This window comes from Cupressus sempervirens, chromosome 1 (assembly GCF_028749045.1).
Source record: "Cupressus sempervirens isolate cs-2001-9-10 chromosome 1, ASM2874904v1, whole genome shotgun sequence".
Taxonomy (NCBI): Eukaryota; Viridiplantae; Streptophyta; class Pinopsida; order Cupressales; family Cupressaceae; genus Cupressus; species Cupressus sempervirens.
This window is the reverse complement of record NC_143118.1, coordinates 660,598,645-660,670,733: the sequence shown is the minus strand read 5'-3', so window position 1 is coordinate 660,670,733 and position 72,089 is coordinate 660,598,645. Positions and strand designations below refer to the sequence as shown.

Below are 72,089 nucleotides of genomic sequence, written 5' to 3'. Positions count from 1 at the left end.
TCTGCTCCATTAGCTTTGGGTGGCTGGGTAAACCCTATCCCCAACCTCATATTATCCCCTTTATTGCTCAAACATTTTCAGGCACGCTGAACCAGAATGTCCCTAAGGGTCACTAAATGCCACAGGGCTGCAATCTTTAACAAGGCATATCTTGGACCTCGTGCAAGATATGGATGAGATTCTAGTTCCTATAGGACCATGTTGCAGAGACCTACAATAACCTCTCTCTCTTTTTGGAGATCACATTCCATTTTTATTCTACAATGCCATCTCGGGTGATGTTGAAACTTGCAGTGTTGGCTAGTACAAAGTTGCCAACTGCCAAATCTCTCTCATCTTTCATTGTGAGATCAAATTGTTTGCTCCATTAGCTTTGGGTGGCTGGGTAAACCCTATCTCCAACCTCATCTTGTCCCCTTCAGTGCTTGAACGTTCTCAGGCATGCTCAACCGAAATGTCCCTAAGGGTTACTAAATGCCACAAGGCTGCAATCTTTGACGGGGCATATCTCAGAGCTCGTGCAAGATATGGATGAGATTCTAGTTCCTACAAGACCATGTTATAGAGACCTACAATAACCTCTCTCACTTTTTGGAGATCACATTCCATTTTCATTCTACAATGCCATCTCGGGTGATGCTGAAACTTGCAGTGTTAGCCAGTACAAAGTTGCCAACTGCCAAATCTCTCTCATCTTTTGTCATGGGATCAAACTGTCTACTCCATTAGCTCAGAGTGGCCAGGTAAACCCTATCCCCAACCTCATCTTGTCCCCTTTAGTGCTTGAATGTTCTCAGGCACGCTCAACTGAAATGTCCCTAAGGGTCACTAAATGCCACAGGGCTGTAATCTTTGACGGGGCATATCTTGGAACTCGTGCGAGATATGGATGAGATTCCAATTCCTACAAGATCGTGTTGCAGAAACCTACAATAAGCTCTCTCATTTTTTGGAGATCCCATTCTATTTTCATTCCACAATGCCATCTCGGGTGATGCGTATCTTAATTATATTGTTGGAAAGCGTATCTAGCATGTCATTTTTGGAAAGACAAATCATGGAACTTGGTAAATGTTTCATAAGTTAATGAAATGTGTTACTACCAGATTATGTAAAATTAGGATTATATGATCTCCAAGAGTTTGGTTATATTCTTTAGTGCACCTTGGACGCAAGGTAGTGTGTAGCTTCTACTCCCTCTTTGTGAGTAATGTTAATCACTTTGTATATGTAAATTGGTTTTCAATTGGGTATGTTATTTTCAACCTTAATGGTGATGAAGGATTAGCTTGAATCAACTTGTAACTATCTAGCCACCAGATTTTTTGTGATTCCATCAAATGTGGGTTTTGTTCGTATTTTTTTTTTTTTTTTTGTTGTGCTCTTGACCTTTGAGGCTTTGAATTTAAACTTGTGCACTTTGGTTTTTGAAATTTTATGTTCTTGAGGTGTCTAGGAGGTATGTTCTATGTTGCTAGTTATGTGTTGTGATGTTCTCTATCAGGTTCAATGTAAAACATTGATAGAATGTATAAGGGAGTAGATTGCAAAGAACATACCATTCTCCTTTTTGTAATACACTATTTATTATGTTTTAATTAAACTCACTTCTAAATCCTATCTTCCACTTGGACCCATTCCTCTTTTGGAAATCCCTGAGATTGCCAATTCTTATTAATTCGAGTAGAGACAAGATGAACCAGATTAATACAGTGACCTATAGATTGAAGGAGGATGGTTAAGAAATGGTCTACCAGAGATCAGCCAAGGATAAGGATAGCATAGTAAGAAAATGATTATTTATCTGGTGGATATAAGTCTTTTATATAAAAAACCATTTATATGCATAGTAAAAGAACTGAATATAGATTTGAGACATATTGATCACCTGCAGTCTGATCATCTTCACAAGTATGCAACTTTTGTTTCACTATTTCATGTGGGTTTATTGAACTTTCTTTATGAGGTCATTTATAGATGGGATGTTCAAAGGTTGAGTTCCTATGGGCTGTCAATACTTTGACTATACTTTAAGTCAACGATTATCAATATGGGAAAAAATGGAACTCATTTTATTTTGAAGTACTGAGAAGATGGCCTTGCCCTTCCCCAGGAGTTTCAAAAATGGGAGACATTAGGTAAGAGAGTGAAAATGTTACTATCGCTTCAACGCACATGACACAATTGGAAATGAAAATTTTGATGGTAATCATTTTGTGATAAGGGAGAGACTAGAGATGATCATTGTTACTATCTCTTTAGTAGTGGATTTTTGTTTTCTCTTGAATTTGGTGGTGGGGGATAAGTGGTAATTCTCCTTGGATATTCCTTCTTATGATGTTAGTGACAAGTGTTGCTCTTTGAAAACACTTGTACAATATTTTTTAAATTATTAGATAAAAACAAAGAATTGTAAGTATTAAACATGATTAGCCTTTAGTTCCTAGAAGATCTTTATTTCCCAATCAATGCATGTAGAAAGTTAAGTTTTAAGAAGATCATAAATAGAAAAAATTAGAGAAGCGATTTAAACATTTATATTGATTAGAAACATGTGAGTCTTGAGTTTCCTTTGCCTTTTAAAGAATGTTCCTTAGCTAGCATACCTAATTCCACATTCCATAAGAGTGTCATTGCGCTAAAGATTTAGGAAACCAACTGCTTTAAGATAAAGCTTCCCGGTCAATAATAATCTAGCCTATTGAGGTACATAATACTTCTCAATTAAACTTGTGTTAATTCAGTATTAATTTTGTAATTAAATACAATTTCAGTATCTGTGTACAGGGGGTGATTGAGAAAACTATTTGAGGTCCAATTTGAAAATATATTTGTAAGGATCTCGACCAAGGTTCACAACTTCGATGATTAATACATTCATTTAGGCTAGAACCTCACTACAAAAAAATAATATATAAAAAAGGTAGTGAATAACGTCATGTCTAGACCCAAATCAACCAATGAAAGTCAAATCAGCATATGTGGAACAACAATATATGCATTAAGTGGGTTGTCATAGAAAAGCTTTAGAATAAAATTCATGTCTAGAATTAAAAGACCTTAAAGAAAATTTATGCTTGTAACACAAATGGCCATTCAAAATTGAATATGATTACAATATGTGAAATAGCATTATGAGAACTTGTAATGCTCTTGTGAACATCATGTTAATTCTTGTAAGAATCCCTAAGATGCTTGTTATACTCAAAATTTTGTAGAAATTGAATTAATTTTTATCCTATCAGTTAATTGGCTTAGGGTGATATATGCTTCTTGGATGGAATAATGAGTTTGTGATTAACTCTGTATTAAGATTCATAGCATCTTCTAGTTATTTGCAAAGGAAATTTATAAATTAACCTAATGTCATATGGCTTTCTTGAGAAAGATGTCTGTGTTCTTATTGATGGGTACTAATGACTGTCCACATTTAGTTCTTCAATATCCTATTTGACAAGCTTTCCATAGACATTTCTTTGCCATACTAAGTATTTTTGAAAACATATTTGAGTAGAAGCACTATAGTAGATACTACATGATGTTTTAACAAATAAAGTAATGGGTTAAAGACTATTATTTCCAAGGTATTATGTCATAGTATTTTAATTGTAATGATCTTAGACTAATGATATTCTTGAAGGTAACTTTGACATGCAGCAAGAAAGACAACCTACAACCAAGGCTATATTGTGCCTACAACCAAAGCCATAAATGCTCACAGCCAAAGCCACTAGTGCACATAGCCAAAGTCTCATGTCCCCTTTTAAAATAATTAAAAAATAATAATCCTGGCTAAGGCAGGCAGGCCGAAGAAAGTGAAGTTTCGGAAAAAGGGGGTTAATATTTGGAAACCGTTGGACTAATAAATAAAAATTATTATTAAAATATGTTTCATTAACCTCTGTTGGATGTGAGTTACATTTATTCCCTCTTTTAAGGGGTTTGGAGGCATTTTGGGTAGATGGCAAAACTTGATTTTTGCTCATTCTTTGTTATTCTTCAGAGGCTGCCAAACCTGTGGAGAAGGAGACCCAAGAACGGGAGTTTGTAGATTTCTAGGGAGAACCAAGAATGAGAGTTTGTAGGTTTCTAGGAAGGCTAAGGATGGTATTTTGAAGCCATTCCATGGGCATGCTCATACAAATTTTGCCTTTGTGCTGAACAGTGCAGATTTGTGGGTTTTCGAGTGTGTTTTTGGTATGAGTTTGGTGTTTCCAATTGAGTATTTCATATCAGTTGGGGTTGCTGCTGTATTTCAGACTTTAAGGTGTTAAAATAGAGCTGAATATATGTATTGGGAAGTGATTAAAATTCTGAGATAGATTATTAGTGTTTTTGTGGTGTTTTCGAGCATTTTTGTGTTAATTTCGGGAGCCCGATGAGCATAGTTTTTGTCCTACATTTGTGAACTGTTGTGTACAGGCTATACGGATCTAGAAATGTCATTTTTTAGGCTTTTATGCTGCTGAAATTTCTGTAAAAATTTCCATTTTCAGATTTATTAATAATTTGTGAAGTTGTGAAGCTTTTGGGACTATTTTCAGCATACCCGATTTGGGGTTTCTGGAGAAATTTGGTGGATCTTTGTGATATTAGTTGTTTGATCTTAAAGATCTGATTAGAGGTTGGAAATATCATATAAAATCAGTAAAGGGAAATTTCAGTGGTATTAAGGCCATGATCTTGCCAGCCTGAGGGTTTGTAGAAGTTGCATGTCAGTTTTGACAACTACCCAGATCTTGCATTTCAGTTTTGAGAACTACCCAAATCTTGCATGTCATAATTTATGGTTGCATGTTTCTTCTAATCAGCTGCATGTCAAAATTTATGGTTTCATGCTACTTATAATAATTTTCATGTTATTTCTTGGTGAATTTGGTGGTTGTAGAAGTTTGCATGTCAGTTTTGACAACTACCCAGATCTTGCATGTCATAATTTGGTGGTTGCATGTTGCTTCTAATCAGTTGCATGTCAAAATCTATGGCTGCATGCTACTTCTAATCATTTTAATGTTAGTTCTTGGTGAATTTGGTGGTTGTAGAAGTTTGCATGTTAGTTTTGACAACTACCTAGATCTTGCATGTCAGTTTTGACAACTACCCAGATCTTGCATGTCAGTTTTGACAACTACCCAGATCTTGCATGTCATAATTTGGTGGTTGCATGTTGCTTCTAATCAGTTGCATGTCAAAATCTATGGTTGCATGCTACTTCTAATCATTTTCATGTTAGTTCTTGGTGTTTGAAGAAGTTATATCCTATTGGGGTTACACTCTACTTTATCCAGAATGGATAGGTATAGTACAGAGTCTCAGAGGACACGATCTTGGACAATTGATATCCAGAGTCAAAATAGTAGAAAGGGTGGTTATTTAGACATTTGAGATAAACTTATGAAAATAAGCCATGACATGTCTGAATAGTTGGTTGAGCACCACCGTATAATGAATGACATGTTGTCCAACCCAGTTAAGGTGGATAAGTTGATTGGATTTCTATTTGGCAGATTTTCTCATAGGACAGATGACACAATTCCCAAGAACTTGCATGAGGAGTTTGAGAAACTAGTTGATAGCCAGGTAGAGGTCTCAGATTCTACTTTGCCACAGGAGGTGGTGGGAAAGGATATTACACAGATTGATAGTAATGGTCAACTTGATACTCAAATTGAGACAATTGTTTACAGGTCGTCAAAGGGTGATGCCACAGGTATTCAGGATGGTATAGTTACAATAGGCAGTGACTACAGTGTAGTGGGTTCAGATGATGATTATGAGGATGTTGTTGTGCAGGATGGTGAGATACCTGGTAGAGATGAGTAGACATTGAGCATTCATGACTTTGCTGAGAAAGAGCACCAGGCATAGTTAGATGCTTCATCACATGAGGTTGAGGCTGGTAGTACTTCACATGATTTGTCTAGCCAGCTAAAGGTGAACAAAGATAGTATTGTGACTTCATTACCTCATCATGACAGGTATGTGGAGTTAGTTGGTATTGGTCATATTACCTAGGTGAGGAGTTTGCTTGAGTTACCAGTTGATTCTAGTTTACGGATATGGACTCGAGATTATTATATTGGCGTTTGGGATTCAGTTGACTGGATATCTTTAACACTTTTTGGTAGCAGTGTTTGTTTGGGTGCTATCATGGATTTGATTACCAGATTACACGGTGTTGTCTTTTCTTGTGCTAGTATCTTGTTTGATGTTGGTATTAGTTTTTATACATCAATGTTGGGCTTTGTTCATATATCCAGTTGACCATACTTGTTGGAATGTGTTGATGATATTTCATATTTGGCAGTGTGTATAGATGAGTCCCAGGATCATATTGGCATTGATGACATTCAGGAGGATGCAGTGGGAAGTTTTGAAGACTTAGTTTCCTTGGGTACAGAGGAGTTGGACAGAAGTGCTAATGTTTTTGATACTAAGTATGTTGATATGAGCTTTAGATTTGATTCACAGGATATGGATGGTAATACTCTAGAGACTAGTAACTTTGAGGATACTCCTTTAGACAGTGCATCAGAGGAGGGTTGTAGGAGACAATTAAGCCAGTGCCATCATGTGTCTAATCAGTTGAGAGTTAGTGACCAAGACATTGCTATCACTTGCTAGCATTTCGATGCTGCTTGTAAGTTGTTAGCAGTTTATGGATGGGGTTCTCCTACTAGTGATGAGCAGGAAGGTAGTTATCTTTCCTTGACAGAGATCCACTCTTTATGGGAGGCTATTCGGATTTTGAGATAGAATTATATGCAGTTGGTAGCTGACAGAGATTATCTTATGGAGTGGGGTAGTACAACATATGATGCATTGTTGGCCAAGGAAGATGAGGTGAGTGAGCTTACTGAGCAGCTTGAGGTGACTTCTAAGATTCTTGAGAGTACACAGTTGGCTTTCAAGGAGTCACAGTTTCAATTGGCTAAGGTGACCATGGAGTTAGAGTGACTACAGTCTTTACCTGATTCTATACAGTCACAAGCTGTGGTGTTTGGTGATCCAAGGATGTCCATGGCCGAGATTGTCAGAGACAGTGGAGATGGGGATGCATCCATCCTTGATACTAACATTGGCATATCAGGTTCATTCCCACTAGAGTTAGGTTTAGTTGAGTTGGGTGTTGTAGTAGATTGTTGTATGCCTGACATGGTGGTGGCCTCTAGTATTAATGTCATGGAGACTAGAGATGTATCAAAGATCATGTGTGATGTTGGTGAGTCCGTAGTTAGCATGGTTCCTGCTAGTAATACTACTCCCTTGGTGATATCTTCAGAGGTAGTAGTCAGTTCCAACATGGTTAATGATCAATTACAGTTAGTTTCATTTAGATTACAGTCTGAGCCACTGACTGACATTGGCAAATTCTATCGGCATTAAACTGTGAGGTACACTCATCAATTTACCTTTGATGACCATGTTGATGAAATGATGATACAGAGATGTACTTTGGTTCCTAGTGCTTATCATCAGTTATGGGACAGTTTGATGCCTCAAGATGAGAGTTGTGATGGGCATGACATGGTGATAGGTTCTACAGTTGATAGCTTGATAATATGTGGCTTAGAGCAGGAGTTTGGGAGTGATGCTTCAGTGGGTGTTGTTATTGAATCTACTCCTTTGGCTATGACATCTCCTGACTTAGCTAGTGATCAGTCACAGTGGGTTGTATCACTTGTTCACGGTGAGTTGTTGACTGAGGTTGGTTTTTTTAATCAACATTATATTGCAGGGTATGTACATCAGTTAGCATTTGATCCTTGTTTTGAGGAGTTGATGGCAGGAAAATTTGGTTTGGATTCCATTTCTTACTCTTTATCTTGTAATGTGTTTTCACCATCAGCAGTGCATGAGAGTTATGGTTATGAGATAGTGGCCGATGATTTACAGAGTTGTGTTGACTGCAAGAGTTGTACAGTGTGTGGATTCTCCATACTTGGTATAGTTTCATTCGAGAGCGTTCACCATTGTTGTAGAGTTGGATTGTACATTCTGTATAGGCCAGTGGAATGTGTTGATGGTATTTACTGTGTTGGTGGTTTGATTTGTCCACTTTACTTGGGTTTTGATGTTCTAAGAGTTTGTGTCTCATGGGTTTTTGACTATGGTAGTGGTGATTTTGGAGTTTGGTTGAGCTATAATTGTTAGTTTGATTATGGATTCCTCTTGGTCATATTGCAGAGGATATTGCAGGAGCCTGTGTTAATTGGTAGTAGTATAGTTCATGACTACATTTGGGATCCAGGTGGATTGATTGGTTTATTATTTAGCCATTGCTTGAGGAAAAGAAATTTTTGGGAGGGGAGGACTTCTCATGTCCCCTTTTCAAATAATTAAAAAATAATAATCCTGGCTAAGGCAGGCAGGACCAAGAAAGTGAAGTTTCAGAAAAAGGGGGTTAATATTTGGAAACCGTTGGACTAATAAATGAAAATTATTATTAAAATATGTTTCATTAACCTCTATTGGACATGAGTTATAGTTATTCCCTCTTTTAAGCGGTTTGGAGGCATTTTGGGTAGATGGCAGAACTTGATTTTTGCTCATTCTTTGTTATTCTTCAGAGGTTGCCAAACCTGTGGAGAAGGAGACCCAAGAACGGGAGTTTGCAGGTTTCCAGGGAGACCCAAGAATGAGAGTTTGAAGGTTTCTAGGAAGGCTAAGGATGGGATTTTGAAGCCATTCCATGTGCATGCTCATACAGAGTTTTCCTTTGTGCTGAACAGTGCAGATTTGTGGGTTTTCGGGTGTGTTTTTGGTATGACTTTGGTGTTTCCAATTGAGTATTTCATATTAGTTTGGGTTGATGCTGTATTTCAGACTTTAAGGTGTTAAAATAGAGCTGAATATATGTATTGGGACGTGATTAAACTTTTGAGATAGATTATTAGTGTTTTTGTGGTGTTTTCGGGCATTTTTGTGTTAATTTCGGGAGCCCGATGAGCATAGTTTTTGTCCTACATTTGTGAACTGTTGTGTACAGGCTATATAGATCTGGAAATTTCATTTTTTAAGCTTTTATGCTGCTGAAATTTCTGTAAAAATGTCCATTTTCAGATTTATTAATAATTTGTGAAGTTGTGAAGCTTTTGGCACTATTTTCAGCATACCCGATTTGGGGTTTCTGGAGAAATTTGGTGGATCTTTGTGATATTAGTTGTTTGATCTTAAAGATCTGATTAGAGGTTGGAAATATCATATAAAATCAGTAAAGGGACATTTCACAAAGCCATGGATGCTTATAGCCAAAGTTACGAGTGTTTGCAGCCAAAGCCATGAGTACATGAAGTCGATGATCACAATTGTTTACAACTATTCACCAGAAACAACTTCTTTGCAGTTTTTAAGAAATACTAATAAAGAAAAAAATAACATCTACTAGTTGGTAGACATAATGGAAACTCTCTAGTAATTGAATTTAATTTCATAGATGCACATATCTAATTTAATGTCATACATGAACATATCTAATTTAACGTCATACATGAACAAACATATAATATAAAATGATAACCAATAATGTCATATACATTAACAAACACATAATATATTATGATAACCAATAATGTCGTATATGAACAAACATATCATATATTAACCAATAATGTCATACATCAAATAAATGTCATACATCAAATATAGAATGTCATATGTACATCAAATGTAAGTCGAATATGTCTCTCTGATGCCTATATTTATACATGGGGAAGGAAACAAGTCTCTCTATATATATGTATCGAATATCTCAACTACATCTTTTCCTTCCCACGAGGGGAAGGAAACAAGTCTCTCGACGTGTTTTGCCGTTGTGTGGAGGGAGACAATGGAGATGACGGGGCCCTCCTGACACGCTCACTTGACCTCTTATTGAGGCTCTTCTCCAGGTCCAACTGATACAAAGAAAGTAGATATGAATCAATATTTATTATACATTGAAATCAAATATATGTACACACAAAATCAATTATTTTCTTACCGCCAAAAAATAGTCACTCTGTAAGTCCACCTCAAATGCTCATGGATGATCAGGCATGACAAGACCCTACAAAAATTCAATAAATATAATCACTTATAAATAACATTAGAAATTTTGAGATTAACTATTATAAAAAACAACTAAAATGAAGAAAATTCTTTCATACCTCCATCAGTGGCTGTGAGCTAGCCACAGCTGTGGCCACTCCACTATCAACAAACTGTTGCAGATGAGGAGGTGTGTCCGACATCATGAGCTTCATGTCATAGAATACACGTTATATCTAACATGAAACATGGAATAAATATAATCAAATGAATTAAATTAACATGAAACAACTGTACCTGTTTGAAGCTCGTATAATGTCTCTGCTCTGTGTTTGTGGTAAAGGTTGAGGGTTCTGTGGAGAACTGATGCACACGCATAATTTTTTTTGTCAATCCTTAATATGATTATGTAATAAATATATGTATTAATTAAAATGATTAAATTGATACATACCTCAGGACTCGTCGAAGGGACAAAAAATGGGCCTGGAGGATCACTGCTAGGCCCAGCAACACTTTGACCCTAAATTTTGAACAATGTCAATAAATGCTAATTAATTAATCATTCACTATACATATGAAATGTGATCAAATTAGTAATTTACCTGTGTGTCAATGCCAAATGTCTCATTCAGGAACTCATCGGTGACAAGCCCATCATCCACACCATCTCTGACATGAGTGCCAAATGTGCATAGGGATCCGCATGAAGTGCACATGTGACCACGATGCATAGAAGGCTCCCCCTCAACTAATGGGCTCGTGGAATGGATGAGGGTCTACGTCAAAGAATTAATGGTCCCTAGAGTGCTGGCCTCTACATGTTCCTTCACAACTGAAGAAATAATCACATGCTCGTGCTATGGATGGACCATAGGTGCCCTAACTACATTAGGGTCACGACGTGCTCCTGGCCTCTCAAATGATGACCCCCCACCTCTACCCTAGGAGTCTAACATATCAAAATAATTGGGGATCTCCCCAAGGACAAACTCACAATATAATTTCTTCAAAAAATACATGGGGACCTCGTGATTGTTGCAAGGAGGGGCATCAAAAACCATCCACCATCTATCCCAAAAATTTATTTCTAATAGCATCGTGTATGCACCAATGGATGGGGAATCATTTAGTACCCTCTCTAATAGTATTTGGCTCATCGAGTTTTCTAAATAATGCACATATACTACCTTTTGATATTTCTTTTTTTTTAACATCTTCATATGACAATTTATTTGCATAATTTTTTTTTTGTTCATCCCTCTTAGCCTGCCAAATAGCTAACTGACCACTAACTAAGGCTATCTGAGTGTTAATGGATTCAAGGGATGATGCCACTTGAGCCCTCATTAGATTGGTTTGTCTGGATTCTTTCAACCGAGAAATGAGTCTTTCTAATTCAGTTTTGCCTCTCTGTATTTCATTTCTTATATTTTCTTGTGTGCCTGGTGGAGGTCTTGCAATTGGTTCAGGTTGTGGAATTTGTTGTTCTTCTTGAGGAGGGTTTTGATTTTGAGGTTCTTGAGGGTTTTGTGGATTTTTTGGTTGATTATGGACATTTCCTGATAAAAAATCAATTGAAATCCAACTAAATAAACAAATCTAAATGAAATTTGTAAAAACCCTACAAAAGAATATCAAAAACCAATAAAACAATATGGAAAACATATTAAACAATGCAAAGTTAAGTTTATATCACTTACCTCGTCATCGTGGGTGTGCTCGTTGTCTTGGATTTCATTGGTGAGGAGGCATTTTGGGAAATGGTGGTGAATTTTTGCTGTCAAACCCGCGTACGCGCTATTGGAGAGCCAAAAAACAAAATGAAAATGATGGGCCATGGGTCTACAGCCCATCATATAACTTTTTGGACATCAGAATAGCATGTACACACTATGGCTTGGGTGACCCAAGCCATAGCACGTACACGCTATTGAAAATTAGAAAAAAAGAAAAACTTGTCATCTTTTTGGCACCACAACTCGGTGCATATGCTCAGAGAAGGAACAACAGAAGAGGAAGAAGAAGACATTGAAGATGAGGGAGATGAACCTCAAGGTCTGAGTCAAGTGTTAGGAGAAGATAAAGAGGAAAGTGCTGAGGAAGAAGAAGCTGAGGAAGCACAAGTTAGAACCAAGGTCACAAAAAGAAAGGCCACAACTCCTCCTGCTCCTCAACCCAAGGCAAAGAAAGTAGCTTCTCCTACACCAAAGAGACCTACTACAAGGGCTGCAACAAAAAAAGCCCAAGAGGAGGCAAAAGAGAAGAAGAAAGCTTCAAAGAAGATTGCTGCCGAGCCAAAGAGGAAAAGAAAATTTGTTACCTAGCCTCAAACAGATGAAGAGAAGACTGAGTCAGAGGACAACAACCAATTTCAAGTGGTAATTCACAAACCTCAGACTGCTATTGATAAATTATGCTCAAAGATTAAAAATGATGATTTAAAAGCTTTAAAGAACCTAAATTTTTCTAAGCTCACCAAGGAGGAACAAAATAAATTAGAGGAATCAGTGTATGCTATGATGGCTGATTATAAGCACACACCTCTAGAGTTAGATGAATCAATGCCTAAGGAATTGTACAAAATTGTAGAGGATAAATGACATTTTTGTTTGCAAATGGAAAGAGAGATAAGGGAATCAACATTAGCCAGGTTTTTGCCTGATTTGACTAAGGATCAAATAAAAAATGCAGTTAAGAGGCATAACAATAGATTCACTCCCAAACATAGAGATTTTAGCATTTTGCAGAACAAAATTGAGGATGTAGTTACAAAGTCCACAAGATTGTGGAAGATATTTACAAGAAAACAAAAGATGTTTATAATGAAGAATATAAGGTAGAGGCAAGTGCCAGGAAAAAGGAGATGAAGGCATCAGGAATTAAAGAAAAAGAAAAGGAACAAGTGGAGAAGAAGGTTGAAGAAGAAAAGGAAGATGAAGGGGCACATACAAAGGAGAAAGAGGAAGAGAAAGATACAGTTGAGCAACAAGATCAAAGTGTGCAAGACACATAGCTATCACCTCCTAGTCCTCCTCATGCCATCATCACACCTACAGAGATTGTCAAAATCAAGGATGTTACAGACACTTCTAGTCCAAAGATCAATCCATTAACTATAGAGGATTTAGCAAAAATCCTTGACCAATCAACACTAGTAGCAAAATTGTGTTCAAGTCCTATATTGGTCAGTGTTGATGAATTGCACAATCCAGTAGCTAAAACAAAGGTAGTCAAGGTAAAAACACAAGAACCACCTTCAACCATACAATCTACTGGTATTCTATTCCTTCCTCCACCACCTCTACCAAGTGTAGTCACTGATACACTTCAGATGCCGAGTGCAGTAGTAGGGGAAGTCAAAGAAACATCTGAACAACCAGTAAGTTCAACCCCACCTATTGATCACCAAAAGGATAAACAAGCTGAAGAAAAAGATGAGACAAGTAAGAAGGAGGAGTCTACAATACAAATATTAGTTGTATTACCCAAATATAGTACTCCAATACAGACTCGTTAGCAGCTGAGCACTGATAGATTACAATTACAAATCAGGACACCAGGCTCGAACTCATCAAATGCAATCAGGAAACTTCACTATGGAGTTCTTGAGCTTGATGAAGAAATAAAGATTCCACACTATGAATCCAACACTCTCACTGAAGAGAAGATCAATGAAATTCAAAGTGCATTGGATAGAAGAAGGAGACAAGAAGTACTAAGAAGAGAACACAAGCACAAGCATACCTTGCATGAAATCAAAGACATATTTATAGAAGCTTTTAGCTTATAGTCTCTAGATGATTCAAGGCCAATGATAGAGCAACTATCTGATATAGTTGACCAGGTGACTAGTGAAGACTAGGATACAGACACCAAATTAGTAGAATGGTCAGAAAGAAAGGTCCAAGGCAAGGTAAATGAGAAAATATCTGGTGATATAGCACTATCACAAGTGGAGCTGGCTAAGAAAATTGAAATAGTCAAAACTGTACTTGGAAACATATTTTCCCTGTATAACAAGTTGTGTGATTTTTCCACATTCACCCAGGACACTAGCTAGAGAATACTGAGCTTGGAGAGAAATCTGAAGATTTCTAGCATGCAACTCCCTACAAATCCAGCTCAGAGTGAGAAGCATTTTTCCCAATCGCTTCACAAACAAAGAGAGTTAGCTATCTTAATAGTAGAGGAGGCAACCACCAAAACCAAATTGATGTAAATTCAATCCTTAATCACTCCTCATTTGGAAGTACTTCATAAGGAGTAGATGTATGCAGAGATAGTCCTCAAGAAAGACCCCAATCTTTCTACATCTGATGGACTTGTAGACCTAGCAGCAGAGATTGCCATCCAATATAAGTCATTGGATGTTTCACTAGAAAATTGGGATGCAACTCTAAAGGTACTCCTTGAAGTAAACAATACATTTTTGGCCAAGTATCGCATTTCCCTATCGAACCCTTGACATAAGTGTCAAAAAGGGGGAGATATAAGCTGAGAAGGAGATACAGAATGAAGCAAGAGATACAGAATGAAATGGTAATTATGATGAAAGGGGGAGACTTTTGAAAATTTTTGATATAACATATTGATCAGAATGTAGAAACAGGACAAAAGTCACTGAGTGTACAAGGCATAATCAACTCACAGGGAGTCATAAGGTATATTGTTATTTGTTCTTAAAATTTTTGAGCAAATAAAAGGATGCATGAAATAATGTCAAGATCACAGGATCTTAGTTAAGTGTTTTTGCCACTCATGTCAAAGGGGGAGATTGTTGGTTTAAAGAATAATTTTGATAGCTGAGTGTTAATACACTTAACCATTTTTCACTATACATGCCGAGCAAAGAGTTTATCAAGTGTCGAGTAATATCAAGTACTGAGTGATACAGAGTTTATCAAGTGTCGAGTGATATCAAGTGCCAAGTGATATCAAGTGCCGAGTGATATAGAGTTTATCAAGTGCTAAGTAATATCAAGTGCCAAGTGATCTAGAGTGATTAGGTGCCGAGTGATACAGTTTTTTTTAGGTGCTAAGCTATCCAAGAAACAACATGTGCCAAGCATCAGTAATGCTTCATGAGTCGAGTAACTCAGAATATCAACATAAGAGTTTGTAATTGCACAAACTATGATGTAAACCATTTTTGTAGCTAACACAAGGTAAATCTCAAAAGATCTAGAGATAAGAACGAATCTTTTACATTTCCTATGCAATCTGTATGCAGCCAATTGGAAAATTGGAAAGGCATGCAACCAATCAGAAAAAGGAAAGTATTGAGCAAGAAATTGAGATTCAATGTGGATCATAGATACATAACTAACCCTAAGTCTTTGAAGTCTTTTTAAGGAAGACAAAAGTCTCACTATAACAAGGATGAGAGAGGGAGAAAAGTGTTAAGGGGAAAACATAGTGGAATTCAGTGAAAGGAGACATAGAGGGTAAGAGCAAGAATTCGATATTCAATTGATCATAACAAAGCAAAGGAGATGGACAAAAATTAGATCTTAGAGGATCAAAATCAGAGAGAGAGCCATAACAAGTGCCTGCATTTAGCAATCAAGGATTGCAAACTATCAAGTTTATAATACCTAATACTCTCTTACCATTGTATTAGAAAGGAAACCCTATGTAGATAGGTTGACTTAACAACTATTTGTAGATCCTTATCAAAAGGTGATTAAATCCTTTAACAGGGTATCACTTCATGTAAAGTTTTGGTAAATCCTTCAACCAGGTCACTATTGACACAGTGTAAAGCCTTTAACATGGCAGACCATCAGAAGTGGTTGAACAATATTGCTGCAGTGATTTTGTGGGTATCATCCCCACCCTAGTTTTACCTTCTTATTTCTAGAGGGTTTCTGGGTCACCAAATTCTAGTGTTATGTGTTGTTGATGCATGTATTAGTTTCATGTTTATTTGATGTGTTTACATGCATGCAATTTACTTTCAGATAAAAGTTTTATTGGTTAAAGTGTGATACTTCTGATTCACCCCCCCTCTCATAAGTATTCTTTCCATATTTGAATATTCCAACATGGATAATTGATAGTGGTTTCTCACATCATATGACCAGTGATACATGTAAGTTACTATAATCGAAGTTGTGTTAAGTTTGAAAATGATGTATCATGTTATGTTAAAGGCAAAGGATCAATTATGTCGAATCACAAGATTAGATGTGGCAATACATATTGGGTTGATTGACTAAAATATAATATTTTGAGTGTGGCATAGTTGAATAGTTTAGGTTACCGAGTTGAATTTCAAAATAGGAAGGCAAAATCTATGATGCTACTAGTGAACTGATTGGAAGTGGAGAGAAAATAAGAGTTAATTTGTTCTATCTAGACCTATTTGAAGATAAATTTTTATTTACACAATGTGGAGATGTTTAGTTATGGCATAAGAGGCTATGTCATGTGAACTTTGATAATTTGGTAAATATTAGTAATATGGAAAGAGTAAGAGGATTACCAAAATTGAGAAAACCTGATAAAGTAATGTGCAAACAATACCAAATGGGAAAAATGATAGTCTAGTTTCAAGAGTGAGACCTGTTCTTCTAATGATATTTTGGAGTTCGTTTGTAATGATTTATGTGGTCTTATTGGAATGAAAAGCTATTATGGTGAAAAATACTTTATTCTATTTGTTGATGATGTCTCTGAAATGATGGCTGTGATGTTTCTTAAAGAAAAATCTGATATTTTTCAAATGTTTAAGTGGTATTTGGATAGAGTTAAAAAGGAAATAGGTAAAGGTCTGAAGTGCTTGAGATTAGATAGTGATGCAGGAGCATCCTAGGTTTCCTTGTAATCTTGCACTTTTGTTCATTCTACTAGTTGTTACCAAGTTTCCAGTTACTACCAAGTGCCAGTTTCCAATAACTACTGAGTGCCAAATTCCAATTATTGCCGAGTGCCAGTTTCCAGTGTTTGCTGAGTTCTAGTATGTGCTAAGTTGTCCAATGTGTGCTAAGTTATCTAGTATATGTTGAGTTGTCTAGTAGGTGCCAAGTTATCCAATATATGCTGAGTTGTCCAGTGTGTGCCGAGTTATCCAGTATATGTCGAGTTACCCTGTGTATGTCAAGTGACCCTTCATGTGCTGAGTTATCTAGTGTATGCTGAGTGACTCTTCATGTGCCGAGTTACCTAGTGTATGTCGAGTGCCAGTATTTGGACATGATTTTCTATGAGTCGACTTGCGGGATTTATTTCGATTGTGACATCTTTTCTTAGGATGTGTCCAAACCATTCTTGGGTCAGCCTTCCTCTTATGTAATGTTCTAGAATGATCTACAAGATATTTTGGCAAGTATAAATAGAGTGCTTAGACTTAGTTTTAGGGAAAAATTTAGAGGATTGAAAAAGGGAATGCATATGTGTCTAGAAATGCAAATTTAAAGCTAGATCGTGGTTTTAGAAGTTGTATTTTGTATCTAGCCATAACCTAGAAGACCTTATAACTGGGCATGTATGAAGACATTTTGATGAATCAGTAAAAGTACTTCATTTTCTCCTCCTTTGGTTGCTGTCCCTTGTGTTTGCTTCCATTGTGTTAACTCTTGCAAGGTGGTTTGGATAGTTGGGTGAGCCCTTGGCCCTAGTTATTCACCTTTTCTTGCATCACTTTGGTATCAGAGCTTGAGGTTCATCTTTGTGGAGATTGGATCATGTAGAACCCTAATTTGATTTGGTTGTAGGGTGGTAGATCTATGGATTAGACCTATAACTTGTGGAGGGTTACGATCTTATAGGAACTTGATTTGTAAAGATGGTTCATGGTAGAGGAAATAATGTTTATAATGCTATATTGGATCAGTTGAGACAAATTGTAGCCAGATTAGATGTTGTGGAGACAACTTAGAGGAGAGGAGCACATCTTGACGATGTAAGTGATGATGAAGCAACAACACCACACCATAATCCCAAACCTGAAGAAGATCAAGATGAGGAAAGATTGTTGCGAGTGTTGTCTAGAGAAAATTCAAAGCTGACTGTAGAAGTTCTTCCTTATGATGGAAAATTGGATACCAATGCTATGTTGGATTGGATCTCTGATATGGAGAAGTTATTTGAGTATGAAAACACTCCTGATAATAGAAAGGTGAAGATTGTAGTCACTAGGTTGAAAGGTCATGCATCACTATGGTGGGAGCACTTGCAAACATATAGACAAAGGAGAGGAAAGGAGAAGATTAGAACTTGGCCAAAGATGGCGAACAAGGTAAAGAAGAAATTCCTTCCCATTGATTACCTAGTTCGCTTCTTGAGAAAGATGAAAAATTTGAAACAAAAGGACATGAATGTGAAAGAATACATTGAGGAATTCTATAGATTGGACATTAGATCTGGACGTGTGGATGATGATGTTGAGAAAATTGCAAGGTACATTAATGGATTAAGATCTAGAATTCAAGATGAAATAAGTTTTGTGAAGTTGGAAAGTGTAGAAGAAGCATATTAGTATGCCTTGAAAGCTAAGGAGATCTTGAAAAAGGAGCATGAACAAAGACAAAGAGGTAGAGGTGGTAGATTCCAGAGAGGTAGAGGTAGATCTTATGGAAAAAGTGGTAGATCTGATAGTTCTATGCAAGATAAAGGCAAATCTAAATCGAAGAATGATGAAAAAGGCAAGACCAAATGGAAAAGTGGTAATTCTTATCAAGGAGGCACTAATTCTTATCGAGCAAGAGGTAATTCCTATTCTAGAGGTGGATTTCATGGTAATTGTTTCAGATGTGGTAAAGAGGGACATAGATATTTTGAATGTAGATCCTCTGAAAGTGGGCAAGGTGACAGAAATGCTGTGATTCAAGGAGATGATGAGAGTTCACCAAGTGGACCTGAGGTTGAAGAAAATTTGATGGTGAGAAGAACCTTATGTAATAAGAGAAGTGATGAGGAACCTATTTTAAGGAGAAGTCTTTTTAAGACAAGATGTAAGATGGCTGAAAAATGTTGCAAAGTGATCATTGATAGTGGAAGTTCTACAAATTTGGCATTAGAAGAGTTGGTTACCAAGTTGTATTTGCAGAGGCTAAAACATCCCAAACCTTATCATGTTTCATGGATTAGAGATGAGCATAAAATATTGGTAAGTGAGCAATGCATTGCGAAGTTCAAAATTGGACATTACTTTGATGAAGTTTTGTGTGATATTATGCCCATGGATTGTTGTCATATTTTTTTGGGTAGACCTTGGCAATATGATATATATGTTGTACATGATGGAAGATTGAATCAATATACTTTTTGGGTAAATGGGAAGAAACAAATATTGCTGCCTTTGATTGAAAGTCCAAATGAGGTCAGTTGAACTGCAATGAAAGTTTGTATGGTTAATGGGAAACAATTTGAAAAGGAAATGAAAAGGAATAAAGTTTATTTTTCTATAATTCCTAGAGCATCAAGTTGTGTGCCAGAAAATAGTGTTAACCAAGTACCAGTCAGTGGTGACTGAGTGACAACAAAAACTAATGGAAGCCGTGTACCAGAAGAGATTGCTGAATTGTTGAATGAGTATAAAGAAATTATAGCTGATGATATTCCTAATGGTTTACCTTAAGTAAGAAGTATAATTCAATGTATGGATCTGATCCCTAGAGCTAGTTTGCCAAATAAAGCACCATACAGATTGACACCTACAGAGAATGAAGAACTTAATACACAAGTACATGAGTTGTTGCAGAAAGGTTTGATCAGAGAGAGCTTAAGTCCATGTTACCTACTATATTAGCACCTAAAAAGAATAGAGAATGGAGAATAAGTACTGATTCCAGAGCTATTAAAAAAATCATAGTGAAATAAAGGTTTCCTATGCCGAGGATAGATGACATAATGGATTGTTTGAGTGGAGAAAAGTATTTTACCAAGTTTGATTTGGAGAGTAGCTATCATCAGATTAGAATAAGAGAAGGGGATGAATGGAAGATTACTTTCAAGACAAAAGATGGTTTGTATGAATGGTTGGTTATGCTTTTTGGTTTGACTAATGCACCTAGTACTTTCATGAGGTTGATGAATGAAGTTTTAAAAAGATTCTTGGGCAAGTTTGTGATTGTTTATCTGGATGATATTTTGATATTCAACAAGACTAAGGAAGAACATCTTGAGCATATTAGACGAGTATTGCAGAGGTTGAAAGAAGAAAAGTTTTTGATTAATTTGAAAAAGTGTTCTTTTATGCAAGAGGAGATTGTGTATTTGGGATTTGTGATTTCAGCTGATGGATTGAAGATGGATCCTGAGAAGGTTAAAGCAATTTTGGAATGGCCTACACTTAAGAATGTGGGTGAGGTAAGATCATTTCATAGTTTGGCTAATTTTTGCAGAAAGTTTATAAAGAATTTCAGTGCTATTTATAATGCTATGACTGAAACAATGAGGGGAGATAAAAAGGAATTCAAGTGGACACATGGAGCTGATAAGAGTTTTGATACTTTAAAAAAAAAAGTTGCTAAATTACCTATATTGGCTTTGCTTGATTTCAAAAAAGTATTTCATGTTGAATGTGATGCAAGTGGTAATGCAATAGGAGCTGTATTAAGTCAAGAAGGTAAATGCATTGCTTTCTTTAGTGAAAAGTTGAATGATACTAAAAGAAATTATTCTATGTATGATCAATAATTTTATGCAATTGTTCAAGCATTGAAGAAGTGGAGACATTATTTGATTCCTAAGCAGTTTGTGTTTTATATTGATCATAAAGCTTTACAATACTTAGGAAGTCAACATAAATTGAATCAAAGACATATGAAGTGGGTTGAGTACTTGCAAAGTTTTACATTTGTGATCAAGCACAAGAGTGGAGTTACTAATAGAGTTGCTGATGCCTTGAGTAGAACAAGTTCTTTGTTGACTAAAATAAAGGTTGAAGTTCTTGGTTTTGATGAAATGAAAGAGTTGTATGATGCTGATCATCATTTTTTTGAGGTGTGGAGAGAGTGCAGAGCACCAAATTTGATAGATTACATAAGTAAGTATGATGAATATCTCATTCAAGAAGGTACGTTGTTCAAAGGTATTTAGTTGTGTATTTATAGAAGTCCTATGAGGTTGAATCTGATTAAAGAAAAACATAGTGATGGATTAGCTGGACATTTTGAAATTGATAAGACATTGAGTTTGCTAAAAGAGAAGTATTATTGGCCAGAGATGTATAAGGATGTTCAAAAATTTGGAAAGAGTTGTGGAGTTTTTCAAGTTGTAAAGGGAACGAGTCAAAATATTGGTTTGTATACACCTATTACTATTCCTGAGAAACCTTGGATTGACATCAATATGGATTTTGTTCTTGGATTACCTAAGATAGTGAAGGGGTATGATTCTATATTTGTTGTAGTGGATAGATTTTCTAAGATGACTCATTTCATACCATGTAAAAAGACATCAGATGCTGAGCATGTTGCTGAACTTTTCTTTAAAGAGATTGTGAGATTGCATGGATTACTAAGAAGTATTATTTTTGATAAAGATAGTAAGTTTGTTGGCAATATTTTGGAAAACTTTGTGGAAGAAGATGGGTACTAAATTAAAGTTTAGTTCTACATTCCATCCACAAATAGTTGGGTAGATAGAGGTTGTGAATAGAAGCTTGGGTAATTTGCTGAGATGTTTAGTTGGGAATAAACAAAGTAATTGGGAGATGGTAATAGCACAAGTTGAATTTGCATATAATAATTATGTGAATAGGATTATAGGGAGGAAACCTTTTGAGATTATTACTAGAATGCATCCTAGAGGTATATCAAATTTGAGAGATGTTACTGGTGAAGAAAAGAGAAGCACTGCAAGAGAAGAATTTGCTGATTTTATGGAGTCTTTGCATAAGGTAGTGAAGTTGAGGTTGGAACAAAGTAATCAAAAGTACAAGGAGAATGCTGATCAATTTAGAAAACACCATGATTTTCAAGTTGGTGATGAGGTGATGGTTCATCTAAAGAAAGGAAGATTCCTAGTTGGAATATAGAACAAGTTGCAGATGAAGAAATTCGGACCTTGTAAGATCTTGAAGAAGTTTGACAGTGGTAATGCTTATGAAGTTGAGTTACTTGATTACATGGATATATCTCCTATATTTAATATCACTGATTTATATAAGTATCATGAGTCAGATGATGAAGTTGTTGTACCTGATGATTACCCTAAGAAGCGAATTGAAGAGGTTGAATAGATATTAGATCAGAGAGTTGGTAAGAGCACAAGAGGAAAAGATTACTACAAATATTTGGTGAAGTGGACGAATAGACTAGTTGAAGATGCTACATGGATTTCTTAATCTGAGTTGGATTCAACTTAGGTTGGGACACTTGCATGATTTAGGAGAATCATTTCTCCCAACCCTGGTTGTCTGATGTAGGAGCATCCTAGGTTTCCTTGTAATCCTACACTTTTATTCATTTTGCTAGTTGCTATTGAGTTTCCAGTTATTGCCGAGTGCCAGTTTCTAGTTACTACTGAGTGCTAGTTTATAATGTGTGCCAAGTTCCAGTATATGCTGAGTTGCCTAGTGTGTGCCGAGTTATCTAGTATATGCCAAGTTTTCCAGTGTGTGACAAGTTATCCAATATATGTTGAGTTACCCTATGTATGCCGAGTGACCCTTCATGTGCTAAGTTACCCAACATATGTCGAGTGACTTTTCATGTGCCAAGTTACCCAGTGTATGTCAAGTGCCAGTATTTGGACGTGATTTTCTACGAGCTAACTTGTGGGATTTATTTCAATCATGACATCTTTTCTTGGGATGTGTCTAGACCGTTGTTGGGTTGGCCTTCCTCTTTTGTAATGTTCTAGAATTATTTGTAAGCCATTTTGACAAGTATAAATAGAGTGCTTAGGCATAGTTTTAGGGAAAAATTTAGAGGATTGAATTTAAAGGGAATGCATATGTGTCTGGAAATGCGAATTTAAAGCTGGATCATGGTTATGGAAGTTGTATTTTGTATCTGGCCATAACCCAAAAGGCCTTATAGTCGGGCATGTATGAAGACATTTTGATGAATCAATAAAAGTATTTCATTTTCTCCTCCTTTGGTTGCTATCCCTTGTGTTTGCTTCTATCATGTTAACTCTTGTAGGGTGGTTTGGATAGTTGGGTGAGCCCTTGACCCTAGTTATTCACCTTTGCCTATGTTAGATAGAGGACATGAACTCTTATGTGAGGAATTCAATACATTTTGCAATGACAAAGGAATCAAAAGACAAATGCTAGCACCAAGGACTCCATCAAAAAATGAGATAGTTAAAAGAAGAAATAGATCAATCATGGGACTATGCAAGAACACTAATAATGGACAAGAATATTTCATAAAAGTACTGGAGAGAAACTGTAAATACTGCTATTTATACACTAAACCGAGTTTAAGTTAAGAAAGGTACAAAAAAAATCCCTTTTGAACTATGGTATGGTTATGCACCTAATGTCAAATATTTCAATTTTTTTGGAAGCAAGTGTTATATATTGAAAGATGCAAGGAAAGGAAAAGATGGAAAAGTGATGAAAGTATATTCCTAGGATATTCCATGAAAAGAAAGGCATACAAGTGTTTGGATTTTAACACTAACAAAATTGTGAAAAGAGAAAATGTTAGAGTTGATGAACTTGTGAAAAAGAATGAAGAAGAATGAAAGAAAGAACTTGGAGATTATAGAAAATTTTTCTACATCTATGAAGGAAAAACAAGTACATTACCTAAACCAAAGAAAGAGGCTATCAAGCATCAACATTTAGGCACTAACGAGGTTCAATAAAAAAGCTCTGTCAAGAAATAGCATGCTATCAAGCATCAGGCTATAGGAGTGAGTCACAAAGAGAAGAAGACAAATGTTAGAGAGAGGAGACCAAACACAAGAAGACAATATCTAGTCATAACAAGAGATATTTGGAGGAGTTGAGGAAGCTAGACCAGGTGAATTACCATAAGGAGAAAGAATATTTGAACCTATCATAGTGAAATATGTAAAAGGACACCATACACTCAATATGATCTTGATGATCTTGAAGCATTATTGGCAAGAAGGCTACTAAGAGGATAATGAAAATACAAAGGTAAGCTTCCTATAGTCTATTTTACATGTAATAAAGTTGGACATATTTCTACAAGATGTCCTGACAGAGATGAACAATAAAGAATATACAATAAATAGAAACTAAGGAGAGACACTAGAGATAGCTAGGGTAACAAAGACTATGAAGAATAATGTAAGAAATCTTGTTATATTATTGAAAAGATGGTTTCAAAATTTATTTAGATGAATATGATGAAAAAGTTGTTTGTGTTGCAATGCAAGATGAATTTGATGAAGATAAAATTTAAGAAAAATGCTCTTATTTCCCATGTGAATAAGAATGATAAATGGATAATTGATAGTGGTTTCTCACATCGTATGACCAGTGATACAAGTAAGTTACTATAATGGAAGTTGTGTTAAGTTTGAAAATGATGCACCATGTTATGTTAAACTCAAAGGATCAATTATATTGAATCAAAAGATTAGATGTGGCAATACATATTGGGTTGATCAACTAAAATATAATATTTTGAGTGTAGCACAATTTAATAGTTTAGACTACCAAGTTGAAATTCAAAATAGGAAGGAAAAATCTATGATGCTACTAGTGAGCTGATTGGAAGTGGAGAGAAAACAAGAGGTAACTTTTTCTACCTAGACCTATTTGAGGATACATATTTATTTGCACAATGTGAAGATGTTTAGTTATGACATAAGAGACTATGTCATGTGAACTTTGATAATTTGGTAAATATTAGTGATATGGAAAGAGTAAGAGGATTACCAAGATTGAGAAAACTTGATAAAGTGATGTGTAGACAATACCAAATGGGAAAAATGATAGTCTAGTTTCAAGAGTGAGACCTGTTCTTCTAATGATATTTTGGAGTTGGTTCATACTGATTTATGTGGTCTCATTGGAATGAAAAGCTATTATGGTGAAAAATACTTTATTCTATTTGTTGACATGATGTCTCTAAAATGATGATTGTGATGTTTGTTAAAGAAAAATATGATACTTTTCAAATATTTAAGTTGCATTTGGCTAGAGTTAAAAATGAAATAGGTAAAGGTTTGAAGTGCTTGAGATCAGATAGAGGAGATGAATTCATCTATGAGGAATTCAATACATTATATAATGAAAAAGGAATCAAAAGACAAATGCTAGCACCAAGGACTCCATCAAAAAATGAGATAGTTGAAAGAAGAAATAGATCCATCATAGGACTATGCAAGACCACTAATGATGGAGAAGAATATTTCACAAAAGTACTGGAGAGAAATTGTAAATATTGCTGTTTATACACTAAATTGACTTCAAGTCAAGAAAGGTACAAACAAAATCCCTTTTGAACTATGGTATGGTTATGCACCTAATGTCAAATATTTCAAAGTCTTTGGAAGCAAGTATTACATTTCGAAAGATGCAAGGAAAGGAAAAATTCATGCAAAAAGTGATGAAGCTATATTCCTAGAATATTCCACAAAATTGTGAAAAGAGAAAATGTTAGAGTTGATGAACTTGCGAAAAAGAATGAAGAAGAATGCAAGAAAGAACTTGGAGATTATAGAAAATTTCTCTACATTTATGAAGGATAAACAAGTACATTACCTGAACTAGAGAAATAGGCTATCGAGCATCAACATCTAGGCACTACCGAGGTTCAATAGAAAAGTTTTGTTGAGAAATAGCATGCTATTGAGCATCAAGCTATAGGAGTGAGTCATAAAGAGAAGAAGCCAAATGTTAGAGAGAGGAGACTAAACACTAGAAGACAATATTGAGTCATAACAAGAGATATTTGGAGGAGATGAGCAAGCTAGACCAGGTGAATTGCCACAAGGAGAAAGAATATTTGAACCTATCTTAGCAAAATATGTAAAAAGACACCATACACTCGATAAAATCATTGGAGACAAAGATTTAGTATTCATGACAAGAAACAAATTGAAGAATGCTACATGTTTACTATATGAGTTTGAGGCAAGAATAGTTAAAGATGCTTTGGAGAATGAAGATTAGAATAAATCAATGAATGATAAGACTAATCAAATAGAGAAGAAAAAAACATAGACATTGGTACCAAAGCCAAAGGATAAGAATGTGATTGGAACCAAGTGAATATTTAGAAACAAGTTGAATGAGAATGGTGAAGTCACAAGGAATAAATAAAGATTAGTTTGGAAGGGATATGCACAAGTAGAAGGAATTGAGTATGAAGAGACATTTTCCCTAGTTGCAAGGTTGGAAGGAGTGAGAATATTACTTGCATATATTGCTTACAAAGGATTCAAGATATATCAAACAGATGTCAAATTCATATTTCTGAGTGGAATCTTGGAGTAAGTTTACATTGAAAAACCAAAAGGATTTGTTGATCCTAGCAGAAGAACATGGTATGTAAGCTGCACAAAGCATAATATGGTTTAAAATAAGCTCCTAGAGCATGGTATGAAAGATTACGTGCATATTTAGTGAGAGTGGATTTTGTAAGAACTAATGACACCAATAATATGTACTTGAAAAAATGAATTTGAGGACAGGATATTGTTGGCCAAATTTTTTGTTGATGATATCATATTTGGAGGACAAGATTTGATGTGCAAATAATTTGCTAATGAGATGAAGAGAGAATTTGGAATTTTAGTGTTTGCAAAGATTAGATTCTTTGTTGGTTTACAAGTTTTTTTAACCAAAGGAGGTATAATACATTACATAATCAAAGTAAATATCACGGAGATAATGAAAACCTTTGGAATGGAAGATTCAATATCAATTAGAACACCTATGGCTAGTAGAAAAAAAATTTCAAAGAATGATGATTCTACTAAAGTAAATTAGACATTGTATAGGTCAATGATTGGCAAACTGCAATATGTTGTTCATAGTAGACTTGACATTACATTAGTTGTTGGTATTGTTGCAAGATTTTATGCTAATACTAAAGAGAATCACCCAATGGCTATGAAAAGGATACTCAGATATCTAAAAGGTACATAAGATTATGGTTCATGGTATAAGAAGAATAACAAAGTTGAGTTGAGAGTTTACATAAATATTGATTGGGTTAGAAATATTGTTGACAAAAGGAGTACAAGTGGAGGCACTTTATTTTTAGGAAAGAAATTGATTTCATGGACAAGTAAGAAGCAATATTGTATTTCTCAATCCAAAATAGAAGCTGAATATATTACAATAGTAGTTAATTGTTCATACATTGTGTGAATCAAGAAGTTGTTGGAAGGTACAAAGGAAGAGATTACTAAACCTATGGTGACATATTGTGACAACAAAAGTGCTATAAACATATCTAGGAATCTTGTGATGCACACAAAGATCAAGCATATTTCCATTAAGTATTATTACTGGAGGGAATTAGTGCAAGACAAAGAAGTAAGATTGGAATAGTGAACACAAAGTAATAGATAAATGATATATTCACTAAGGCATTACCTAAGGATGCATACGTGTATCTAAGAGGTAAGTTAGGGGCCATTCCCGTATTTGAAGCAAACTAAGAAGAGATGCAACATTGCATTAATTGTTATGATTAGAATATCTTACAAATTAATGCATATAAGTATGAGTAGATGAGACTACAAGCATTCATGGACAAAGACGACAGAGGGCGAAATAATTTCAAAGATTTGTCAATTCAAAAAGTGACAAAGAGAGAAATTTGTTTATGATGTGTATTGGTGGATGATGTCTTTGGCATTGTTGTCAAAGAGGGATATAAATGAAAATTACCTTCCAGTTACAAGAATAGGGAGAAGATTAATATCTACTACCACAACTAAAATTGGTATGATTTTTACCAATTCAGCATAATCCAACAAATTCAAATTGAAGCTTCCTACTTTTAAACCAATCTTTTCAAAATATTAATATCAATCTTATTAACTCATGCGCCAAATACTTCAAATCGAATGACTAAAAACATGTATTTATAGAAAATATTGTTGACACCATTAAAAAGAATTAAATAATACAATATCATATCTAATATTTTGAGAACACATATACATAAATATTAAAACATTTCTTACCTAAAGTTCTTCAAATTTTTAATTGCACTATTAACATATGAACAAATTTAATACAGTTCCAAAATCTTTTCCCAAATCTAAATCACAATCTCCATACCCATGTAAATATAAATACAATTATTTTTCTACATCGTCCACGTTTTTATTTCCCCACACTGATTGAAACATAACTAAATGTATTCATTGATGTACCTTAATATGTTGTAATAAATAGCTACACAATGCATTAATTTCTCCAATACTCATTTAAATAATAATAAAGACAGAAACGTGTGATTTTCATCACTACTCGCCACAGTGAAAACACATTAAACAATAATAAGAAAGAAACATATGATTTCACCACTTTTGACTATGGCGCCAACAATATTATTAATAACAATATCAATAAGAATTAAGAATAACCTGTGATTCTCACTGGAGTTATCTATTGTAGACAACTTTTCTCCCATCCCATCTTAAAAGCCGAATCCCATAATTAAAGGAGTTCAAATGACCAGACAACGTCCTAATGATCATTTTTTCTTTATCAATGTTAATTTATGTAATCAAAATCGTTGTAAATTGTGTTGATGTATTCGGTTTCATTTGTATCTTCTCTAACAGTTAGCAATCAATTGTAAGAGCAAAAAGGAAAAATCAATGGAGGAAGAGTCTGTTACAAGTCCTCTATTACTTGTTGAAGGAAGAGAGAGAACATTTTTCATAAGCTCAGATTTTTTCTCAAGATTTTGGGTTGAGACAAAAGCTCTCTGGAAAATTGCAGGAGCTGCAATCTTCAGCAGGCTTGCAATCTATGCACTCAATGTCATAACACAGGCGTTTGTAGGACATGTGGGAGATTTGGAGCTTGCTGCTTTTTCCATGGTCATTGGTGTTATTGTGGGTTTCACTTCAGCCATCATTGTGAGTATTTTAAGACTTTAAATCCTTCTGTATTATGCTTTAGATGCCATACTTACTGAATAATTATCAATTTTTGGCTTATCATATTACAAATTCTATACAAATGAATTTGTAGCTTATGGTGTGTTCTTTGTAAGAAAATATTTTATAGCTTAAAATAAATAGGAAGAGAGTTTATAAAGATTCAAAAATTATTTGGGTATTGAGTTAAATAATAATCTATTTGTTGGAAAATAGATAGCAGAGAGTTTAAGATCTATTCGAGTTAGCAGAAGAGTATTCATAGATCTTGAACTTCTACATTTTTTTCAGCTTTTTATGAATGTATGTTACTATTTTATACAATATGTGATCTATCATCAGGATGAAAGAGTTGAGAATTTGAAAATTTCTTAAATTTTAAGTTTTAAAAAAGTTATGAACTTTCTATGGCTTATTAGAATCAAGCTCTATAATTCATAAAGATTAATTGTATAAGTTCACAGTGTCATCGTACTTTTAGATTTATGGAGGAAAAAGTTTCCAAACATATCTTACAAGACAGTTTAAAGATATATCTGAATCATTGAAATGCTTAAACTTTAATTAAAGCCCTTGTTCCAATTTAAAGCTTATTGGGTCAATTATTCTGATCTTCAATGCCAGTATACAAAACAATAGAGAAAAATATTTAACCAGGTTTAATTAAGAGCGTGAGGATAACTTCAATTTAACAGTAGAAAGATGCTTGAAATGGCTGTAATATCAATGTCAGCCGACTCATTGTATATGATGTGAGAGCTTAGTTGCGGTCCACCGTTAAATAATGACGTTTTATTCCTTATATAGAAAGAATCCTATGCAAATTGAAAATTAGTATTGTTCCTTATTATTTTATATGTGTAATAATGTTTTAATATAATAATATGAAAAATATAAAATCTTTTTCACAATAGTATATTTTAATACATATAATGTTCTATATGATGTTTTTTTATTTAACGTTGTATTTTTATTTTAATTGAAAATCTTTGATATTTAATATCTTTATGGTCTTTGACAATTAATTCATATTGTTACTTTATTAGATAGGATCTATTTAACATTTTAAATCTTGTTGGAAATATATTTAAATATAAATGAATAATGTATTATTCATTTTTGATGTTGCGAGTCAACAAAAGTTTAAACTTTCAGCTATGATTGAATTAGATTTGAATTTTAAATGAGTTTGACATATTAAGTTTGCCTAAGACAATGAATGCATGTTAAGATTTAGAAGTTCAATTAATAGTTCAAGGGGGATAGGCTAAATGATATGATCAATTGATTGATTCAATTATGATCAACAATACATGAATAAAATTCTCATTCAGATATAGATATATTAGGAGATATGCAAGCAATCATAACTTATCAATCACACTAGACAATCACATGTCTACCATGGGTGGATAATCCTCCATTGAACATAAAAGTATGTGGAACATGCACAACGATGAGAGTATGATTTAATGTGATAGGAGTACTAGAGGTGAATCCCACACATAAAGTAGAATACGATAACTACCAACTCCACCTAAAGTGGATTTCTCCTATACCATGTGTTAAAATAAAATGAAACTTCTATGTGTCTATATGATAACTAATATGTGCATCCATTATCTTAAGTAAACTTAAGTAAAGTTTAATTTGTGGATATTTAATTATACCAACACCCTCAGGCTTAAGTGCAAGTTAAGGGAAAACATTTAAGCTCACAATACCATATGACAATGCATGATGGGTCCTGACTACGATTAGGCTGCGTTAGGCACATGAGCAAGTCCAAAAGCCATGCAATCTCTCATAAAACTGAGAAAGAGGAAAAACCCTCCCCTAAAAAGAGAGGTGAAAAAAAAATGCATGCAAGGAATAAGTCCATATAGATGGGGCAAAATCTTCAACCATCTACAATATGTGATGATGCCTTTTTCCCATTATACCATCTTAAAATGGAAGCAACTATTATTTAATACTTTAGCTCCTACCCTTTAGTGAATTTATGGTCCACGCATATATTTGTGCTTGAAGTGGCTCTTTTTCCTCTAATTGAATTTTTCCCAATTAATTTTTTACATAGCTCTCAAAGACCTCAGAATCAAGGACCTTGATATTCCCTCAAAAATAGGTCAACCTAGGTCAATATATACTTGGTATAGGTCAACCCAAGTCAACCTATACTTAAGAACAAATGATTGTCCTCTTGGGTTCCTAAATTTTTTTCTCCAATACTTTAGTCAACTCACTTTGTTTTTATCCCTAAAAATAGTATTTAAAGGAGCTCAAGAGCATTTCATTTTCACACATAAGACTATCATACACACACAAGAGATATCATATGCAAACATGAGACATCTATAGTCAACCACATTGGCATCTTCAAACATTCAAGGAATTCAAGGATTCATTGGGAAAATTTCCTCTTCAAGGTCTAGCATTAATTAGTGGTCATCAAGGGAGGAGATCTACATTGCATTCATTGCTCCCATCTTCTTCCTTAAATAATATCCACATCCATGGCTCCATGAATTGGTACTAACAAGATCCATTGCATTTGTGGAGATTTCCTACATTACACACTTTTACAATCAGATGCATCACATATTTATAGGGTACTTAAAGGGATTTTTAAAGCTATTTTCAAAAATATAATAAGTTGCTTTAACAACCCAATTAAAAAACAATTATATTATGCTCATATATTATTTAACAAGCTATAATAAACATTATAATTTTATGCATCCTATAATATGATATTTCAAAAACATACAATTAGACCCGAATAAGTATTTAATGTACACTAAAAATATTTCTAGATATGTGCCATTAACAAATATTTATTTTATATAGCTACAATAATTATTTTCTTGTACATGGTGTACAATGCCCTTTCTCCTTAACATTCTCCCATTTTTCTATGCATTGTATTAGTTACTAAAAAATAATAAATTATCATAGTCATCCATAAAACATGAATATCCAATATGCTAGATAATGCCGCATTAGGATACCTACAACAACATCCAAGGATAGTTTTGGGACTTGTGGGACAACAGGAGGGAAGAAATCCAGAGGTAGAAGGATTAAAGATGGAGAGATCTCTACCCTAGTGAATATCAACAAGAAGGGAGCTAAAGCTGATCCCAAGCCTTCTAAGGGTAAATTTGGTGTATCTAAGAATGGCAGTGCTGCCATCAAGAATGGTGATGTTGGGTCTTCGCCATCTTCTGCTGGTAGACCTTCTAATCAGCATAAAAGAACAACTGAGGCTATTAAGAGTATAGCTGATGGTTGTTAGAGAACTATCTTCGATTCATAACATTTTGTTAAACTATGAAGATCATATCATGGAATATTCAAGGGCTAAATAATCCTCACAAACATGATATTTTAAAAAATATGATAAGGGATAATAGACCTGATATTTTTGTTATCCAGGAAACTAAGATGCTTAAAGATAAGGTGGAACACCTCTCTATTTTTAAGGGAGGAAAGATTTTTGGAAGTGACTTTGATGGTGCTTTAGGTGGCTTGGCGGTGTTCTAGAATAACGAATGGATTCAAGGGGAACTCATTTATCAAAATAGAAATATGATGAATGTGCATTTTGTTAATTCTAAGGATAATTTTAGTTAGGTTCTCACTAATGTTTATGCCCCTAATACTAAATGGGGGAGGAAAGCTTTGTGGGAAGAAATTTCTAATCAAAGAAAGCTTTTTGTTGAGGGTAACTGGTTGGTGATTGGGGATTTTAACACCCCCTTAAAGGAATCTGAAAAAAGGGGAGGTAATCAGTCCATTTTGGACAATAGATTAGATCTTATGCACTTTATTGACCCCCATATGCTTCATGACCTTGAATTACATGGGGTTGAGTATACATGGAAAAATAGAAGAGCTGGCAAGGATCAAATTTAGGTTAGATTCGACTGGGCCCTTATCAGCAATGAATGGATTTTGAAGTTTAAATGCTCTCTTAATGCTCAGGTTTAGGTGGGCTCTGATCACTTTCCAATTTTCTTTGCTGTTGACCCTTTTACTTTTAAAAAGAATTACCCTTTCAGATTTGAAAAAATGTGGACCCTTCATCCTAATTTGGAGATCCTCATTTAGGAGTGGTGGAATATTGATGTCGAGGCTACATCCATGTTTAGAGCGGTGGCCAAACTGAAAAATGTCAAGAAACACATTAAAATTTGGAATAAAACTACTTTTGGTAATATTTTTGAGAACAAAACCAAGATATTGGAGGAGCTTAAAGACATTCAAAATAAGATTCAAGCTAATGGCTATGAGATGGTCTCTAGGGAAGAAGAAAGCAATAAACTGGTTGAACTTCATGATCTCATTTCTAAGGAGGAGACCTTTTGGAGACAGTGTTCCTGAAATTTTTTTCTTAAAGAAGGTGACAGAAACACCAAGTTTTTTCATATGACTACCTTGAAGCATAGGATGGCTAATAGAATATCCAAACTCATGATGGCTGATGGTATGAATGATAATGAAGATGTCATTAAAATGGAGGCCAGGGTGTTCTTTGGTAGCTTGTTGCAGTCTGACCCAAACTTGAATATGGAAAAGTAGAAAATGTTCTTGGACAATATTCCTTCTAGTATTTATGAAGCTCAAAACTCTGTCTTGACTTCCATTCCCTCTTCAGATGAGATTTCTAAGGCTATTTTTTCCTTTGAGGGTGATAAGGTCCCTAGTCTTTATGGTTTTCCCATCTTATTCTTTCATAAATATTGGCATATCATTGGTCCTGATGTTTGTAATGGTTTTAAGGAATTTTTTGGCTCTAGAAACATCCTTAGAGAATTAAATGGGACTTTCATTATCCTTATTCCTAAGAAGCTAAGTGCTTATAGTTTGGATCAGTTTAGGCCTATCAGTTTATGCAATTCTTTTTATAAGATTATTTCCAAAGTTCTGACTCTCAGAATTCTCTCCATTCTTCCAGCTATTATTTCTAGTTAGCAAAATGGCTTTGTTCCTGGTAGGAAGATCTTGGATTCAATAATCACGGTTCATGAAAACATCCATGCTCTTGTGGTGTCTAAGAAGGAAGGGTTTCTGCTTAAGCTTGATCTCTCTAAAGCATATGATAGAGTTGACTGGAACTTCCTCCTTAGGTATTTGGAAGCATTTGGCTTTAATAAGAGATTTAGGAATATTATATTTATGTTTATCACTTTGGCTTCCTTTTTTGTTCTGGTCAATGGCTCCCCTTCCTCCTTTTTAAAGGTTTCCAGGGGCCTTAGATAGGGAGACCCAATTTCTCCTATTATTTTTATTATCCTGGCCGAATGCTTGGGAAGATTTATTAATAAAATGGTTGTTAAAGGAGACTTTGTTGGTCTTAGCCCTTCCTCCTTTGCTTTAGTGTGCTCACATCAACAATTTGTGGATGATTCTATTTTCATGGGGGAGGCTTCGGTGAGAAATGCTAGGAATATTAAGAAGGCCTTGAATGACTATGGGGATGCTTCTAGCCAAATCATTAATTGGAATAAAAGTGTGATATATTTTATTAATGTTAGTGAGGCTAGACAATTAACGATTAAAAGGATTATTGGGTGTGAAAGTGGATCCTTGCCTGGAACTTATTTGGGGTTACCTTTGGGTTTATCTCCCCCTAATATTTTTTGGAACTCTTTGATCGACAAGATTCACTTGAAACTTGCTAGCTGGAAGGGATCCCTCCTTAGTCAGGCTGGGAAGGTCATTTTTTTGAAATCTATTCTCCAAAGTGTGCCGCTCTATGCTTTGAATGTCTTTAAAATCTTGAGAAAGTTTGCACTTGCTATTGAGAAAATTCAGAAAACTTTCTTGTGGATAGGTGTAGAGATTAAAAAGAGACTTCCTCTTATTTCTTGGGAGAATGTTTGTATTCCCAAGGGGAAGGGAGGGCTTGGGCTTCGAAGGATTTCTTTTATGAATGAACTTTTATTGTCTAAACTTCTTTGGAGATAGCATAAGGAAGAGGGGAAATGGAGGAACTTTGGTTTTCAACATCTCCTTCTTTCTGATTCTAATCAAGAGGGATCTCAGATTTGGAAGAATGCTCAGAGATTTAAACAAATTTTAAAGAAAGGAGTCAAATGAAAGGCTAGAAATGGGTTGAAGATACTTTTTTGGGAAGATATTTGGATTTTGGATTACCTCCCCTGTGAGGATCCAAGATGGAATGGGTTTATGGAGTAGTGCAAGACTCCATTTGGTACTCTGGTTAGTGATTACTGGAAGAATGACTCATGGGTGAATTTACTTGGCGTGGATTTGAATCTTGCTGAGCTCACTAATTGCTTGAATGCTTATTGTCTGAACCATGAAGATGATGCTCTGATTTGGAAAACAGGATCCTAGTGGTGTGTACACTACTTCGTCAGCTTTTGCTAATTCTTTTGAAGATTATGAGGTTCCTTGCTGGGAAAAGGCTCAGGTAAAAGGTATGACTCCTAAAATTAATATCTTTTTTTGGATCCTTTTACAAAATAAAATTTTAACCTTTGATAATCTCAAGAAGAGAGGATTCTTCATTGTTAATTAGTGTGTTCTTTGTAAGAATGATGAGGAATCGGTGGATCATTTAATCCTCCATTGCCCCTTTACTACCAAGATTTGGGATCAAGTTTGGGATTTAATGAATATGGACTAAGTCCTTCATGCTACTATCTAGTTGTTCTTTTTGTCTTGGAAAGCTCCTTCTAAGAACCCTTTGATTATTAAATTGTGGGATTTTATACTTCCTTATCTTTGCTGGGGGGTTTGGAAAGAACGTAATGATAGGATCTTCAGAGGAGTGGAATCCAACTCTATTCAGGTTTTTCATAAAATCAAGGTCCTTTTGCATGAAAATATAAAAAATTGCGATAAGGGATAGCAACCTTCTTTTGATTGGGATGTGAGGGTGATGAATAATTGGAATATAAGGAGTCTGATTCGGGATGCAAAGGATCCTAACCCAAGGAAAAGTGCTAGATGGGATTGTCCTCCGACTAATTGGTTTAAGTTGAACTTCAATGGGGCCTCGAAAGGGAATCTGGGCCTTGCTAGTTGTGGAGTGGTGATTATGAATTCTAATGGTGATTTTGTTGGTGGTATGGATATAACTTTGGGGTGTCAAACCAATCATGTTGCAAAAGCCTCAATTGCTCTTTATGGTCTTATGTATGCCAAAGACCTGAATCTGGTAAATATTTGGATTGAAGGTGATTCCCTCAACATTATAAATTTCTTAAAGAAGATATATCCACCATCATGGAACATTAGTAAAATTATATTTAAGGCTGGGGATATTATTAATTCTTTTCAAAATTGCATTATCTCCCATAATTATAGGGAAGCAAATGGCTTAGCCGATTGGGCTTCCAATGTGGCATGTTATAATGACCAAAAAATCATATGGGATTCATATGCCACTTGACCTGCTGATGGCCGCAAGTTTTTCAAGCATGACAAATGGAAATCCCAACAAACCTTTTTTAATAATGACACTATCAGGGAATTATGATTCTTACCTCTTTGTAGTGAAGTGGGCTATTATTTTTGGAAATGCGGGCAGCTCGCATGGATTATGGATTACCTTTTTGTTTTTAGTTTTTGGTGATTGGGGTTCTTTAGTGTGAGGAAACTAGAGCCTCATCTTATGAAGAGTTTGGGGTTTCTCAGTTAGAGCAATTTAGGGTGTTTGTTGTAGAGATTATAGGGGGAAAGCGGAAACAAGTTGAACCACTGAGTTGTGCAGAATGGAAGAATAAACCAAAGGTTTGGGATATCCTTAGGTGTGGCAATTTTATCGACTACATGGAGAGACTTAAAGGAAATAATCCTTCTATCACGCACCAGTTTGTAAAATCTTGGAAGGATGGCTCAATTTTGGTTGGGAACCAGAGGATGGAGGTTATGGTTAAGACCATTGTGGAGGCTACTAGGTTGGATTTGGATGGGATGAATTTCTATAGGGAAAGGAAGATTTTGGACAAGGCAATTGATGATTTTGTTGAAACTGAAGAGGAAAGAAACCATCTGGTTAAGATAGGTACTTCTTACTTTAACCTAGCTTTTGTGTCTTGTCCATGGTGGTTTATTTTCTTTGTCATTATGGAATATTTAACTTTGGATGGTTGATATACCAAATTGTATGGTTATTACTTTGTGCTTGCAAACCATTTTTGACATAATATTAGGGTGAATTTTCCTTCCTTCTTGCTGCAATCTCTTGTAATTTCTACTCAAGCCATTCAACATGAGCTAACTGAGGAACATGTATGCCATGAAGGGCTTATGGTTTTGATCATGAATATGCTCAAATCTAAAAAAATCCAAAAACCAAGGAATTTTAAAGTGGAAGATCAAGATATGGAAGGGAGTATTCAAGAAAAAGGCTATGACTCTGATACACAAGATGAGGTTGAAGGAGGTCTGGCTAGCCCTAAAATTGGTTCTGGTGGTAGCAATAAGAAAAAGAAGAAGAATACTAAGAAGGAGGATTCTGACCAGGAGAGGGAAAGTGATTTTGTTGAAGAAATTATTTGTGAGCACATAAAAAATAGGGGAGGCAGTAAAGGTAAAGGTAAGGGCTCTCTAGTTGATAGAGTGTCCATGCTTTCTGATGATGAGCCTTTGGCTCATCATTTGGAGAGGAAAAGGAAGCCTGTGCAGTATTAGGTCAATAAAAATGCTAAGAAAGTTAAAGATGATTTTGATGCTGATATTGATGAGCAAGGATCTAAATCTGAAGGGGGTGATAGTGGGTTAGGGTTTTCTTAAGGTATGTTTGGCAACCTAGGCTCTATTCGGAAGGACATAGACATCTTAAAGCACAAAATATTTCTGCTAAACAAGGAAATGGAACAATTTTCCAAAATGGCGAGAGGGGAAAGAACTCTAGGATAGCATATTGACAGGCTCTCGAAGGTCATAGGAAATGCTGAAGAAGTTAAAAATTTGATGCATAAGATTCCTATGTTGGAAGCTAAACAGAGGGTTATGGACAAGGATATTAGTAGTGTCCAGGGGAAGGTGTCAAAACTTGATTCCAGACAGGACAACATGGACAACAACTCAAGCAGATGGTGAAAAATATTTCTACACTTCTTGAAGCAGAATGAGGCAAGTAAAGATCAGGATTCTCCCTTGGGGGTTGTTTCTCAAGGACCAAGTATGCATACCCAGGCCTATTCGAAGAAGATTGAGGAAACCAATAGGAAAGACGAGGTCAAAGCTACTGCTGAAACCATGCATTCTGTAGTGGACTAGGCGGTGAATCTGATCAACACTCCTTAGCTGGTTGGTTGCTATTCCTTTGCTGGACTTTTGCTGTGTTTTCCAGCACTGTCCTCTGTGACCTCTTTTTTGTTGTCTGAGGTCTGTTTCATGTTAGTCTTGGTTTCTCTTTTTTGTAGTTCTTTTCTCTTGCTTGTTTCCTAAACTCTGTTATTGTATAGGTTTTGGGTCCTTTAAAACCTACTTTTACTTAATCAAAACAACATCCAAGGTGGTCACCATTTCAATAAATAACACCTCTTATCTTCTAACATGTCACATATGGAAGAGAAAGAACTAAGGTGAAAATACACCAATCCAAAGAACACAAACAATAATAATTAGTGGTAAAAAGCTTCAAGTTATTTCCAAGATAACAACTTAGATGAATGCAATAGAATTCATAGAAAATGCTAATACATCCAAACATTGATGTCTCTAAAGGCATAAAAAATAATTAGTATAACTCATGTCATCAACATTTCCAACCTATAATCTATAGTAATAATATCCTTGTACAAAGTTCATTTTTTATAAAGATCATGCATAAGTAGAAATCCATTGCATTTTTAATGCCAAATATGACAATAGAGCAAGGTGTATCCAATCTTACCAAACAACACTAAAAATGAGGTACCACAATAAGAAAAACCATCACTATGATCTACTCAAGATCCATGTATCCATGGGAAGAAAAAACATAAACCACATTGAATTTGAAAACAAATTGAGAATACCTATCAAATAATCATTCATTGAGTAGACTGAGAATGAGGAATGAGATTTGCACATTCTGGATTCACCAAGTCATACTTTAACTCATGTCCATATCTAGGTGATTGTTCGTTATCTCTTATAACTTTTAAATATTTTTTGTTAAAATGTTGTAATAATTACATATGCACGAGTTTTTGCATGTACCTTGTTTTAGTGAATACATGTAACATTATTTCATAAATAATAATATGGACAATTATAAAAAGGATAAAACCTCCACATTTATTAGATATAATATTTAATTTGAAAAATAATTCATCTAGTATATATTTCTTATCTTTAGCCATTACTCTAAGAATAATATAAAATAAGGATGGACTTTTTCCCTTTTTCTAACAATTTCTAAGACTTTTTTTTTTTTTTGTAGATAGGAATGGGCACAGCTCTTGGTACATTGTGTGGACAAGCTTATGGTGCACAAAGACAAGAGATACTTGGAGTTTACATGCAACGCTCTTGGATTATTCTCTCTAGTTCAACATTGGCTCTTACACCCTTCTATTTCTTTACTACACCTATCTTAAAGTTCTTTGGCCAACCTGATGATATTGCAAAGTTATCAGGCAAAGTAGCCTTGTGGTGTATTCCTATTCTCTTCTCTTTCGTATTCTTCTTCACTCTTAATAGATTTTTGCAATCACAATCGAAGAACTTCATAACTGCATGGTCATCAGCACTTGGGGTTGTACTCAATGTTCTCTTATGTTGGCTCTTTGTGTCCAAATGGAGTATGGGCCTCGAGGGTGCTCTCATTTCCTTAAATGTAGGATGGTGGACTCCTGTGATTGCTCAATATGTATATGTTACATGTGGATGGTGTCCAGATGCATGGACTGGATACTCAATGGATGCATTTGAGGACATTTGGCCATTTCTAAAGCTATCTTTGGCCTCTGGTCTCATGGTTTGGTGAGTTTTCATTTATTTTTAATTTCTCAAAATTTTTATTTATAATTATTAAAAAATTGAATGCTTACAACTTTTCCCTTGACAGGTTAGAGCTTTGGTATTATAGAATAATAGTTTTGCTGACAGGAAATATAAAAGATATAGAAGTTGCTATTGATTCCCTTTCTATTTGGTAAGAGTTACTCTTCATTGAATGGAGAAATAAAATTATCCATATATTTATATGCACATGTTTTTGCATTTTTATTTAAAGACTCCCAATGCATTATGCTAATGCTAAAAAGTTAGCAATGATGGTTATTATTTTCTTTATATTTTCACACACACAAACTTATAAATTTAAAGATGACAATTAATCAAAATGCAAATGAAATTTATTATATAAGAAATACAAATTTTTTAATTAAAAAATGACATCTTAAATCTTTAAAATCTACATTTAGAATCAAATTGCTTGACCCTACATCAAGATGAGACCTAAATTGTTAATTTCAAAGTGCTCATATAGTTCAAAATTAGAAAAGTAACCTACCTTTATTATTATAGAATGTAGGGCCAAAAGTACGTACTACACAAATCATTTTTTTATAAATAGAGTTTTCCCATGGAACAAACGGTGTTCCATTTTGAAAAATACTCATTTCAATCTTACATTGATCATGTTTCTTATGCATAGTATTTTTCTTGTAGAACAAATGTTAAAAAAAATAAAAAATATTCAGTTAACTCTTATATAAATTTTAATTTTTTAAAAAGATATGATTACTGGCGAGGTACTTTTTATGCTCTTTAATTTAGAATGCCCACTAGTAATAGTTCTTGAAAAAGTATCTCATCTTAAATTTCTTTTTATAACAGAAACCATAAGTTTTGATTAACATGTATTTACTTTCAGTTCAAAATTAAAGATATTAAACTTAAATAATATATAACAAATATAAGATGAATTATTTGATAACAAAAAGTCTATAACATTCCAACTACATAATTTTTTTATTGTATATAACTTAAAAATGTTTGATTCACTATAAATTTAGTCAATAAGTAATCTTTTGCCATTTATAAATGTTTGATTTTGTTTTGTCATTTCTTAAAATCTACTAATATTTTTTTTCCTTTCTAGCTTGAACATCAATACGTGGGAGAAGGCCATTCCACTTGGCTTACTTGCTTCAATCAGGTGCACCTACAATTTCAATAACAATATTGTATGATAGTTTTAATCTTCTTCTTTAATCTGACATGGTCTTGTGTACATGTAGTGTGAGAGTTGCAAATGAACTTGGAGCAGGAAGGCCTAGGGGTGCCAAATTTGCAGTGACTGTCTCTGTCATAACCTCCACAATCATAGGACTTGCACTCCTACTTCTTATTTTGGCCTTGCGTACTGATTTGGCTCAAATTTTCACAGACAATATTATTTTACAAAAGGCTGTTTATAAATTATTAATATTACTAGCACTCACTATTCTACTAAATAGCATACAACCGGTTCTTCTAGGTGAGAGATATCAAAATCTTATTCATCTTCATCTAAATTACAATGGTTTCTTATATTCTTATAGTTTTCCTTCGTTATCTTCAAGAAAAGACCATTTTATAGATTTTTTTGGCCTAATAACTCTTAGCATCAATTTTTTTGTTGGCTTATTTCAGGTGTTGCCGTGGGATTGGGCTGGCAAGCTTTTGTAGCCTATATAAACATTGGATGCTACTATATTATCGGTGTTCCTCTAGGCATGATTCTTGGTCGTGTATTTGATTTTGGAGTTATGGTGAGTAGGAATTTATGGTGAAAATCTTTGTAGATTTATTTATTTATATTTGTTTATAGTAGTATTTTTTTCTGTAGGGAATATGGTTGGGAATGATATGTGGGACTGGAGCACAAACTTTAGCATTAATGTTTATGACATGGCGCATAAATTGGGATGTGGAAGTAAGTGACTTTCTTAAACCAGTGCTTTAAATTGCATAACATATTAAATGATAACAATTCAGTGAATTTATTTATATTTTCTTCATGATTTAGCCAATATTAATATTTGACATCTAACATATTTCAGTCATTTGCAGGCAAAAATAATTGAAAGTAAATTGAAGCAATGGTCAATTGTCAAGCTTCAAAATGAAAAGAATAAAGATGTGAGCTTATTTCTAAGTCAAAATTTTATGTTTTTTTATTCGAATTAAATTTTTTATTTCTTTATAAATAATTTGGTCTAATATATAATTTTTGTGTTTATTTGACAGGACATTGAGAATCTAGACTATGGTTTGATAGAACAGAGAAAATGACAGATTGACTTAACAAGATAGTAAGATAAACTGGTACAATACTACAACGAATCTGTTTCATTATATGCAATATATTTAACTAAGGTGGATAGCAAGATAGGTGTGGCTGATTTGAAGAAATTATATGGTCAAACACATTTTAAATTTAGCAATGTTGGCATGAAATTATAATGTTTTATCATTATGAAAATTATCTAGATGTTATGAGAGTCAAATATTTATGAATCTAAAATATGGATTCCCATAAACCACCACTCAATAGATCAAATTGTCCTAAGCACGACTGATTCACAATAAAAGGTAGATATATTTAGTCATCTCCTTAATCCAACAAATTTTGAAATATGTTTATGTTCAATTTTCAATATTTAGAAATTCAATTCCAATCAAAATAAAATCTTATAAAAAATGTAAAATTTGTTGTACCTTTCCAATAAAATCACAAATTAAAATCACCATATTTATAAGACTTCATATTTCTCTTGTTTCTTGTTGTAACTACAAAAAATAGCATAAACTAAAATGTTCAACAAGAAAAAAACACAATGATTTGTCTTTTACAAGAAATATTTCATAACAATTACGTATATCAATAATTACTAATAGATAAATACACTCTCATTTAACTCATTTAAATCAAATTAAATTGATGTTATTTTTAGTATTATTCAAATATAAGAATTAAATGTTAAGTATTTTAATATGATTTTAAATTACTTCAACGTGACCTTTAATCTATCTTGTAGATTTATTCAGCTCAGAGTACAGGAGGGAAAAATCAAAACACATAATTTATGAATTCCATGGTATTTCTGATCTCAGGGAATAGAATACACTAAATTTGGATTCTAAGTTCTCTAGGTTTGGAACAACACAGTGATCAAACTCTTGAACCACATTTTATCCATTAAATGAGGATATAATTAGATTGCAAGGGTCAAACAAGTTAACCTGGAGAATATAGTTAATTTTTTTTTACCAATGTTCATGCCTGAAACTTCAACAAACAAAAAAACATTTTTTTTTTTCATAAACATCGCAATGCATTCAGACATCTTCCTCGATCACATACAATCAGCCCATTTCACCCAATTTAAATCTAGTTGAGGTATTCTACAGAATAATGTTATGCTCCTCATAACAACTTTAGAATCAGAGAGCTGTGTGTACATTGTAAGTTAGAATTGATCAGATTGGTATAAGATTTATTAAATATTGGCATTTAAGTGATGGTTAAGTAATAATTTTCTGGTCATAAAGGTTTTTTTTTAAGAAGTTACAAACGATATGCAGAATTGATTAATTCTTCAGAAAAGAAGTTATAAACAGGGTCGATAGTTAAATATTGTAGAATGAATAGATTATATCTTGTATGATGGATTAAATTTATGAATATTTCTATGTTAAGTATTATGGATAAGGTAGAACTTATAGAAAGAGAGTAAAAACTCATAGAAATATTTGTACAACTCCAAATTATAAACAAAATATCCTTGATTAACAAGGATTAAAGTCTTTTGTTGCAATCTATTTTGAATAAGGACATAAATCAGTTTCTGCAATTGTTTTGAATTTTGTGAATGTCAAGACAAAAGGAGCCTCTTGCATCAATTATTCAAAATTAAATTTGCGTGGATAAGATAAAGAAGTGTTTTACATGTGATCACTTTCATTTGTTTTATAGAGGGATAATTGAAGATTCCTTTTCCTTTAACAAGTACTACTTGATTGAGTTTTAGACTTTCTCCTCTCTTTTTTGAAAATAAAATAATGTGAGAAGTCACAACTTAACAACTTCAAAATTTTACTCGGCAGTAGTTAAGAGCATTAGTTAATCCCCAAACAAAATGCACCAAAGAAAAAAAAAGTCAAACATGTTTTTTTGTTCAGATTCACTCAAACATCGATCACAAAATATGCAGATCATGAAGATCAAATGGTGAATTTTTTAAAATTTAGTCAACAATACATTTTATATGGAGGATAGCCACACAATAGCTTGGGTTAATTAGATGAGATTTAGGATTATCTAGGTAATTAATTTAAGACATAAAAAAGTGAAATATTTAAAACTTTTAAAACACTTGCGTGTACTTCAACATGCTTCTTCCACAAATCCCATGGCTTCATTACATAGCTTAATTTGAGTAGTTAGTCAATTAGAAAAAATTATAAAGTTTTAATATGTAGAAATATTATAACTAATTAGTAATTTTTTTTTCTATAATTTAAAATTTTGAGTCTCCTAATTTTTTATTGGTATGAATATGAAAATAATTTTTGGTGAAAAAAATACAAAATTATGAGTTCATTGTTACAAACATAAAAATTTAAACCTCTTTTTAGAAATTTCTTTATAATATTACTTTTGCCATTGAATGACAATTTTTGAAAACTTATAGCATTAGGTAACCTACATCTAGCTCTGGATCTCAACCTGTTGGATATGGGTATGATACTAGATCAACAACCACTAGTCTTTTTTTCCAACATGATCATTTACTGGTTTTAGGCTTAACCATATTGTTGTTAGTAGAAGCAGTGCATTGGAGCTACCTCTACAACAAAGAGAAGATGTGAGGATTATCAATGTTTTTTCTTTGTTCTAATTTATCTTCTTATATTTTCCCTACCCTATTTCTATTTCTCCTCTATTCCTCCATCTCACATATATATGATAGTTTTGATTTTTACCACATCTAACTATTACCTATTATTTTGCACAATTTTAGTTCAAATTTTACTTATTGCAAGAATTGCAAGATGCCTAGAAAAATACTTCCAAATTTTACTTTAAAAAATGAAATCTTCTCACAAATTATCTCTATCTTACAATCACACATAGTGAGAATGAGTATCTTGTAGTCACACCCATTTCATGCTAGAAAAGCAAAATCCCCCACTTGAGAAGAAATAGTATTACTAGATGAAAAATCCTCACCAAAGACCTGTAGTTGGTGTTGAACATTTTTTTTCTTTCAACAAAAGTGAAATGATTCCTCCTACCATCAACAATAGTTTTCTAATCATGCATATTTGCATGGCCTTGTAGTCTCTTGTGACTTGCTCACACAGTTTTGTTGAGGAATTTCTTAAGGCAACTCCTAAGTATATATGTTGTAATCCTCATGTTCCTAGTTCCATGCTTAACATCATATTGTCTTGACTAATCAATAGCTAAACATGCTACATTAGGATTCATGCTAATTGGTACTCCCAAATATAGGTCGGTTGAGTGATTTGTTTACTTGTGTCTTTTTTTCTCATCTAACTCTTATTATTAATGATCATCATGTAGTTGGTGTGCCCATATAGGAGCACATGAGCGTGCAATTTTTAGGTTCTTGTGAGGCTCGAGCTCCCAGTTGTTTGTCAATTGAGTTGTATTCATTGGGGTTGGGTTGAGAAACTACATTGCCTACAGGAACTCATCGTGTGATGAGCATGGGTATGTAGGGTAAGGTCGGTAGAGGGGCTTCTCTTGTACAACCCTGGGTCATGTTCCTGATAAGGTATATATGTAGGAATTTATAATAAGTGATAACTAAATAAACTCATGGGTAATTAACTAAGATAAGAAAATACTACGTATGTGTATGACTCATTTGAAGGTACGTGCTTGTCAGTTTATTTGAGGGACAAATGTCTATGTGGTGCATATGGTGACTTAGTACTGTGGCCTCCTAAGGGATTGTTTCCATTAGGAACTTAGCTTGGGCTCTATGATTCCAAGTGATCTACTCTCCACTAGAGTCCCTACATAGTAGACCCATAGAATGTTTGACTAGGACCTATTGTATTCCATTGTCTCATGATCTTGGTTTCAGTGCTCTATACTATTTGGCATGAGTGTTAGCCATGGATGTTTGTTTGATGTGTGTTTGAGGTCAGACAACTATCTCCATCAACATGATGGGAGTGGGCCTGTGGTTTTTGAGTGGTTGGGAGGTATAGATACCTTTACCACTATTGGGGACTGGTATACAAAGTTGACCTTTCTCCATGTTCAATTTCAGAGTTAGATGCTCACATGGTTCTCCTTTTCTTAAGGAGAATGTTTCCATCTGATTTATGTTATTTTACTTGTTAGATATAGTTGATTTATGCTCATGAATGTTATTGCGATGTTACTTTTTCTCATTGTTACTAGATGTTATGGATTAGGTGATTAGATGGTTGATTCACCCCTTTTAGCATGATTAGTTGTTTTACATTCATTCAAGTGTTCATGCCTCAACTATTGTGGATCTAGTACTCCTTAGTGTAGAGGTTCTAACCCTTTTTTCTATCTAATTTCTTGTTAGGCTATTTCCTTACAATCTTGGGTGACAAAAGTTGGACATTGGGTGATATTGGAAAAAGTATCACACTCCTTTGAGAGAAATGTCATGTGATACTAGAAAGTATCATGTCATGCAACAATGGTAAGTTGGTATAGTGTGTGGATGACATAGGTAGGTAGGCCAAACTTGTAGAGATCTAGAGGCTAGTCTCACTTCAGATGATCTTAACTAAGCAGCTAAAGAAGATTGCACGACATGCATTTTAGATGTTTGCAATGTCTGTTAGTGACCTTGAGGAGGCCAAGAGACATGAGATGACACTAGATGATCACCCACTCCTTCAAAAGTATGTGGACATATTTCTTGATGAGATAATAGGAACATCACTGAAAGGAAACATTGACTTTTGTATAGATCTCATTCTAGGAGTGGAGCCTATTCTCGAGCTCTTTATCATATTACTACTCAAGAGGTGAGTGATCTAAGATTGTAGTTGGAGAAATTTTTTTCCAAAGGCCATATTTGTCCTAATGTATCCCCGTGGGGTGCACTAGTCATATTTGTGAAGAAGAAGGATGGATCATTGCAATTGTGAATTGACTATTGGCAATTGAATAAGGTGATTGTAAAGAACATATATCCTTTACCAAGAAGAGATGGCTTGTTTGATCAGATGAAGGGAGCAAGTGTGTTCTCAAAGATTGATCTTAAATTGGGATACCATTAACTTCAGATTCACGAGGACAACATTCATTGAACAACTTTTCATACACACTATGGGCATTATGAGTTTATGGTTGTACCCTTTGTGTTAACCAATATGTCATCAATGTTTATGAGTTTGATGAATGGAGTATTTCTCATGTACCTTGATTGGTGTGTCCTTGTTTTCTTGGATGACATATTCATCTATTCTAAGACTGTTGAGGAGCATGAGGTCCATTTATGCTAGGTGTTGCAATGCCTACAAGACCATCAGTTGTATGGCAACCTACGTAAATGTGGATTCTTCTAGTTTGAGGTAAAGTATTTGGGGCATATCATCATAGGTGATGGTATTGCAATGGACCCAGAGAAAATTTGAGTTATCATAGATTGGTTGGTGCCCACTAATATTTCTAAGATTCATAACTTCATGGGATTGGTAAGTTACTACCGTCGATTTGTGAAGGACTTCTCATGGATGGTTCATCCTATTACATCTCTTTAGAGGAAAATGAAGAAGTATGTTTGGTCAGAATAGTGTGAGACAATGTTTGAAGCTTTGAAGGATAGATTGACCAGTGTGCCAATCCTTTCTCTGCCTAATTCTGTAAGTGATTTTATGGTATGCACGAGTTCTTTATTAGAAGGTGTGGGGGTAGTGTTGATGCAGGATGGTCTTGTGATTGCATATGAGTCTAGAAAACTCAAGGATCATGAGCTCAACTACCCCACTCATGATTTGGAACTTGTGGTAGTTGTGCATGCAGTTTTGCATTGGAGACATTTCCTTTTGGGACATAGGTTTGAGCTGCATAGCAATCATCACAACTTGCAGTATATAGATTTACTCAGCCAAACTTGCATACATGACAATGTCATTGGATGGAGTTCTTGTGTGAATATGATTTTTATATCCACTACATCAAAGGGAAAGAAAATGTCATCGTGGATTCCTTGAGTAGGAGGTGACATGAGATATTAGTTTTGTCATTGGGAGTGGATTCATGAGGCCATATCTTGGAGGCTTTTCCTAGTGACACATGGTATTAATAGGTGAGGGTGGAGATTGAGTTTGGGCATACCCTTGAGGGGAGGTTTACAAGTTATTTGCTAGAGTCTAATGGACTTTTGCGACACTTGGGGCAATTTATGTACTAGCATTTGGAGATCTTCATATCTTGATTTTGTTAGAAGCACATTGTGCATAATATTCTAAACATCCTAACATCAAGAAGATGCATGCCAACCTTAGACAATTGTACTTCTAGGCTAGGATGAGACACAATGTTGCTAATTTTGTTTCTTGATGTCTTTGGAGCCCATCTATGTACTTCACCATCAGAGGCTAACCCTCAGAGGTTGGGACATAGAGCAGGTCATGGTCCATTGGGATCCAATTAATGAGACTTCTATGACTTGGGAAGATGCTACATGGTTGAGATATTTGTACCCTTATCTTTTTGTAGGCTTCAAGGAGTAAGCCTATGCCTAGTGGGGGAGGATGTAGTCCTTCTTGTGTTTGCATTCTATACCTTGTTTATTTTGGTTTCTAGAGATACTTTGATACTCATGTTTGAGGAAATTTGAGATGACCTATTGGTCAAATACTTTATTTTGATTTACCAGTATGATAGATGTTAGATACTATGCTATTCGGTTTGATCATATTTGCATGATGATGCTTATTAATGTGACATGATTCTTTATGATGATGTCTATTTATTTTATATTCTGACATATATTCTATTTATGATTATATGATGGACAAGTATTGGATTCTGGATGCTTTGATTTGTTGCTATGACTATTTACTTCATTCTTGCTGTGAAATGTTTTATGATGCAGCGGGTGATTTAAATAGATAATTTTCAATATGATTAAATAAATGGTCATTTAATGCATTTATCAATTCAGCTATATTATTATATGCAATTGCACTTGATTATGTTGTTCAATGTGCAAGATTTATATCCCTGGTAGTGACACATGGAGTGAGTGATTTGACTATTCTTACCTATCCAATGTTGTCCTTGTATGGTCGACGTATCCTATTTAATTGATTAATTATATCTTCTAATGATTTAATGAATCCAAACTCATTTGCATTATGTAATTAGACTAGTGAGCATCAATGTGCATTTTGACTTGAGGGTTTGGGGTTTCATGCCATTATGCTAGCCATTTTCACATATGGACTCTGAACCCAAATTTTATTTTATATTCATGGCTTTTGTACCCAAAGCCAAAATGAATTTTAATTTTGAGGTCCTTGTCTTTTTAAATTTTTTTCCTTGATTTTCATGCCACATTGATTTCTTGGGTTTTCTTGGCACTATAGTTGGTCATGGATCCATATTATATGTTGGGATATCTTTCTAACCCTTGTTGTAGTTTATTGCATTTGTATTCATGCAAAATTTGTACTACTAGATATAGGTTGGTTGAATGATATGTTTGCTTGTGTTTTTGTGTTTCTCATTCAACTGTTGTTATTTATGATCATCGTGTAGTTGGTTTACCCACACATGAGCATGTGAGCATGCACTTGTTGAGTTCTTGTGAGACTTGAGCTTCTGGCTGTTTGTCAGTTGAGTTATGTTCATTGGGGTTGGGTTTGGAAACTACATTGCCTATGGGCACTCATTGTGTGATGAGCATGGGTATGTAGGGTAAGGTTGGTAGAGGGGCTTATCTCATAACCCCATGCCGTGTTCTTGAAAAGATATATGTGTAGAAGTTTCTAATAAGTGACAACTAAATAAACTCATGGGTAATTAACTAAGTTAAGAAAATACTATGTATGTGTATGACTCATTCAAAGGTACGTGCTCATTGGTATATTTGAGGCCAAAATTCCTACATGTTACATCTGTGACATAGCACTGTGGCTTGTCGAGGGAGTGTTTCCATTAGGTGCTTATTTTGGGCTTTGTGATGCCAAGTGATCTACTCTCCACCATAGTTCCTACATATTAGACCCATAGAGTATCTGACCAGGAGCTATTGTATTGCATTGTCTCATGATCTTGGTTACAGTCCTCTATACTATTTGGTATTATTATTTTCCATGGATGTTTTTCTTATGTGTGTTTGAGGTTAGATTTCTATCTCCATCTACACAATGGGAGTGGGCCTATGAGTTCCACATGGGTGGTAGGTGTAGCTACCTTTACCACTATTGGGGACTAACATACAGAGTTGGCCTTTCTCTATGTTTAGTTTTGGAGTTGGATGTTCACATGGTTCTTCATTTCTTCCACAATACACTTTCATGTGATTTATGTTATTTCAGTTGTTATCTAGAGATAGCCATTTTATGCTCATGAATATTATTGTGATGCTATTTTCCTGATGGCTGATTCACCCCTTTCAACATGTGTGGTTATTTTACATTCATTCGAGTGTTTGGGTCTTGATTATGTGGATCTACTAGTGCTCGGTGTGGTGGTTCTACCCTATATTCCTTCTAATTGCTCGTTGGGCTATTTTCTTGCAATCTTGAGTGACAAAAGTTTAACATTGGGTGATACTGGAAAACTATCACATGTCATTGAAAGAAATGTTGTGCAATACTAAAAAGTCTCACACAATAGTAGTGAGTTATGTCAGGCAACATTGGTAAAGTATCACATGATAGCAGTGAGTAATGTTAGAAATAATAGTCCACCAAGATAATTGAGAGAGGGGGGTGAATCAGTTATCCAACAATTAAAACATTTATCAACCTTAAATAATCTTATCCATTCAAACAAAGTAAACAGTAACCATAACAAGATGCACATAGACAATTACACCAGATATTTTAACTAGGGAAACCCTTGATCATAGGGAAAACACCAGTGGGAATGATGCCCACAAGATGATGTACTAATATAAATATTCCTTGTTAGAGGATGGACACTATTAGGATTCTATTATAACATTTAGTACATATGAGTCCCTATTAGGAGACTTTCAATCCTTGTTAGGAGATTCCAACCCTATTAGGAGTTGTGCCAACCCTGTTAAGAGTTGTAGAAGATAGAAGGACCCACTATCCAAACAACTTTTGGAGCAAGACCACTAAACTCATTGTCCAACTGATCTCTCAATTATTCGTTTTAGAATAATTGTGTGTAATGTACTTTAACTTCTTTCCTCTATCTTGTCAACTGGACCAATCACTATTAGACCTTATAGACTAGGTCATGAACCTCAGATCCAAGTACCCAACTTCAGATCACACAATAAAACCTTAGCAATAAAGTTTCCTTCACTTCCATTCTACTCTTCTTATCTTCACATTCTGATGTTCAATCATTCACAATCATCCATACATAATTCATTCATGATCAAGGAAAATGTCCTTCCTTTATATTAAATCCATAAAAAAATTCCTTGAGTTAGCTATTACACCTTCTCAATTAATTATTATAGGACCACATTAAGCACACGTTACACTTAGCAATAACATTAATCTTTCACCTTGCAACTTGAATAACTTTCCATACACATAATATTATGATGAGTGATCTTAGTCATGTCATCACCAACATGTTTTCTTCACATATTTAACTCCAACTTACTAGAATGACAACTAGGCTAAGAGATATAACAAGTTTACTAGAACATGCCTCTATAAAATTTATCTCAGAACAGTCTTCATCAAAACTTTCATAACTTCTTCCAAACTTAATATATTATATTTTCAAGGTTAGCTATGTCTACTAGACACATAGTATAATCTCCCTTTAACCTTGCTAATAAGAGTACTCAATGATCTGTCTGTACCAACTTGATCTTTTCATTGTTCTTTTATAAGATACCATAGAAAATTATTATGTTGACATCAATGACAAAAAAAATCATGAATGTAACATATCATCATGATAATGATCTAATCATATTTCTACAATACTCCCCCATAGGAATATCATCAACATTCATGCTTCCAACAATCTCCCCCTTTGGCATTGTTGGCGACATTGATGAAAAACATCTAGTTTCCATGAATACCAACTGCAAAAGACCATTAACCTTTCTTTTCAAATCCTCTTTATTAATCATTCTCCCATGTTGCACTTCTCCCAAACTATTTTCTTCTCCCTTCAGCATACTCAAATTTTTATTCATGCTAAACTTCTCCCCCATTGACATCAATGTCAAAGGTTTCAGCAACCAACAAACTCTATAACAACTATTTCTAACTAGCTCACTTGTCCAAAGATACTATTCAAAACAACATCCAAAAAGATTCCTAGATGGCCTTGTCTGTCATAAATACTCCCCCATACAGGAAGCATCAACATTTAGTCTAGACAAAAAATGGTGCTCTGTTACACTAGACTAATGTATTTTTGCATCTTCTACTCTGATGTAGGAAGGGGCATAACCCCTAACATACCTCACAAATACTCAAAAGTATCTTTGGGAAGAACCTTAGTTAAAATATCTGCAATCTACTCTTTAGTGCTCACATACTCCAATCTAATTTCCTTTTCTACAACTTTCTCTCTCAACATGTGATACTTGATAGAGATGTGCTTGGTTTTAGAATGCAACATTGGATTCTTAGACATAGTTTACTATGCTTGTGTTGTTACAATGTATGACAATAGGTTCATTAAATTCTATCCTTATATCCTTTAACATCTACTTCATCCAAACAACTTGATTATGATTGTTTGTTGTTATAACATGTTTTGATTTTGTTATACTTTGTGAGGTACAATTGTGCTTCTTTTTTAGCCAAGAAACTAAGCTTCCTTGAAGAAAGAAGGCTCCACCATTGGTTCTCTTTATGTCATCCATATTGCTTGCCTAATCAACATCAATATACGTGCATAAAGTAAAATCATTATACTTATCATACCACAATCCAAAATCCAGTGTTCCTTTCAGGTATCTAAATATCCTTTTGACTACTGCATAATGTGCTTCTTTGGGATCGGCTTGAAATCTTGCAATAATTCCAACTGTATTTGCTATATTTGGCCTTGTGTTAGTCAGATATTACAAACCTCCAATCATAGATATGTACTTCTTCTACTCAATAGTAGATGTCTCATTCTTTGTAGATAACTTGTGTCCAATTACCAAAGGTGTTCCAACGGGTTTACATGCTTCCAAACCAAACCTTTTTAATAAATCCTTCAAATACTTGTTCTGAGAAATAAAGATTCCTTCATTATCTTGTATAATCTATAATCAGATAGAAAATATTTCAAATATCTCCTATCATACTCATTTCAAATTCCTTCTTCATTTCTTCTGCAAACTTGTCACTTTCATCATCATTTCTTTCAAATATGATATCATCAACAAATATTACTAAAATTATTAATCCATCATTAATTTATTTCCAATAGAAATCACTATTTTCCATACCTTTTCTATATCCAAGCTTTGTCAAATGCTTGTCTAACCTTGCATACCAAGTTTTGGGTGCTTGCTTCAAGCCATACAATGCTTTCTTCAACCTACATACTATGTCTTTGTCATCTGTTAAAGGACAACCTTTAGGTTCAATTTATATCTCTTCTTCAAGTTCTCCACTTAGAAATACTGATTTGGCATCCATCTTATATACTTTGAATTTCTTATGTGCTACATATGCTAAGAATAATCTTCTTACTTCCATTCTTACCACAGGATCATAGGTCTCATAATAGTCTATTCCTTCTTGCTATGAATAGCCTTTACATACCAATCTTGCCTTGTTCCTTACAACTTTACCTTGTTCATTCATCTTGTTCCTAGATACTAATTTAGTACCTATCACATTCTTGTTTTTTGGTTTGGGGATCAATTCCAATGTCTCATTCTTTCCTACATGATCTAATTCCTTTTTCATAGCTTGCTTCCAATAGTCATCTTTACATGCTTCATCTGCATTCTTAGGTTCAACTTGAGATATCAAACATAGTTCTTCATTAATTTTTCTTCTTATCATCACACCATCATTTCTTCTTTTAATGATCTACTTGGGTGGATGATTCTTTGTTATATTCTTACCTGAAGTAGGAGTTGTTATCTCAACTCTTAGCTCTACTGAAGTTTTCGAGCTTTGTCCCTACCTTAGCTCTCCTTCATTCTCTAAATCATTTTTAGTCTCAAGGAATACTTCATCATTGCTTGTTTTAGTAACAACATCATCATTTGAATTGTAATAAACTATTCTTTCTTGTATCCTGAATTTCTCATCAACTCTCACATTTTCACTTTCCATAATAGTTACTAAAGCTACCTCTTCTACTACTTCCTCTTCATTAACTTTATCATCACAATCATTCAAGAATCCTTCCATACTAGCTTTACATTCATCATCTTCATTAGAAAGTGAACTCTTTCTAGTTTTCCTTACTCTCTTAGGGCATGTAGCTGAAAACTGACCAAACTCTTTACATGTCCAAAAAACAAAAATTTTGATACCTTCTAGCTCTATTTTTATGAGGAGATCAATACCTCCTTTGATCTTTATGTCTTCTTTAGATCTGAACTTATCTTTGCTTGTGCCTCTATCTAGAAACTCAATGCTCAAATTTGTACACAATTCTAATCTCTTACCAAGAAGCTCCATCTTATGGGTGTTGAAATTTCCTCCATTAGATTTAGGAGTATCTTTTTTGAAATAACTTGCCACTGATCTCCCAAAGCTGTTAAGCTTTATCTTCAAGGACCTAATGTCCTGATACCAATTCTTAGAAATAATAGTCCACCAAGATAAATGAGAGGGGGAGTGGGTGAATTAGTTGGTGTAATTAAATATTCACTAATTACACTTACTTAAGCTTACTTAGGATAATGCATTGCATAGTAGTTTGTGATTGAGACACTTAGGAGTTTGTACCTCAATTAAACACATGGTGTAGGATAGTTCCACTCTAGGTGGTCATAGTTGTTATCTCAATCCACCTTTAGTGCATATATCAAATTATCATCCTTATCATCACACATACTTCATTGCACAATGGAGGATGATCCACCTTCCATGGACATGCAATTCCACCTTGGGTGGGTGATAGTTTATCTTTTCCTTATCATTGTCTCTTATCACCTTTCCTATATAAGGAGGCCTATTATGTACATCTCAAATCAATACATTGGATGTCAATCAAGTCCATTATCAATAACAGTATTCTTGCATCTTCATGCAATTGTCTTGCCAATCTCTTGTGGAAATTATCTTGGTCTTTCATTTGATCCTTGGGGTGTTATAGGGTCACCTAAAACTTTGACATGGTATCAAAGCTCTCATGGTATGAAGACCTGCTCTCAAGAAGTGCAATCTTGGCTTGACTTATTGTTGGTGTAGCATTTGACAATTTAGACACCACAATTTGGAGGAGATTTTAGGAGTCCTATTTTGTGACCTTCTATTGCAGGTGAAAATTGGAGCTTGCTGGTGCAAATCGGAGGTTGGAATCATATAGAGGAGGTCCAAAAAACCCTAAATCAAATTTTGTTTCATCCAAATTGGACATCTAAGGCCAAATCTAGAGCCATTTGATTTTTGAAGATGCAGCGGTGGTGATTCAAAAATAATAATTTTAGAGGCAATTTTCAAACAACGATATCTCCCTCAAATGGACTCTTTTTTCCGAGAAATATTTTATTGTTTTGGGGTAGAATTTAAACATCTACATAGTGGTGCAGGTGATTTTGGATCTTAGTCTCTAAATTTTTTTGAAAATTTCAAATCCCATTTTCTGCAACTTTGAAGGCTTTATTAGGGCACATTTGGTAACATTTTCATCTGCAATTTTTTTTGAAACTGCATGATTTTTCCTCTACTTTCGAGATCTCTAATCAGATTTTAGTGATTTGGAGTGGGCATATCACTTTCATAAAATAGGTCTTTTTGGGTATATTTGCACTTGGTGAATACTTGGTTTGCAGTTTACTTAATTGAATCAATAATTTGAAGGAGTTATTAGTTTATTTCAGTCATCATTTGATTTCATTATGGATTTTTCCAAAGTTCCATTGCTCACTCCATATAACTATCATAAATAGAAACAAGTAGTTCCTAATCAGTTGATGAGTATTGGATTGCTTAGAATGATTCTTGGACATGATCTAGAACCAGCTATAGGTGTTGTAGAAAGAAGGAAATGGTTTGATAGAAGGGATAAAGAACTTGGCTCTCTTAGATCTACCATCTCCAATGATTTTCTATATCATATTGCATCTTGCACACATCCTCATGATGCCTAGACAACATTGGAAGGAATCTTTGGTAAACTTGATAGAATAAGAAAATTCAAATTGGAGAATGAACTTATAGGTCTAAGTCCATGTGATTTCAACAATATTCAAGACTTTTTCTCTAAGTTCAATTCCATTAGATTGGAGCTTTCTAATTGTGGCATTACTAAAGATGATGAGCAATGGATATTATCTAATCTTTCCAAGCTAGGTCCTGAATGTTCAATCTTTGTTTCCACATTCTATGCTACTATGGATGCTCTTGGTAGTGCATATAAAATGCCTTCTCTTGATGAATTTGTAGCTTAGCTCACAAGGGAACAAGAAAAGTTAGCACACATGGGTCAATTGAATCCTTCAAAGCATCAAATATTGGTTGCAAATGACTCCTCACCAAAGGCTCTCAAAGGAAAGGGAAACAAACAACACATGAATCCTAAGCAACATCACAAAGGTGATGACTCTCCTTTACAACATAATATTGAATCCAAGTCCTCTTCAAGAGAGGAAACATAAATGTTTCCGTAAGAAGATTGAGAAGCTCACTCACATTATTCAAAAGAACAATATCTAGTTGTCCTCATTAGTGTCTTCTCCTTCTTCTCAATATCGGGCAGTTGAGGACAAGCACTCATTGCTTCCACACATCCTAAGCAAGGTAAATGGCTTCTTGATTTAGGTGCATCACATCATATGTCATCTTCTAATGATATATTTTCTTCTATTGAGCCTTGTAATTCTCCACCTATATTGATGGGTAATAATACATACATGAAGGTTTGTGGGAAAGGTTCTATTCCTATGAGACAGGGTACATTTAATGATGTTATTTGTGTACCATCCTTGACCGCTAATATCCTTTCGATTTACCAAATTACTCATGGGGCACAAGGTAAAATTGTTGAGTTCACTCCTGATTATGTCTATATTAGGGACATGGATACTAGAGATGTCATAGCTATGGGAGTTGTTGATCATACATCATGCTTGTATTCTTTTATAAATTTTTTTGATAATGATGATGATATTCATGATGTACCTAACCCTTTATCAAGGGTGAATAATTCATGTGAGGAGAACATTGGACACTTGAATCATTTTGTTCTTGAGACAAGTGTTGAACTTCCTACTCCACCTCCTACTTCTTCAGATATGAGTTCTACTATTGAACAGGATGATCTTTATGCTTTAGATCTTGTAGTGTGGGATGAATTCCTAGATGCTCTTTCAGATGAGTCTCATAATGCAAATTTGGTTAATACATCTGAGGATGTTTCTCTTCAAGATACTTCTTCAACTTCTTTGGAGATTGGATTTCCTAACTATTCAAGTTCTCTTGATTTTTCACATCTCATAGGTCAACTTGATAGTGTGATAGAATCTTTGAGCTTGGAGACACCTATTCAATCTTTAGAGATGCATATATGGAGACCTTCTTCCTCCTTCCTCAATTTTTACATGGAGTGGCTTCTTCATCTTTTTATGTATTTATCTCTTTCTAAGGTGAGACATGTTTCTTGTAAGAATTGGATTATATTTTTCTTGCAGGTACTCTTCATCTACATTGGAGCTTCTTCATTATGGGGGGGACATCATGTCTCCTTATTTCCTTCTTTTGGGGGAATCATTCTTTGTATATACATGATGTATGCAATTTTTGGGGGGTTTTGAGTGCTCCATCCATCCATGCATCTTTTTTTTATCTCTCTTTTTAAATGAGGATTTTTCCCATGAGGTTTTCTCTCTTTCTCCACTTTATGAGAGATTACAGTTCATGTATTTCTTTGCATATTATACATGGGTACCTAAAATGACTTTGTAGCTGGGACCCATATTGCATTGTGAGTTTAAGTGCATTCCCCTAAGTTTCACATGGGTGGGGGGGGGGGGGGGGGGGGGGTGTTGGTGTAATTAAATATTCACTAATTACACTTACTTAAGCTTACTAAGGATAATACATTGCATAGTAGTTTTTGATTGAGATACTTAGGAGTTTGCACCTCAATTAAACATATGGTGTAGGAGAATTCCACTCTAGGTGGTCATAGTTGTTATCTCAACCAACCTTTAGTGTACATATCACATTATCATCCTCATCATTACACATAATTCATTGCACAATGGAAGATAATCCACCTTTCATGGACATGTGATTCCACCTTGTGTGGGTGATAACTTATCTTCTCCTTGTCATTGTCTCTTATTGCCTCTCCTATATAAGGAGGCCTATTATGTACATTTAAAATCAATCCATTGGATTTCAATCAAGTCCATTATCAATAATAGCATTCTTGCATCTTCATTCAATTATCTTGCCAATCTCTTATGGAAGCTATCTTGGTCTTTCATTTGATCCTTAGGGTGTTGTAGAGTCACCTAAAACTCTAATAGAATTAGTTATCCAATAATTAAAACATTTATCAACCTTAAACAATCTTATCCATTCAAAAAAAGTAAACAATAACCATAGCAAGATGCACATAAACAATTACACTAGATATGTTAACTAGGGAAACCCTTGATTAGAGGAAAAACCATGGTGGGGATGATATCCACAAGATAATGTACTAATATAAATATTCCTTTTTAGAGGATGGACCTTGTTAGGAGTCTATTAAAACATTTAGTACACATGAGTTCCTATTAAGAGACCTAGAATCCTTGTTAGGAGATTCCAACCCTATTAGGAGTTGTAGAAGATAGAAGGACCCACTGTCCAAACAACTTCTGGGCAAGACCACTGAACTCACTGTCCAACTGATCTATCAACTAATTCCTTCCAGAATAATTGTGTGTAATGTACTTTAACTTCTTTCCTCTATCCTATCAACTAGACCAATCACTATTAGACCTTGTAGACTAGGTCATGAACCTCATATCCAAGTATCCAACTTTGGATCACACAATAAAACCTCGGCAATGAAGTTTCCTTCACTTCCATTCTGCTCTTCTTATCTTCACATTCTACTCTTCAATAATTTGTAATCATCCATACATACTTCATTAATGATAAAGTAAAATGTCCTTCCTTTATACCAAATCCATAAAACAATTCCCTGAGTTAGCTGTTACACATTCTCAATTAATTATTATAGGACCACATTAAGAACACGTTACACTTAGTGATAACATTAATCTTTCCCCTTGCAACTTGAATAACTTTCCATACAGGTAACATTATTAGGAGATAGCTGAGCCACATCATCAATAATATGTCTTCTTCACAAATTTAACTTTGACTTACTAGAATAACAACTCTGCTAAGAGATATAACAAGTTTACTAGAACATGCCTCTGTAAACTCTATCTTAGAATAGTCTTCACTGAAACTTGCATAACTTCTTTCAGACTTCATATCTTATGCTTTTGAGTTTAGCTACGTCTACTAAACACATAGTATAATATCTCTTTAACCTTTTTACTATAAGTACTCAATGATCTATCCATACCAACTTGATCTCTCTGCTATTCTTTTGCCAGATACCATAAAAAATTGCTATGTTGACATCAATGAAAAACATAGTCATGAATGTAACATATCATCATGATAATGATCTAATCATGTTTCTACAATACTCCCCCATGGGAATATCATTAGCATTCATTCTTCTAACAAGTTATATCATGCAACACTAGTAAATTGTTGCACAATAGAAGTGAGTTTTGTCGTGCGACACTAGTAAACTATCACACGACAATAGTAAACTTGATCATGTGATATTGGAAATTATGACCTAGTAGTTGTGAGAAGTTTCATGCGATACTAGAAATGTATTGCTTTGAAGTGTTGTAAAATGTCATACAACACTAGATCACCTAAATCTGTATGCAAAACCTACTTGTGCAAACAAGTATTTCCAAACTTTTTGGTTGAAAGTTGAAGAGTGTTTGGGGTACCCTCTTTAGTTGCGCATCTTCCTAGGTCCTGATAGGTTAGATATTACAGGTTTCTCATTTTCATAAATTTTGATTGTTGGTTTTGGATGTGTTGGCAAGTAGTGATGCTTGGAGATTCATTGGATGTCTAGTTTGCTTGGTTAAGACTTCTATTATGATCTTTGATCTATTGCATGTTGATGTATTTGATTCCATGCTTTTTCCAAAAAAATTTGTGTTGGATTTTATCTATCATTATTCCAAGGATCTCTAGGTGGGGCATTAGATCTAGTATCATAGCTAGGTTGTAACATTGGTATCTTTGTGTTATGCTTCCACTATGATTTTGTTTTGATTATATATTATGGTATCTTATTTTAGCTTAAGCTTGTGATACTTATTTTTGTTACATATGACTTTGACACTTATCTTGTTGTTCCTTTAGTGATTCCTCTTGTATGTAGACCTAGTGGTTGGGGTAACAACTAACATAATAACAATGAAGATGAACACCATGAGGAAGAACATCAAGAAGTTGGTAGAAGACAAGGGGACAATAGTCAGGGTGATGTTAAAGCATTGTTTCCTATGTTACAGGAGAGTATAGCTTGGTTGGGAGTTCAAGTTGAGGAAAACTAATAGGACCATGGCCAAGAAGAGAGATCCCCCCATGGAGACTCCCACATGTCAGAGCCTAGAGATGAGGAAGAGCATGGACATGAACATGTGTATTCTCACACACCACCTAGTGGTAGAGATAACTAAAGGAGAGGCTATGGTTAGGATGATAAAGATTCTACCAAAATAGATATGATGATAGACCTTAAAAGGTCTAAACCACCATGTTTGATGGCCTAGGAGGAGGTCTCAAGGCTAAGACATGGTTACTAGATATGGAGTGTTGTTTCTCCTTGCATCCATATGAAAGAAATGTGAAAGCCCATTGTGCCATTAAATGGTTAAGAGAACATGGGTCCATGTAGCGAGATATGGAGAGAAAGAAGCTCTAGATTAGTATAACAAATCTCAACTGGGAGATCTTTGAGGAGAGGTTAGGGAGAAATTCCTATCTCTATAGTATTGCGAGGTTTGTGCTAATGAGTTCCATGACCTCAAACATGGGAATATGATAGTGGATCCATATGAGAGGTGGTTCTTTGGGCTAAGATAGTACTCCACTAACTATTAAAATGAGGTACTCCTCACACAACATTCTTTTAGGGGTCTTAAAGAATCTATCATTGGGGATGTCTGTCTTCATTAGCTTAGGATGCTTACACTTGCCATAGAGAAGGAAAGAATTTTTGAGAGAAATGTGGCTAGGGGGATCAATGTTAGATCAAGCTCTCAGGGCCATAGTACATGATCCTCAAGATAGAGTGTACCACCCTCTTAGACATAGGTCATAGGGTAAGGTCAATCCCAGTCAATTTCCTCACAAGGTGGTCATAGGGGTTAGGATCAACGACACCAACATCATCTGCAAAAAAGTGGACAAAGTTTAGGTACCACAAGAGGAAAGGGGCATGACTAGAGTCTAGGTCAGTAGTTCCAAAAGTGCCATCCAACTCAAGGAAATTAGTAGAACTCAATCCAAGGGAATGCACCATACTTTATCACTTTCCATGGTGGATGTGGAGATGGATCTAGTTTTGTAGAAACATGTTTCTCATGTGCTTATCTTGGCCATGAATAAGTGGAGTTACCTATGAAGACATCTTTAGGACCTAGTAGAGGTGCAACCATGTTTGAACCTACCATGGGTGATGCAGGAAAATTGAGCAAGGTATTTGTTGCAGTTGAAAACTATCAAGCTAAGCACTAGGGTACTATGTTGAGGCTACATGTATGTTGCATGATTATTTTATTATTTTAATGGATTTTGGTGCATTGGATTATTTTATTTCACCATCCCTTGTTCAATGATGTGGGCTAGTGGCTACACAACAGGTTGATAGGTGGCAAGTTGAGCTAGCTATAGGTCTAAGGTGACTATGGATTCCATAGTAAGTGGTTTTTTGTTGGACTTGGGCACCTTCATCAGCATAGTTGATCTTCACAGCCTATCCTTAGGATTTGAGGACATTGTGTTGGGTATGGATTAGTTAGCCACCCACAAGAAAATATAGACTATTGATGTAAGTTGTTACAATGTATGGATGCCACATGTGGGTAGGTGGAACTTGTAGGGGTCCAAAGGCCATTCTCACTTCAGATGATCTCAACTAAGTAGCTAAAGTAGAATGTGTGACATGGATTTTAGATGTTTGCAGTCTTTGTTAGTGGCCTTGAGGATACCAAGAGCCATGAGATGGTGCTAGATGATCACCCACTCCTTCATGAGTAAACAAACATATTCCCTAATGAGATACTTAGAATGTCACTAGAATGTGACATTGACTTTTGTATAGATCTCATTCTAGGAGTGGAGCCTATTTCATGAGCTCCTTATCATATGACTATTTAGGAGTTGAGTGAGCTCAGATTGTAGTTGGAGCAAAGGCCATATTCATCCTAGTGTATCCCCATGGGGTGCACTAGTCATTTTTGTGAAGAAGGAGGATGGATCATCATGGTTTTGCATTGACTAAAAAAAATTGAATAAGGTGATAGTGAAGAATCAATATCCTTTGCCAAGAATAGATGACTTGTTTGATCAGATGAAGGGAGTGAGAGTGTTCTTGAAGATTGATCTTAAATTGGGATACCATCAACTTTGGATTTATGAGAGTGATATTCATTGGATAAATTTTCATACATGCTATGGGCATTATGATTTTATGGTTGTACCCTTTGGGTTAACTAATGTGCCATTGGTGTTTATGAGTTTGATGAATGGAGTATTTTCTGTGTACCTTGATTGGTGTGTCCTTGTTTTCTTAGACACTATATTGATCTATTCTAAGACTATTGAGGAGCATGGGGTCCATTTACACATGTGTTGCAATGCCTAAGAGGCCATCAGTTGTATGGAAACCTAGGTAAATGATGGGAAGGTCACTTCCATCCTAAGTTCTACTCTCTTCTAGAACTTGTTAGACTCACTCTTGAGCCCCTAGAGTTACTACTCGACCCTAGTCTTAGAGGAGCTGATCTCTTCCCCTTCTCAAGGCTTCCTCCCTACTGAAAAGACTATCAAACCATGACTTCTTCTCATGAATGATAAAGACCAATCATGTTCTCTCTACTCTCTTCCCCTCTCTCTGCAAGTTTCCTAAATAAGACATGGTTTGCTTGCCTTTGCCTTGCTTGAGCTTAGAGCTAGCTCTACCATACACACATACAAAAAAGAAAATAACATATGTACATAGGATAATTATTGACTCTAGAAGTCCATTTGACTAAACATAGAGGTCAAGAAGAATCCATTTATTAAGTTACTCCTATGCAAAAAAGTTCTAATCTACCAAGTTCTACCAATAGAGGATAAATTAAAAACTTCAAAATAATTTAACACACACTCAAACCTAACTTTATTGAATTTAGAAAATATATTAAACTCAAAAAAAATTTCTATCTACTAGAAATTTACTCTTTGCTAGCTTCTACAATGCTTCTACAACTAATTCTCCTATTCTTCCAACTCTTCCTCTACCATCCAAGAACCTTCAACCTTTTATCTCCATGCCTACTCACTCAAAAAATCATCAAGATTTGGCCTTAAACACCTTCTTTGACTTTGCAACTTCTTGCTTGTTTGTAATAGATTCTTGGATGATGTGTCCTTTTTCTCACTCCACATGTTCTCTTTTCCTCTTTTGACTTTTCTAGCTGCATCGTTGCAAACAAGTCTTTGTTGCCTCTTCACATCTCTTTCTCTACTAACTATATTCCAAGTTGCGGCATTGCATTGGCTTTCTTCTTAACAATTTTTCTCCTTTGTGGCTTATCCTCTAATTGTCTATTTTATTGTTGTGATGCTAAGAAATAATGGTCGTGACTTTGCATCACTTTGTTTTGACTATTTTCATAACCCGATGATCATGCAAAACATAGTTTACACAACTTCACTTCCAAGTCTCTTAAATATTTGCTAGCCCTTGCAATCATGTGAAGGTAGATCTATGCACCTTTAGAGATATTCTCCTTAATTGTCTCTCAACTCTTGTGACCTTGCAAAAAGATTTTGATTACGTCTTTGCAACTCATTTCACTAGCTATCTTCTAACCCGTGCGATGTTGCAATGCCTTGAGCGCATCTTCACCATGGTTTACATGACTTAACTATTTTGGGCTGTGAGGTTGTGAAACTATTTCATTTCCTTTGATTGCTACTTCACTGCTATTGGGGTAACTTAACATCTTTTGTTTGTGACAATGCAAAATGGTCTATTTTGTCTTTAGTCACTGCTTCACTATTGTTAGTCAGACTTAGCATTTACTACTGGCGATGATGTAATATAGTTATTTTTTCCTTCCTTCACAACTTCGTAGGCTTCTTGAACTATTAGACCTTTCAAGTTGTGAATGTGTGCTAACCCTTTCTTTTAACTATTTCTCTGCTTTATATGTCTCACTTGTTAACATTTGAAGGTTGCGATCTTGCACTAACTCTATTCTTCACGCTTTCACTACTTCACACGTCTTAACCCTTTCCTCTTTCTGACTATTGCGAACCTATAAAATGTTAACAATTAACCACTTGTACAACTTTGCATGGTTAAATAGCTTAACTGTTTGTCTAGTTGTGAGCTTAAAAAATAAAATTATTTTTCTAAAGTCTTCATTACACTTATTCAATGGCTTATTTGATGTGATCCACTCGTCAACCACAAGCACAAAAATGAACTAGGGCTTGGAGTAAAAACCTAGGGTGCTCCTGCACCAAATCCCCCTTTGCAAAAAAGAGACTAAGCTGGATTAGTCAGTAGCAATGCTAGACTAATGTGTCACTTCTTGAAATCTTCTTCTTTGATCCATGTAGCCTCTACAAGAGGTAATCCCTTCCATTTAATGAGATACTCCATGTATATACTCAATTCCTTGTTGTTATCTTCACCCTAAAATCTAGAATCATTTTTGCTTGCAACTTATGTTGTGCTGGTATCTTGATTTCCTAGATGTCTCTCTCCATTTCTACTTTTTGAGTATCTTCTAGAATCATAGGTCCTTTGTAGACAATTATTTCTTTCACATTGAAGATTGGTGATAAACCTAATTCCTTAGGTAGATCCAATTTGTATGCATTCTGTCCATACTTCTCCAGAATTTTGTAGGGACCAATTCTTCGTATCTGTAATTTGCTAGGCATTCCTTTTTTTAATTTGGATTTGTTTAGGTGCACTAATACAAGGTCTCCAACCTAAAATTGCACATTCATTCTTCCTTCATCCACCTTTTCCTTGAATTTATGATTTACTTCTATCAGAGTTGTCTTAACCTGATCATGTATTTCTTTCATGGACTAAGCAAAATTTTTGGCATGCCTACTGATTGATCCATAGCTGACCATACTTTCTTAAATCTCTCTACATCCTAGATCAATAATAATATCTACTTACAAGCTCTAGGGTTTTTTTCAATCTAAAGTGTTCACTCAAATATCCATTATGTTTCTCTTGGATAAGGTTTTCTCTCATTGAACCTTTTGGAACACAAATATGATTTTCCTTAAAAAAATAGATCATTTTTGGAATTTAAAATTAGTAAACTCACTATTAAAATGATTCTCAAAAGATGAGCATACCTTGTAAGCTTTTGAGAAATCTTCATATCCTATGTAGAGTTCTTTGAATTCCTCTACTCCAATGATTTTCAACTAAATTTCCCATATTATCAACAATATTTTTTTAAAAGAATATGGTAGGTACTTTGTTACTAATACCCTTGTTATGATTAATGGTGAAAGTGTAGGACTGCAAAAATTTCATCCATTTTATGTGCCTCAAACTTAGTTCTCCTGTAAATTGATGAAACTTAAGGCCTGATTGTCTGTGAAGACTACAAATTCCTTGGGCAATAGATAATGTCTCCATTTTCTAAGTGCTTGCACTAATGTGTATAATTCAAGATCATAGGAAGAATACCTATATTTGTCTTCATTGAAAAATGCAACAAGTCTTTCTTCTTGACTTAAGACTGCTCCAACAACAATGTTGCTTGCATCACACTCTACTGTAAATAGTTTCTCAAAGCTAGGTAGTAGCAAGATTGGTTTGGTAGCTAGCTCTTTCTTCAGTCTTTCAAATCCTTCATCTACCCTTTTTGGCCACACAAACTTTGTCTTCATTCCTCCTTTGATAGCATCTATAATAGGAGCACATATCTCACTGAAGTTCTTACTAAACTTCCTATGAAATTGTACCAATCCATGAAAAATTCTGTCTTCTATACATCTCTTTGGTGTAGGACAAGTTATAATTCCTTTGACCTTGTCTTCATCCATCTTTAGCTTACCCTATGATATGAAAAATCCAAGGTAGACAAGTTCTTCTTTCATGAATTCACATTTTCAAGGTTTATAGTCAGTTTCTCTTCTTGCAAATTTCTCAAGACAATTTCCAAATGTCTGAGATGTTCTTCCTTGCTTTTACTATAAAGTAGAATATCATCTAGGTAAAATAACACAAAATTACCAATATAATGCCTCAAAACTTCATTCATCAATCTCATAAATGTGCTTGGTGAATTTGAGAGACCAAATGGCATGACTAACCATTCGTATAACCCTTCATTAGTTTTGAATATTGTCTTCCACTCACCAACTTACTTAATTCTAATTTGATAGTAGCCACTTTTCAAATCTCTCTTAGAGAAGTATTGTGCACTACCTAGACAATACATTAAATCTTCTATCTAGGAATAGGAAACCTATATCTAATTGTTGTCTTATTGATTTCTCTAGAATTAGTACAAAGTTTCCACTTACCTCCTCTCTTTGGTGCTAGCACAAATTGTATTGCACATGGTTTGATGATCTCTTTGATCAATCCCTAATCAAATAGTTCTTGAATCTTCCTAGAAATCTCCTTGTTCTATTTAGGAGTCATCTTGTAAGAAGCTTTGTTTGGTAACAAAGCTCCTAGCACAAAATAAATCTGATGGCTTTTTGCTCTTTGTGGAGATAATGCAATTGGTGTACCATCACTAATGATATCCTTGAATTGATCTAAAATATCTTGTAACTCATTTGAAAAAACACTAGGATTCTTCACCTCTTCTTCTTTGGGCTTTAACAGGACAACAAACCCAACTTCTTCTTCTTTTAGGTATTATAGGAATTCTTTCCCACTCATCAAAAGTATTTTGGAAGTAGCTTTCTCCGTCTTTTCTTCTTTGACCATGAACTGTATCCTATAAGTGACTCCATCCTTCTTGAAAAAATATTTATTCTCCTTCCCATGATGTACTGCATCTTTGTCATACTTCCAAGGTCTTCCCAAAACTAGATGACAAGCATCCATGGGGAGTATGTCACATAAGATCCTATCATCATACTTTCCAATAGGGATGTCTTCCTATACTCGTCTATTTACTGGGATATTCCATCCTTAACCAAGTCACTCTATAAGGACTCCCATTGGCATTTTTGCTAATCCAAGCTTATGTACTACTTCCTTTGACATGATATTGTTAGTAGACCCTGAGTCTATAATAACCATACACACCTTGCCTAATATTTTGCACATGGTTCTAAACAATGCTCTTCTCTGCTTGGTGTTCCTCCTTTACAAGTTCTTTTACTAACACTCTACTCAACATGAGGTTCTCACCTTTCTTTACATAAAGATCCACCTCACCTATTTTGTGATTGTTTTCCTCTTGGATGTAGTTGATTTTCTTCTCTTCATAGGATGATGATGCCTTCTTTGGATATCTATAGGTAGGATAGCCCAACTTGCCATAGTTATAAAATTTCATATTGCTGAAGTGTAAACCTTTTCTATTGTTATTTCCATTTCTACCTATCAAAGCCCAAGTTTCTACATTGGGAGCTTTGGGTATATTGGAATGCCACTAGTTGTTAACTAGTTGAACTAAAATGAAACTTGAACTATTATGTGTATCTATTACAAACTTGAAACACTTGAACCTTAAACTGAAATGAAATGTAAACAATGTTATGTATCTTTTGCAACTTGAACAATTGGAAACTTGAAACTTTAAAACTAGAAACTTTAGACTTGATACTTGAAGCATAGAAAAAGGCAAAACATGGATAACTCTTGACTTTATTTTCATACATATTTTCTTATGACTATTCTTTAAGGTAGTATGCCTTTGTTTATGAATATTATGTTGATCTTTTTGTTGGATTGTTCTAGCGGATCTATTTCAGTATTTGTTAAAAAGATAAATGTTGGATCAATATGATTTTTTGTTTATTATTAAACTGGAATCATATTGCTCTAAGTGACTGAAAGTGTATACATAGTTAACTTATTTATATTAGCTTCTTAAATGAGATTTTTGGTATGACATTGTAGATAGTACTCTTTGACTTTTATTTACCCTAGTCATTATAGTAGGCTTCCAGAAGTAAGCCTAAGTCTTGGGGGAGTGGATGTAATGCCTACCCCTAGTTTAGTTTATTTCTTGGAGGCTTCTAGGAGTAAGCCTAATTCTATGGGAAGTGGATGTAATGCCTACCCCTACTTGACTTTTTTGATTTGTTCTAACTAGATTCTTTTAGGCCTATTCTATTATTATGTTTTATGATTAGCAGTGTTGGATTACTGGAATTGATTAGTTGTATTGTATATTGAGTTAATATATGTGTTTAGTTACTTTAGTATTAGTTATTTTAGTTATTTCATGATTACTTCGATGATGATATATATGTTCATTTAGTGACTTTCAATTATTTAATGATGTTAGTTAGATGAATGATTTTCATGCAGTTTCTGCGGATACTTACCCCATACTTGCATGTGTATAGTGCCCGGGTATTTTTCTTTATGTTTGACATTTTTGATGTGATTGAGGAGGGAGTCATAGTCACCTACTAGTTAGGATCTACATGATTCACCACTTCTTGTCATTGCCTATTTATTTTAGAATATTGTGTTTGTACCTGCATGAATTTTATGTAGATTGCAGGTACCAGGTATCAACTTCCCTAAATTGCCAAGATGAGCGTACCCTATCGTAATATTTTAATGGTATAAGTGGGTAGATAACTGTTGATTTCAAATCCTAACCTAAGCCAATTATCCTAGAAAGTAGGACAAGTATCTAAGTTAGTTTCACCCATCTAAATTTGTCAAGTGATGTGAATTCATGATTTTTTTCTTGGAGTTTGATTATGTTCTTTGCCTTTAGTTGATTGTCATATTTGGTTTGTGGGTCTGTTGTGACTTTCTATTATAATTAGATCAAATTAAAAGATAGTTTAATGATTTAATTTAATGAAAATTTTATAAAAAAAATTGATATTTAATTAATTGAGAAATTAATTAAATAAAATAATTAAATTTAAAGATTTTATTAAAGTTCTATTTTTGACGCATTTATATTTATTTAATTTAATAATTATTATTTACGAGTTTTATTTTATTAATAAACTCTAAATAATGTTATTAATTAAGTTAATAAATATATTATTAAAAATGTCTCCTGAATTACTTAAATAAAAGACTAAATTCTAAAGATAAAGTTATAGTTCTAATTTTGACATATTTATAATTATTTAATTTAATAATAATTTATTTAGAAGTTTTATTTTAATTAATAAACTCCAAATAATATTATTAGTTAAATTAATAAATATGATATTAAAAATGTCTCATGATTAATTAAAGTGAGAAAGAAAATTAATTTAATAAAGATATTTTAATTTAAATTGCTTAAAGATGTTGCATGAAAATTGTATATACAAAATTCAATATTTAATTAATTAAAAAATTAATTAAATAAAAGAATTAAATTTAAAAGATTAAATTAAAGTTCTAATTTTAGCATATTTATATTTATTTAATTTAATAATAATTATTTAAGAGTTTTATTTTAATAATAAACTCTAAACAATATTATTAGTTGAGTAATAAATATTATTTGACTAAAAAGAAAATGTTAAAATATGTGAATATTTGATTAATTAAAAACTAATTAAATTTATGCTTTAAATAAAAAGTGTAAATTTAGAAGTCTAAACTAAAGGTCTAAATTTAGAAAATTGGTTAAAAAAGATTAGAATATGATGTTATTTAATTAGAAATTAATTAAATATGTACTTTAGTTTAAAATATTTATTTTAAAAGTCTAATTTAAGATGTTTGATAAAAATAGAGTTAAAATATTAAAAGATCGAAGATTTAATATTGTTTTATTATGATTATTTAATTACTAATTATTAAATTAGAGTTACATTTAAATAATGAGCTTTAATTATGCTTATTAATTTAAATAATAAACTATGCTTTAAATAGTGCTTACACTAATTAATAAGTGGAGGAAAAGAAAATATAAAAGAATATTTTAATTAAAAAGTTCTTTAAATGTGCATGAAAGAAAGAAATTTAAAAGATTTGATTAAAGTTTTAATTTAGACATATTTATATTTATTTAATTTAATAATAAATTATTTAGGAGTTTTATTTCTAATAAACTCTAAATAATACTATTAGTTAAATTAATAAATATTATATTAAAAATGTTGCATGATGTAATAAGGGAGAGAAAACTTTAATTTAATAAAGTTTATTTTAATTAAATTGCATAAAGTGAGTGCATCAAAATTAAAATATAGTAATTAAAGACAAAGGGTTTTCACATGATTGCATGATCAAAGCCTTGGTTTGGGGAAAAAACTCTTTATTAAGGAAATTAGAGCTTATTTCTAGATACATAGGTTTGGAGGAGCCAATTTCTGAAAAGAGGATTTTTGAAGGAAAATTAGGATTCTTGTGTGTTTGTGCGTTCATTGTTTTAGCATAAGATCCAGATAGGATCTTGTGAGTTTGTGTAGTAGTTTCACGTTCTTCAAATTTCTATCTTTTTTGTGTCTGATGTGTTTCTGCTTTCAAGAAGTTCTCTAGGTTGAAACCATTGTTTAAGAAAATTGAACTATCTATGATTTAATCTAAATACCTTTAGTAAATATTTCAAACTTTAGGGTTTTCAAAACCTAATAAATTATGAAATTCACTTTTGTATGTGCTTTATGTGGCATGTGATTTATTGGTGACAGGGTTTTTGGGTTTGACTTAGCTTTGGCCAGTTAGGATGTTTACCAAAGGCTCGAGAGTTCTATTTTGTGATGTCATGATGATGTTTTGATCTCAATCTTTTATACTCAACCAAGGTAATGTGTCTAGTATGCTCTATGAGATGTTTTGATGCATTGATTGTTATTGCTTTCTAGTGTTCTTGTGTGAAATTGAGGTGAATATTGTGACCTATCTAATATAACCTTTGAGTCTTCAATTAATTCTATTTGGAATCATTTTCAGCCACTTGTATATGACTAAGGTGTTTGTATGATTTTTTCTTGGTGATGTCATGTTATGACATGGATTGGTTTATGTATACTTGATTTTTGGATTAGTCCTATTCGGATGATTGTATTGGTGGAATCCACGATTATGATCAGTGTTTTTTCAATGCTTTTTAGTTTTTTGTTTAAGAACTGATGTATGGTATGTTTCTTTTGTGATCTTTTGATTTTTCTAAGCTTAGGGTAGGTTATCTATATGTTATGTCAAGAAGTGGCTTGCAATGGAGGCTAGGGCCTAGAGTGGCTGCCAGGGTAACCCATTGAAAGTTGTTTAATAAGTGAAAACACTACATTAAAGGGGATTAAAATGAGCCTGA

General features: G+C 34.2%; 1 protein-coding gene across 2 annotated transcripts; it reads left to right on the top strand.

Annotated features, from left to right (window-relative positions):
- Window positions 1-28,553: 28,553 nt before the first annotated feature.
- On the top strand, window positions 28,554-42,485 carry LOC149579621 (protein DETOXIFICATION 27-like). Of its 2 annotated transcripts, XM_089811837.1 has the most exons (9): window positions 28,554-29,016; window positions 39,449-39,990; window positions 40,076-40,162; window positions 41,114-41,170; window positions 41,253-41,491; window positions 41,647-41,765; window positions 41,843-41,929; window positions 42,067-42,135; window positions 42,244-42,485. In XM_089811837.1, exons 1-9 carry the CDS (start codon window positions 28,753-28,755, stop codon window positions 42,286-42,288), a joined length of 1,509 nt encoding a protein of 502 aa, XP_089667963.1. In that variant the 5' UTR covers window positions 28,554-28,752; the 3' UTR covers window positions 42,289-42,485. The 2 variants fall into 2 exon arrangements, with proteins under 2 accessions (XP_089667963.1, XP_089668038.1); XM_089811912.1 differs by lacking the exon at window positions 40,076-40,162.
- Window positions 42,486-72,089: the final 29,604 nt, after the last annotated feature.

Bases quoted from the DNA above. Each gene is read 5' to 3' on its own strand.
- LOC149579621 (XM_089811837.1), top strand. From the start codon at position 28,753: ATGGAGGAAGAGTCTGTTACAAGTCCTCTATTACTTGTTGAAGGAAGA. The intron at 29,017-39,448 runs GTGAGTATTTTA...TTTTTTTTGTAG, and splicing joins GTTTCACTTCAGCCATCATT to ATAGGAATGGGCACAGCTCT. The intron at 41,930-42,066 runs GTAAGTGACTTT...AGTCATTTGCAG, and splicing joins GCATAAATTGGGATGTGGAA to GCAAAAATAATTGAAAGTAA.